The sequence below is a fragment of the Rosa rugosa genome, chromosome 1 (genome assembly GCF_958449725.1).
Source record: "Rosa rugosa chromosome 1, drRosRugo1.1, whole genome shotgun sequence".
NCBI classification, from domain to species: Eukaryota; Viridiplantae; Streptophyta; class Magnoliopsida; order Rosales; family Rosaceae; genus Rosa; species Rosa rugosa.
In genome coordinates, this window is record NC_084820.1 from 62,188,412 (window position 1) to 62,260,332 (window position 71,921).

The following is a 71,921-nucleotide window of genomic DNA, read 5'->3' on the forward strand; positions in this document are numbered from 1 at the left end:
GGAGGAACTCTGACGCCAAACGAACGCAAACACCAAACTCATCATACGCACAGAGAAAGCAGAGCGTTTTGCATTGTTTTTTCATAGAAATATAACGATATTGGCTTATAATATTTCCATGGCCAATCAACACCAAGAATCAAAGCACCCTTCGTGGTTCACGCCCAAGAGGCTACTCGTCGTATTCTGTGTGATCAACTTGATAAACTATGTCGACCGAGGAGCAATAGCAAGTAACGGCGTCAATGGAAACCTCGAAACTTGCAACAATGGCAAATGCACACCTGGTACGGGCATACAAGGCGATTTTAAGTTGAACAACTTTAAAGATGGGTGGTTATCTTCTGCTTTCATGGTTGGACTCCTCGTGTCTTCTCCAATATTTGCATCACTAGCCAAGAGTGTGAATCCCTTTCGGCTCATCGGAGTTGGATTGTCAGTTTGGACTTTGGCTGTAACTGGCTGTGGTTTCTCATTCAACTTCTGGTCCATCATTATTTGCCGCATGCTGGTTGGTGTTGGTGAGGCTTCATTTATTAGTCTCGCTGCCCCTTTCATCGATGATAATGCTCCATCTCCTCAGAAAACTGCATGGCTTTCGATATTCTACATGTGCATACCATCTGGATATGCACTTGGTTATGTTTATGGTGGCTTGGTGGGCACTAGGCTAAGTTGGCGTGCTGCATTTTGGGGGGAGGCAATTCTGATGCTTCCCTTTGTGATTCTCGGGTTTGTTGTCAAGCCTTTGCAGATGAGAGGTTTTAAGCATGATGAATCAAAAGTTGCTGTGTCACAAGTTCAAGGTTCGGGTGCTTCCGAGATTAAAGTTGCAACGAAAATAAAGAAGCATCTTTCGAGGTTTATGAAAGATATGAAGGAGCTTTTGGTCGATAAGGTGTACATTGTTAATGTTCTTGGTTATGTAGCATACACCTTTGTAATTGGTGCCTACTCATATTGGGGACCTAAGGCTGGTTACAATATATATCATATGAATAATGCAGATATGATGTTTGGAGGTGTTACAATTGTGTGCGGAGTACTTGGCACAGTAGCAGGAGGCTTTGTTCTGGATTATATGTCTAACACTATCTCCAATGCTTTCAAGCTTCTTGCAACCACAACGTTTATTGGGGCTATATTATGCTTTGGTGCCTTTTGCTTGAAGAACACGTACGGTTTCCTAGCTCTTTTTGCAGTTGGACAACTACTTGTCTTTGCAATTCAGGGTCCCGTAAATTATGTTTGTCTGCATTGTGTGAAACCTAGTTTAAGGCCACTGTCTATGGCCATTTCTACTGTTGCAATTCACATCTTTGGAGATGTGCCTTCCTCACCTCTCGTCGGAGTTCTCCAGGATCACATCAAGAATTGGAGGTCGACTGCTCTTATTCTAACATCTATTTTTGTTCCAGCGGCTGCCATATGGTTTATAGGAATTTTTCTGCACAGCGTCAATAGGTACAGCGAAGAAAGTGAGAACCAGATATCCACAACTCAGGTTGAAGAAAAGAAGACAGAATCTACTGATTCTGCTGCCGAGCCCGTCACATATTCAACTCTTGTCTAGTGTAATTGCAATATTCTCTCTCTTACTTTCCAAGGGCTTTTTCAATAATACTCTTTTCTTTTCAAACTTTGTAAGGGTTTGTCCGTTTGTACATAATGCAAATTGTTTAGAATAGTTATCAGTAAGTAAAAGAACAAATTCAAAGATAATAGAAAGACAAATTTAAGTCTGCATTCATTTCCTGAAGTGACAACAATAAGGATTCCATACAACTTGAATAAGTCCTTTTCATAACCAGAAAAAAGAACAAAATACTTGTTGAGATCAACATGCTTCAAAAGTGTGCTCACATGAGGTCTCAAAAGTTGTCCACAACGAGAATGCCTAAAGCGCTCTATCTCACATGAAACCAAAAGCTGGAGTTGTCCTAATAACATCTATGAGAGTCAAAAAGCTAATAACATCCACAAAAGAAAGGTAGCAGCAGGACCTTAGCAGAAGAACATGGAGCCCTGGACCTTTCTATGAAGCCTAGGGAGCTCGGGAACTGGGATGCTCTCTGATATTGTGACACTACCTTTAGCCGATGAAGTTTCCGAGAGATCTTCAAACTTCATAAACTGCCCCACTTGTGCTGCAGCAAGGTGCGCATAGCATATGGGTGCCACTGGAAAAAACATGGTTGTAAGGGTTAGTGAGATGGAAAAGTCAATCTCCACACCAAGATTTAATTAGACAGAAAGTTAAGAGCACAAATGTGTTTCACTTACCAATGGATATTGCAGTACAGCTCCTTTGGTACCTGAAATGTGTTACAAGAAAATATTTGGATGAGTTCAATTGACAGGTAATTCAAGTCGAGTCACATGGAGATGATTGAAAATGAAAAACTTACACATAAGAAAGGGAGTGAATCAGGTTCTGCAAGTCATCAGGGGAAAAGCCAATCTCATCAAGCAAGACATGATAGTGAGCTGGCCTCGAAGTTCCCTGTTTATGGGAAGCAAAGCAAAAGAAAAGAATGAACAAGGAACAGTACAAAATTCTGCTGCAGAGGCACACTACTAGTAATTTTCAGGAGTAACTAGTTTTCCCACCAACATTTATCTCATCAGTGTCCTTTTTGAAAAACTATTTCTTGAAAGAGTTACTACCGCACAGTCAGAATTCTGCTGCAGAGGCATACTACCAGTAAGTTCTTTTAAGATGGGTTGGGGAAGGAGGGACTTACAATCATGCCAGCCTGAGCACACATGTAGAAATCATAGATCCTTGGGTGCACGATTTTTGTGTCAACAACTGTCCCTGTTGAGAGATGAAAGAGAGAGATCAAGAGAACTGGATAAATGATATTAATAACTGAAACAAAAACTAGAAAGCAGCAGACCTGGTGGAACATTGTCAGGGCTATTAGCTTGGAATAGCTTTGTGTGATGATTCTTTTGAGCTATAATGAGAGTGAACTTTGGAACATTTTCCTCCCCAAGGTGCTGGTAAGCCTGAAATAATAACAATGGATTATCTCAGTGTTGGGAAGAAACAACGAAAGAGCAAAGCCACAGTGCAACAAATACTATATATCAAGAGAATAAATATATTGTCTCCTTTAGTGGGTAGTCTTAAAGCTTTACTTGGTGTTGAAATTGATTTTCCTTGATCTGTATGTCTACAATTGTACAATTATATAGCTAAGATCTGCTCTACTGTTACCAACAGAATTCAATGCTATAAATACAAATATTCAAAACTAATCTACAGTTACACAATCAGTTTTGATTGTGGAGAGGTTACACAATCAGTTTTGATTGTGGAGAGGGAGGAAATCAATGTAGGAGAGTGATTTGCTCTAACACCCCCCTTCAAACTGGGCGGCTCAGGACGCACAAGTTTGGTACACAGGAGATTATGCCGCTACTTGTGAAAAATTCGCCACACGTGAGGGGGCGTGTTGAGAATATATACATCCCATTTTTTCCATGTGGGATGTATATATTCTCAACACGCCCCCGCACGTGTGGCGAATTTTTCAAGCCATACACGTGGACAACTTTGGGTGACGTGGAACCCGTGTGGCCGTTAGGCATGCACACGTGGGATAACCCGCTCTGATACCATGTTGAAATTGATTTTCCTTGATCTGTATGTCTACAATTGTACAATTATATAGCTAAGATCTGCTCTACTGTTACCAACAGAATTCAATGCTATAAATACAAATATTCAAAACTAATCTACAGTTACACAATCAGTTTTGATTGTGGAGAGGTTACACAATCAGTTTTGATTGTGGAGAGGGAGGAAATCAATGTAGGAGAGTGATTTGCTCTAACACTTGGTTCATTTGAAATTGACTGGTGACATTACAGAGAAACATTGGACATGTAGTTATTTATCCTTCAAATCAATGACTAAATTCAAGCCCCTTTGAAACTTTGAGTTGCAGACAAACCTTTACAATTTGATCCAGCTCAATGTTCAACACTTGATTAAACTGTGATTCACTGACGCCATCCCTATAATACAGAAACAATACCCTTCAAATATTTAAAAAGACAAAAGTCTTTACAACTACCAGAGAAAATGTGAGAACAAAAAGAAAATGCTGCAGGGATACAAAACAATAATGTACTCAACAAAGACTGTTTATATTTTCTGCTTGGATAAGTTAGCTGAGAGGGATAAGAAAAACTAAGCAAATAGTAAACTGTAATTAGAGTAAAGAACCCCTACATACAAAGTTAATTCATCCAACTGACGGTAGTTCCTATTTTTTGATTTATTTTATTTATTTTTTTGAATAAACGGTAGTTCCTGTTAAAGTGAGATGGATTGGATAAAACAGCATGGATACACATCATTGTGTAAAAGGCATCCCTACTTCTTTTTCCAGAACCATTTTCAGGAAATGACAGGTTGCCTCAAATAATAATAATAATAATAATAAAAGTATGGTTGAATTACCTCCAACAGAAAAGCACCAATTTACATGATTATAAAATTACAATTTTACACTGTAAAATGAATCAACTCTACTACGGTACACTCTTACCACTTTGCAGTTTCATAACTACTCTTACCTAGACAGAAACAAATTTCCAGAAAATTTCATCATCTTTTTTGGGACAATAATTTCAGAAAAATTCTATATTGAGCAGTTCAGAGTTCTAAAAAAAATTTATATTAACGCAGTTCAAAAGATTTTCGAGTGATTTAAGATCTAACATGGAAGGTACTGCAAGATTATTATGCCTGTACTCGGGTTTCCCTTTGAAGGATGCCGCTTTTGATAGACCAAAACATGATAACAAGACAATCTTGTAATACCTGAAAACAATGATCTGAGTTGGTTTGCGTCCTTTGCTTGTGTTATAGAAGTCCAGAAGCAGTTCCCTGCAACACAAGGAAGTTACAACATTAAGCATAATAATGGAATTGATAATTAAACTAACAGTATTTGCATGTATTTTTTAATTACACCACAACTACTAGCGAAAGATTCCACTTGGAAGTCAAGACTTTTGAAACATAACAGAGATTTCCCTAACCATTAACATAAACTATATGTCTAAGCATGTAATCTACTGCTAAAGACTAAAGTTTCAAGTTTCAATACCTGATAATACCATCATCATTTCCATTTGGAAGTGGCTTGTATAGACCATCAATCATCTCCACCTTAGGAGATTGTGTTCTAACAGCTGCTCTGTACCTTGATATAAGAGGCCAACTATGAGAGCCAACAACCTGAAAGCTCCAACAGAACAATGACATTAATACCAAGCACCAATTGGAAGATAAGCGATATACTGAGAAAAAAAAAAAAGAGAAGAAGAATAAGTGGCATTGTAAGTACCGCAGCAACTGAAGGAATATCTGAACGGCCAGGAGAACCATGAGACACATCCATCCCCAAAATCATTGTAGGAGTATCATTTATAAGAGGAACACGTGAGGAGTACTCCAGTGCCAAGAGAGAATTTATTCCTCCAAGCTATAAGAGTAAACAAACGAAGAGATCAATATAGTGTCAAAATTCAAAACATGGAGATATTGGTTTCAAGCTTTAGTTTCTTGCCTTGGTATTGATTTTCATTAGGACATTAGTCAGGTAAGGATCGCTAAGCTTGGGTGGGGAAATACATTGTGTTGGAATCCCAAAGTCAACCAGAGTTTTTTTCTTCCAAGGCCCTGGACAATGAAGAAGATCATGAACTGATTATATGATCAAAGCAAGGGATAGTCAGAAAGTCAATGTAAAATTATAGATAACAAAGGCATACCATAGATATCAGAACCTTTCTTGGGTATGACACACAGAATGAACTCAGGTGGTTCTTGGAGCTTAGCCTGAATCTGTTCAAACATCTTGTCTACTCTAGCAACAGGGCCTAGTCTTTCAGCTCGCGGATCTTCCTCAATAAGAGTTTTGGGCCGCTGAATTTGCTGCACAGATGACATCAACATCAATCTCAAGGACAGTGTAACCTACAATAATGCTAGAGAGAGAGTTCAAAGAAAGCAAGATTTGTAGATGGTTTAACTTACAATTCCAGTCTTCTTCCCAACATTGATAAGCTCCCGAGAGATTTGACTAAGGTCACAGCGTCCGGAGAAGTTGACAGCTAGCCAAGAGTTAATGCTAGTAGGATCCAAAAATGACTGGGACAATGAGGAATTAGGACAACCATGTAAGGTACGTTAGTCCAAGTTGCGTTGATGAAGGAAAAACTCAGCAAAACCTTTTTAACTGACGTACACATGCTGTTTATAAGGTGGAGAAACAATACCTTTCCTTTGAAGTTCCATCGTCCCTTAAAGGGCATCATGTCCTCACTGCCACCTACCTTTAACTGTTCATCGGAATAAAGTATATTAGAAAGTAGTTAAAGTTAAATTAAGTGAAGATGACAATCTCTTATGTTTACCTTTGGGGTCTCAAGAATACGGCCATCCATCTGAATCAGTTGCTTCTCTATAGATATACCACATTCAGCAAGCACAGGATCCTCATCATAGCGGTAATTTCTTAAAGCCTGCAATTTTAAATGATCAAGAAGATTGTTGCAACATACAACAGAAAAGGAGCACTTTGGTGAAATTCAAAACTTACATCAGTCACACTCTTTATTCTCTCCAGAGGCTTCTGCCTTGATTTTTCCACTAAGGAGGCTCTTTGCTGGGAAGATAATGCTTTTGTATACCTTTGTAGTGAAACAAGTGAACATAGCTAAAACCACAAGACAGGAAGGGGGAACAAAAATTAGAAATCTCAGATAGAGGGGTTCCAAAAATATAGACTAACACCATATAAGCATAAGACATTAGCAGACCTCAACTGGAACATAAGTGGGCCTCTTTGGCTTGCCAACATCAAGGCATGGCATGTGTTGAGAATAGGTGAGCTCTATGCCACAGTGTTTGACGAAATATTCATACACCGTAATCTCCACAGTTTCCCCCTCACTCGTGCCATCACCACTCCTTAGCTTCAGATTAAACCTTCAGGAGAAAACAAAAGCAAATAAGTTTTGCAACAAGGAAACCTACAGGAAAATTTATTTTTAGAAAATAAGCACATACAACTGATTATTGCAGGTCTTCTCACTCAACCCAGTGATTTTGCACTCCATGTTACGGTGTCTCGTTGTAATCTTCATATTTTTCAGCATTCTTTTGGCCTGTGTGTTGCCATGAACAGAATCTTTAGGAACTAAAGTTGATACAGCATATGAACCTTATGGAAGAGATTTAGCATTTCTTTTTCTTACCTTTACCCAGTCAATGTAGCGGGGTTCTCGTACACCCTGGTTGGTTAACAGAAAATCAATAACAGGTCCAGGCGTCACAATCATTGTTGTAGATACATCTGCACAAAGAAACGGAAACAGCATTACTAACAAAACAAATGACAATAATTATAGCAGGTCTTAAAATCACAAAAGAACAAAATATTGTACCCATATTCAAGGACATGCCCCCCTGAGTTGGACGGAAACTGGAATGAAAACCCCGGACACCAGTCACACCTCCTCCAATCTCAACAAAGTTCCTGGAGTCATCATGGAAGAATGACTGTCGTACTAGAAGGCATCCCCTGTGCATGAATAATGCATTGACCACAGACCACAGTTAAGGAACTTAAAGCTCACAAGCTAGTGTACATTTGAATAACAAAAATGCAGTCAACATATACATCTTAGCTGCTTTCTGCCGTAGAATAATATCAAGCACTCTCAATGCATCCTGAGTGTTGTCTACTTCAGCTCCTTGAAGGGCAAGAGCAATTGACTTGAGAGGTATTTTGGCAGCATAACTTATCTCTACATTGAATGTTTTCGACCGATTGGAACAGTGCTTCATCCTTTTATCAGTCTCACCAGACTTCCCAATTTTGTTGCTACATAACAAGAAAGAATGTTAGACAACAAAAATTGAATAAAAACAAAAGCAGGAAGAAAATAAAGAACCATTAGAAAGACATTCTGACTACCTCTTTGTAAATGACTCCTCCAAAACAACTGTGAACTCAAGCTTGTTTCGCGGGAGAGGACCGACTGTGTATAAAGCTTTCTCCCCATCATATGCAAACTTTTTACCAGCAAACTCTGAAGTGTATGTTTGATAGAGCTTATCCACCAGCTTTCTCCCAAGTCCCATGCCTTCAACAGGTCTCTTATCTTCATAAGTTATCAGAACCTGCAAAATAGTAGGACATTGGTACTGGTAGAACATTGCATCTGGAAAAGAGTAAACATATTAAAAAGATAGGATGAGGTCATACAGAGTACTGGTAGAACACAGCATCTGGATTCTTCACAGAAACTTTGAAGTGGTTAGTGCTCAATTGTATGCGCCGCCCTGTGGTTCCACTCCCACGTGGCCTAACCATAATAGAGTGCTTAGGAGGAGCCAGAGCCACAACTTCTGGCTTCACATTCGGTGGTACAATAGGAGGTGGCGGAGGCAAATCCTCCATCTCGAAAAATATGACCTACCAGGCAATAATAATGAAGATTTGTATCAGTTAAGTGAACCATGGACTAATTTTCATCTTCATTGAAACCACTTAGAAGCAAATAGACTACTAAATATACAGTTGCATACCAAAAGGCAGCAGAAAGTCAGAAAGGATAAAAAAATATTTGATAAAAATCAAGGCTTTATTTAGTTAGATCATACGAATGAACTTTCCATGCACAGTAAATGGTAAAGCTGCTCAGATTTTGGCTCATAAGGAGTTCTTCAATTAGAACCAAACAGCAACAGAATCAAGCACAGTAGGAGTTGAGTATTTCAATGTATAAGACCAGAGCAAGAAAACAAACAAGTTAACTTAAACATCATATCAGATACACAATCAGATTTTTTCCCTTGGAAATTAAGAACAGAATAGGTAAACCATACAAACCAGAGTGAGTAGTTTTGGTAAATGGTGTAAAAACAGTTTTCAAACTTTCAAACACGTTGTATACATTCTCAACCATAAACCACAAACTAGTCACACATTTGGTATCAAATATACCATATTTAAAACTAGCAAGAGAAACAAGTGAAGTGCTCAAACATCAAATTTAAACTACCAATGTGCATCAAATAAAACTACCGATGAGCAAAAAAAATCAGATCTTTTTCTTGGAGTATGAGACAGAAGCAAGTCACTCACAGACTTTGTATCAAATATACCATCTTCTCAAAGAAAGAAAGACAAAAGAGACACATGTAGACACTAGCATAAGGAAATGGTGTGGCAAGCAAAGATTTACAGTCTAAGCCTCATCCAAGCAATAAAAAAAACGCCTCTTGCAAGCAAAGATAACAAGGCAAGAGCACAGAGAAGGAAAATGTGCAAAAAAGAACAGAGCTTTTTCTTGGATTATGAAACAGAACCGAGAAAACATATGAAAAAGGGTAAATAATTTTGGTAAATGGACTGAAAACTGGTTTCAAACACATGAAGTCCATTCTCAAGCTTTGAACCACAAGAAAAAGTACATTCTCAAGCACAACAACCACACACTAGTCACACATTTTTATCAAACACACCAAATCTAACAAGAGAGACAGGCAAACTACTCAAAAATTAAATCTTGACTACCCAATAGTCAAAAAGATCAATTTTTTTTTTTCTTACAACATCAAGAACAGAACAAAGTGAAGAGCTTTCAAACATATGAAAAAGTTTTCAAGCCTAAAACCCACAAACTAGTCACACAGTTTGTGTCAAATATACCACTTTTTCATAGTGAAAAGACAGAGCTGCACACATATTTGATATTTCACCCACAGAAAACGCAAAGCTAAGAAGGCATGAACACAAAACAAACTTTCAAACACGTTATATCTTCTTTCTAAAGAGATTCTATTCGGAACTATTATATGTCCAAGGTCCAATATTGAAATAATCATTCTCAACCATAAACCCAAAACTAGTCACACATTTGGTATCAAATATACATACTTAAAACTAGCAAGAGAAACAAGCAAAGTGCTCAAACATCAAATTTGAACTACCAATGTGCATCAAACTACTGAAACATCAAACTAACACTAACCGATGAGCTAAAAAAAATCAGATCTTTTTCTTGGATTATGAGACAGAAGCAAGTAACTCACAAACTTTGTATCAAATATACCATTTTCTCAAAGAAAAAAAGACAAGAGACATGTACACACTAGCATAAGGAAATGGTATAGCAAGCAGAGATTTACAGTCTAAGCCTCATCCAAGCAATAAAAAAAAAGGCCTCTTGCAAGCAAAGATAAGAAGGCAAGTGCACAGAGGAGGCACACGTGGAAAAAAAAAACTAGACCTTTTTCTTGGATTATGAAACAGAACCGAGAAAACATATGGAAAAGGGTAGATAATTTTGGTAAATGGACCGAAAACTGGTTTGAAACAAATGAGGTACATTCTCAAGCTTTGAACCAAAAAAAAAAGTACATTCTCAAGCACAACAACCACAAACTAGCCACACATGTTTTATCAAACACACCAAATCATACAAGAGTCAAATACACTAATTTTCACAAATAGACAAATCATACAATAATTTACACAATAGTGAACAATGACTAATTTTCATCTTCATTGAAACCACTTAGAAGCAAATAGACTAATAAATATACAGTTGCATACCAAAAGCCAGAAGAAAGTAAGAAAGGACAGAAATATTTGATAAAGATCAAGGCTTTATTTAGTTAGATCATATGAATGATCTTTCCATGCACAGTAAATGGTAAAGCTGCTCAGATTTTGGCTCATAAGGAGTTCTTCAATTAGAACCAAACAGCACCAGAATCAAGCACAGTAGGAGTTGAGTATTTAAATGTATAAGAACAGAGCAACAAAACAAACAAGCTAACTCGAACATCATATCAGATTCACAATCAGAATTTTTCTCTTGGAAATTAAGAACAGAATAGGTAAACCATACAAACCAGACTGAGTAGTTTTGGTATATGGTGTAAAAAACAGTTTTCAAACTTTCAAACACGTTATATACATTCTCAACCACAAACTAGTCACACATTTGGTATCATATATACATACTTAAAACTAACAAGAGAAACAAGCGAAGTGCTCAAACATCAAATTTGAACTACCGATGTGCATCAAACTACACAAACATCAAACTAAAACTACAACGAGCAAAAAAAATCAGATCTTTTTCTTGGATAATGAGACAGAAGCAAGTAACTCAGAGACTTTGTATCAAATACACCATTTTCTCAAAGAAAGAAAGACAAAAGAGACACATGTAGACACTAGCATAAGGAAATGGTGTGGCAAGCAAAGATTTACAGTCTAAGCCTCATCCAAGCAATAAAAAACAAAAACGCCTCTTGCAAGCAAAGATAACAAGGCAAGAGCACAGAGAAGGAAAATGTGCAAAAAAGAACAGAGCTTTTTCTTGGATTATGAAACAGAACCGAGAAAACATATGAAAAAGGGTAAATAATTTTGGTAAATGGACACCGAAAAAGTGGTTTCAAACACATAAAGGTACATTCTCAAGCTTTGATCCAAAAGAAAAAGTACATTCTCAAGCACAACAACCACAAACTAGGCACACAAGTTTTATCAAACACACCAAATCTAACAAGAGAGACAGGCAAACTACTCAAAAATTAAATCTTGACTACCAATAATCAAAAAGATCAGATTCTTTTTTTCCTTAGAACATCAAAAACAGAATAAAGTGAGGAGCTTTCAAACATATGAAAACGTTTTCAAGCTTAAAACCCACAAACTAGTCACACAGTTTGTGTCAAATATACTATTTTTTCAAACAAAGCTGCACACATATTTCACCCAAAGAAAAAGCAAAGCTAAGGAGGCATGAACACAGAGCAAGCAAAGCATGAGTGAAAAAAAAAAATAAAGGAATACAGAGCTAGAAAAGCAAAGATTGAGAAAGAACAGTACCGTCAACGAACAAGAACAGAGATTCGGCTAGGGTTCTTGAGGGCTTTGAGATGAGGGAGAGAGAAGGGAACTGAAGGGAAAGAGAGAGAGAGAGTTTGGTTTTGGTTTTCTGTAAAAGCTCTCTGTTTCAGTTTGGGTATAATGGAGGGAAAGAGGCTGTTATTAGAAAACTGGTGATGTGACGGGCGATGCTACTTATAGTAAACCCCATCAATAATTTACACGATAGCTTCAAACACACTATGTAATTTCATCAAAATACAAGGACCAAAAATTTCTCTTCCTTCAAAGTTAAGACTTAAATGTGTTTTGGAAAGAGTAAAAAAATTTCAATGATGTTGCTATCTTCATCTTATATCTAATTCATTCATCATCTCATGACATGGTGAACTTTATTAACTTCTATTTTGTCTTTTAAAGTATCAAAGACTTTAAAGTTTTTTTTTTTTTTTTTCAAAAGAATAGATCATTGTGCTTTTGGTCCCTGTGTTTTTGTTAAATAGCGACGCTGAAATTTTTGTTTTGAACCATGTAATTTTGGTCCTTCTTCTAATGAAAAGGAAGCTGAAAAAAAAAAAGTGGTTAACTATACTCTATCAAAAAAAAAAAAAAATTCAATGACTAATGAATCTGCACACATCAACTATATGCAACCATGTGTCCAAAAGAAGTTAGAGCCAAACAATGGCAATCTACTCCAATAAGCCAAAATTAGATGCAATGGAAAAGGTTAGATAGAAAATAAGAAAGAGATTAGAATCTGATACATATAATGCTAGCCTTGGATCCCTCCCTAAGTAGCCAAAAAAAAAAAACGAATTTCTGAATACCAATAAGAAGTGGGGCAAATGGAACCCAATAGTTTCCTATCCACACCCCTTTTATTGATCTAAAACTTACCGTTGAGAGGAGAAAACTTGAAACGCTGGGTACAATGAAGACTAGGATATAGGGTTTGATGGGCAGCTTGGTATTTTTGGGGAGGTAAATGAGACAAAGGTAGCAATGGCAGAATAGTACGTGATCAGAGTGTGCTGCTGATCCCTTTGTTGGTGATCAGAGTATTGTTTTGGGTGCAACAACGCCACCACCACGGTACGAGCTCCTGCAGTGGCAGAGAGGCAGAGCCACCACTTATTCTCTTTTTGTTATGCAATGGGAATAGCTCTATTGTTGTTTTCTGCGGCTCTTTGTTATCCTATGGGTAATAGGTCATTCAACTTTCACCATTATGGGAGGGACACGAATGAAGACCAGTCCTCTTGACTCTGTTACCTTCCTTATTTTGTATTTTGATTTCCCATTCTGAAATTTCCATTAATTTTTTTTCAAACCAGCCTTGGTTTTGTGTAAAACCAAATAGGCCAAAAGAAGTAGGCTCTTTGTTGTTTTCTGCAATGGGAATAGCTCTATTGTTGTTTTCTGCGGCTCTTTGTTATCCTATGGGTAATAGGTCATTCAACTTTCACCATTATGGGAGGGACACGAATGAAGACCAGTCCTCTTGACTCTGTTACCTTCCTTATTTTGTATTTTGATTTCCCATTCTGAAATTTCCATTAATTTTTTTTCAAACCAGCCTTGGTTTTGTGTAAAACCAAATAGGCCAAAAGAAGTAGGGCTGGCATTTTCAGCCGAGTCAAACCAGCCAGCCGGTTTCGAGCGAGCCAAAGAATTCGGTAGCCGACAAATTCGGTAGCCGAACTATCGGTACAGTAATACCGAACCGAGAGAGAGATTACGGTACGATACTGGTATTGATTTTTAGAAAAATACGGTATACCGTACCGAACCGTATATAATATATATTATTTAATTATTTATGTATTTTTTATATCTATTGATCTGAACCGTTGATTATTAATAGTTTTATTACATATTAAATTATAACCGTTGGATTAAACTAAAAGTTTCCAAACCCTAAGGGTGAAACATCATTCACTGAATGTCTGAGTCCCTCACAGCCTCACTCCCTCGAGGCCTCGAAGGCTCCGCTCGAATCTCTCTGAGACTCAAACCCAGAAACCCTCTCCAGTCTCCACCTCAAACCCAGAAACCCTCTCCAGTTGAATCGATCTCTCCCTCGAAGGCTGGAATCTCTCTTAGACTCAAACCCTCTCCACCTCTCGTAGTCTCGTTGACTCGATCTCTCCCTCGAAGGCTCGAATCTCTCTCAGACTCAAACCCTCTCCACCTCTGTCCTCTCGTTGACTCGATCTCTCCTTCGAAGCCCAAACTATCCAAGAATCAAACACAGAAAGTGTTAATCTGTTATTCAAATCGTGTCTATGGCCGGTGAGTCTTTCCTTTTGGTTAATTTTTGTTTTAATTTTAGTTAGAAGCTCTTGGATTCATTCAATTCATGTTCTAAGTTGACTGATTTCTATTTTGTAATGTTTTTGTTGTTTTGCATCTTGCTTGCTGATGTTGAATCTCAAGTGGAATCGATCTCTGTTGCAGTGTGGCCATTAATCTCAAGTGAAATCGAATCGGTCTCTTTCAAGTGGATATACTGTGTGTGAGTTCTGAACCCATTACTTTATTTTTTGTCTGAGTCGATCTCTGCAGGGTCTCTCAATTTTGTAATGTTCTAGGTTTTCAGGTTTTGGTGATTAACTAATTCTAGGTTTGCAGTTTGGCAAATTGCAGATTGCAGATTTTTGGTTCAACTGCTATTTTTGGTTCAACTGCTGCAGATTGCAGTTTCTTCACATGAACTTAAGAACTTTCAGTTTAGTTATTCAGATTATTGTACATTTGTATGAACTTTCAGTGAAGTGATTTTATGAACTACTCCTTGGAATTTCTGAATTTGTATGAAGTATGAACAATTAAGTGATGAAATGATGCAATGAAGTTGATGTATCATGAATGAGAGTTATAAACTTAATTTTCTGATTTTTTTCATTTACTTATTAGTCTGGGCTTTTTAAAATTGTAGATGGGTCACATTGGAATTTTGGCCCAATCATAAACTCGGTTGGAGGCCCAACCAACCGATACCAACCAAGTCTCTCGGTATACCGATAAGTTGGTATACCGACTTTGGTGGCTAGTAGTGGTTCTCCATTTTATGTACCAAACGTTGTCGGTACGGTACATGGTTTTGGGCCTGCGGCTCTGGTACCGAACCGAGCCCAGCCCTAAAAAGAAGAGCCCACATGACAAATGAAAACATAGTTCGCGATTTGGGGGAACAACACAACCTATTTTGTTGAAAAGTAACTTGAGAATGAGAATATCATACCTTAGAATCTTGTTCCTAAACGAAATACACGAACTTAAACCAAAAAAAGAAGACAAATACACGAAGAAAATCTTTGATCCACTTTTGTGTTTGCACAAATGAGTTAGACTCAAATTGTGTTTGTTATGTAGAACAACTAAATTTTGAAGTGCTAAAAAATTTGTTAAAAAGTAAGGCAATTTAGAAATGAGTTGATTTCATGTTAAAAATATTTAGAGCTAGGATGAGAATTACACACATTTATGAGTTGAATATAAATGACAAATTAAAATAAAATAGAAAGTCATTCAATGAAGTGCCAGTCGTAAAAGTAGATTTTGAATTTTAAAAAAAGTTTGTTCATAAATTTGATTCCAGTTGAGTGAGTCTATTATGGAACAACAAATCTTTCTGAGATTAAAGAAGAAAAAATTCCTTCACTTGATGTGCCTGTGGATAAAATGTACAAAAAAAAAATTCACACGAGAATATTTATAAATCGTGTTGGAATGAGTGAACACACTAACGTCACATCCTCATGTTCTTTTCATATGTGTGAGTGTCTACCGATCCAACTTAACGTGATTTTGGCCATCTTTCAAACAATATTTACAAAACTGGCAAAAAAGTTGGATAAAGAAACTTCGTGCACTTTCAATCCTTTATCATGCATCAAAGTAACAATTCAGGTTCTAGTAAAGGAAAAAAAATGACTAGATGGAAAAATAAATACCTTGGTTTTATGTTCCCGACGATAAAACACTGAGGAAAATGTTTGCTCCTCCTCTTCTGTGTTTACCCGAATGAGTTGACTCAGTTTTCTGATAATTGTATGGAAACACTGAATTTTGTAGTGCAAAGAACTTTGTTCAATGACTATGCCTGCTATTAGAGAAATGAGTTGATTCAATGTTGAAAATATTTAGAATTAGGATGAGAGTGAAATGTATTCTGTGAGTTAAATATAACAATGACAATGCCAGTCGTTAAAGTAGATTTTGAATTTAAAAACGAAGTGTGTTCAATGAACTTGACGGCTATGGGTCGGTGATGTTTAGATGTATTGCAAAAAAAAAAAAAAAAAATGAACTTGACGGCTATAGATCAAGCCTATGATGACAAGACAGAATCTTTAGAAATCACTAAAAAGAATCATTCATTAAATGCGTCTTTCGTTAAAATAAATTAAAAAATTAATTGATTTCACACGAGCCAATATTAAAATGAGTAAGTGGGAATGAGTAAGCGGATTGGCGTCACATCTCCCAATAAACTTTTTGTACGTGTGAGTGTCTACCCATCCAACTTAACCGGATTCGGTCATTCTTCGGGAAAAAAAATAATCTTAATTCATTAATTGGCATAAGAATTGGATAAATTATAGTTCGCTTCCAATCTAAATAGATGAAAATGTCAAGGAGGTAGGCTTCAGGGTTGAACACTTAAACAGATGCTTAGGATTTCAGCCACCCATAAGATTTCGAGCACTCATAGCTGTAACTTGTAATAAACAGATACATCACGTGGTCCACCGTCAGTTGGTTCCAGAATCCAGACTACCAAAATACCGCGGGTGCAAATAGCAACAAACATGTACCAGTTTCAAATTCAGGCTCTTCGTTTTTGTTGTATGGCTTATTTGTTAGGATGCAAGATCCATACAACAAACATATACCTTATTTGCCGGTAGCGGCCTTCCTATAGTTCAATTTCATGGAAGTAAACAATTTCAAGAAAATTCCATCTTCGTAAATCTGTCGAAAACCCTAAACTTGGTCAAAATTCCCGAAATGACGGCAATTAGGGTTCCATACAACTTAAGCAAGTCCTTGTCATACCCAGAACAAGGGAGACTGATAAATGTTGAGACCAGCATACCTCAAGAGTCCGCTGGGACATGTAAAAGCCTCAAAATTTGTCCGCAGCATGACCAAGAGGTTTGCCAATCTATTATGTATTCCTATATCTCTTTCTACCCCACATATAAGCAAAGCTGGGGGTTGTCATTCCTACATTAGATTATTATTCCTATACCGCCAAGGGTATATGTAGAGAGTCAAAAAGCTGATAGCACTAGCCATATTCACAAAGAGAGCTAGCAATTAGAAGCTGGGAGACGTCAGCAGAAGAACATGGAGCCCTGGACCTTCTCATGAAGCCTGGGAAGCTCTTGAACTGGGATGCTCTCTGATGAAGTGACACTGCCCTTCCCCGACGAGGTGTCCGAGAGATCTTCAAACTTCATGAACTGCCCCACTTGTGCTGCAGCAAGGTGCGCATAGCATATGGGCGCCACTGGAAAATGGTTGTAGAAGTTGGTGAGATGGAAGCAAAGGCTTTACTGGTAAAACAGGAAGAGTATGAAAAAGAAAAGATTAAAGGATTTAAAAGCTTACCAATAGAGATTGCAGTTGTACTCCTCTGGTACCTGAAATACGTAAAAGAACATTTAGATGATCAATTGAAAGGTTAGTCGAACTAAGTCATAAGTAAAGTGACAGAGAATTAAGCACTTACACATAAGAAAGGGAGTGGATCAGGTTTTGCAAGTCATCAGGGGAAAAGCCAATCTCATCAAGCAAGACATGATAGTGAGCTGGCCTGGAAGTTCCCTGTTTAAAGAAAGCAAAGCAAAAGATTAGGATTAATAGTTAAAAGGGACATCAGAAACTTCAGAATGGGCAAACAAAAGATAAATATGTAAATAAATAATCTTTTCCAGGATACCAACTTTCAACCAACAGTTGGCATTAAGCAGAGTCCTTTCTGATTTGATTTTTAAAACAGTATACAGTGCAGAATTCTGTAGCTACAGCATAGGTACTCATAAGTAACTTTCTAGAAGGTTGGGGAAGGAAGGACTTACAATCATGCCTGCCTGAGCACACATGTAGAAATCATAATTCCTTGGATGCACAATTTTGGTGTCAACAACAGTCCCTGGAGAGAGAAATAGGAGAGATCAGGAAAACTGGATAGATGATAAAAGAACTGAATCGAAAACACAGAAAGTAGAAGACCTGGTGGAACATTATCAGGGGAATTAGTTTGGAATAGCTTTGTGTGATGATTCTTCTGAGCCACAATCACAGTAAACTTTGGAATATTAGCCTCCCCTAGGTGCTGGTAAGCCTGTCATAATAAAAATTTACTATTTCAATGTTGAGAAAAAGAACAAATTCCATACCTCTGACAGCAGGTCTCAAGGGCCAAGCCAGAGTTCATCAGATACAACAGATTAACAATGAAATATAGTTATTTTGGACATTTTCGATAAAAGGCTTTACTTGGTTCAAGTATATTTAAGGGCGCCATATATTTAATTGGTGAATTATTTGCAGGGATGACTCTTTGAGTCAGTAACCATCATTAGAATCAAAGATTTAATTCAAGGCACTGCAAAACACTGAATTGCAGGACATACCTTTACGATTTGATCCAGCTCAATGTTCAGGACTTGATTAAACTGTGATTCACTTACTCCATCCCTGAAATAGATAATAAATAAAAAACAACTATAGATATTAGAAAAAGACAAAATCTTTACAAATACCAAATGAAGTGCAGAAACACCAAATTTTTTTTTGATGCAATGATTCAAACAAATACCTTCTCATTGAGCTTCAAGAATTTAAAAGTAAACCAGATCCTAAGGAAAAGGAAACTGAGCAAATATAAAAAATTTCAAATTTGAATAATAAGCTCCTAGAAGACTTTACAGGCATAAATCATGCAACCAATAACATTCCTACTTAAAAGTCAGATAAAACAGGACAAGTATGCCAGACACCTCCTTGAGCTTAAAAGATATCTGATTTCACTGCCCATTGGGCAACAGAAGAGACCCTTCAGGAACCAGTTTCATTCAATATCTATAGCTTTCCATACATGTAATAGGACAAACTAACCCTCTAGGGTCAAGGGAGGGGGGAATGCCAAGTTCCCTCAAATCAAATTACCACTGGTGATGAATTACGGCCAACTTGACAAGTAGCTACTTAATTGCTTCAAATGACAATTTTACACTGTAAAATGAATTAACTACATGTGTACAGTGATGCTCTATTACTGTTATGCAGTATTATAAGTTACTTCAAACGTACAATCCCCCCAAGACAGCAAACAAAATTCCAGAAAATTTTAAAATGACAAATTGTCACAAATATTTTCAGTGATTTAAATGCTAATATGAAGCTACTGCAAGATCATGGATGTTTCAAATTTCCCTTTAAATGGTTTCTCTTTTGAGAGACCAAAACTTGATCATGGGCATTATTTTCAATTACCAACAAACAAAAATTATATTGCCAACAAAATCTTGTGATACCTGAAGACAATAATCTGAGTTGGTTTACGTCCACCGCTTGTCTTATAGAAGTCGACAAGCAGTTCCCTGCAACAAGTTCAAGCATTAACCAGTATACTGGAATTAGTATTTTTTCAAATAAATGAACTTCTCAAACTTTTCTTTTTCATTTAATAACATCACGATGTATCAAATATGCAATTGGGTCACATTTAAAGTTTACAAGCATCTAAACCCACAACTTTCGGTCCACAAAAAAAAAAAAATGGCAAAACTTCCAAGTGATAGATTGGGCTGTGGAGACTTCTGAATACTCTTAATGGGTCCATATTGGACATTTCTTCAGTGTTAACACAGTCTATATGTCTAAGCATAGTCAACAGGTACAGATTATCAAATTTTTTGTTTCAATACCTGATAATACCATCATCTTTTCCATTTGCCAGTGGCTTGTAAAGAGCATCAATCATTTCCACCTTAGGAGATTGTGTTCTAACAGCTGCTCTGTACCTTGAAATAAGTGGCCAACTTCGAGAGCCTACAACCTGTATGCTCCAAAAAAATTGACATTACTAGCAAGCAACAATCGGTAGGTAATAAATATTGAAAGAAACTAGCTTTGTTATTACCGCAGCAACAGAAGGAATGTCTGATCGACCAGGAGACCCATGAGATACATCCATCCCCAAAATCATCGTAGGAGTATCTTTTATCAAAGGGACACATGAGGAATGCTCTAGCGCCAACAAAGAATTTATTCCTCCAAGCTATGAAGGTAAACAGATAGAACAAATCAATAGTGTCCACAAATTAGACAAAGTAGAGATATAGATATCAAGATTTAGTTCTTGCCTTAGAATTGATTTTCAGTAGCACATTGGTAAGGTACTGATCATTAATCTTGGAAGGGGAAATGCATTGTGTGACAATACCGAAATCACTGAGACTCTTTTTCTTCCAAGGCCCTGTACCACGTAGAATCTCATAAAGTGATTATATGATCATATCAATGGATAGTTGGGATTCCACTGTAAAAAACAAAACCGTACCATAAATATCAGAATTTTTCCTCTCTGGTAAAACACAAAGAATGAAGTCAGGTGGACTTGGAAGCTTAGTTTGAATTTGTTCAAACATCTTTTCAACTCTTAGAACAGGACTTTGTCTTCTAGACTGTGGTTCTTCCTCAAGCAGCGTATAGGGACGCTCAATAAGCTGCACAGAGAGAGAGAGAGAGAGATATCAGAATCAGTGCATTCCAGACAATTAAAATTAAAATCCAAATAGGGTGTAACCTACAATGCCCTTTTTCCTCCCACTGTTGATAAGCTCCCTCGAGATATGGCTGGTATCACAGCGTGCAGAGAAGTTGACAACAATCCAGCGGTCAATGCGAGTGGGGTTCAAAAGTGTCTACAAGAATGGAGAATTAAGAGCACCATTAAGCTCAAGTAGCTACACATTTAAATCTTAGTGTGGAAGGGAACAATGAGTAGAACCTCTTTGACTAACTGATAGATGACTTTAAATGCTAACCAATACCTTGTTGTTGAAGTTCCATCGTCCCTTAAAAGGGGTGCAATCCTCACTGTTACCTACCTTTAACTGTTCATCAAAAGAGGGAATGCATTAAAAAGAGGACTGACAGATAGATTCTGTGAAGAGGACATGTTATTTATACGTTTTCTCTCTACAGACACCCATATACTAAGCAACAATTTTTTTTTTTACCTTCGGAGTATCAAGAACGCGTCCTTCAAACTGAGTTAATTGCTTCTCTATAGAAATACCACATGTAGTAAGCACAGGATCACTATCATACTGGTATTTGCATACAGCCTGGAATTCAAAATGAGAAATTAGATTGCATGTAACTGAAAAATAAAAATGCAGAAGCAATTTGGTGCCAAGACAAACTTACATCAGTCACAGTTCGTATTCTATCCTGAGGCTTCTGCCTTGATTTTTCAACTAAGGATGCCCTCTGCTGTGAAGATAATGCTTTCGTATACCGTTGTAATGAAACAAGCGCACAGAGCTAAACACAGCATGGTGAAAGGAGGGTACAACATATCAGAATCTTAAAGACAAGATTTCCAGATATATAGACTAATAAAAGGAGTATATAATAAGAACAAGGAATTTGCAGACCTCCAGAGGCAGATAGTTGGGCCTTTTTGGTTTGCCAACATCAAGGCATGGCAGGTATGCAGAGTAAGTGAGTTCAATGCCACAGTGTTTGGTGAAATACTCAAACACAGTAACCTCTGCAGTCTCCCCTTCACTTGCACCATCACCAGGCTTTAACTTCATAGGAAAGCTAGAGGAAAGAAAAAATAAATTAGAAACTTTTGAGGTGGCAAAACCAGGAAATCAATCAGGAGGCAAACTATTTCAAGGGAAACTAGGACTTACTATTGCAGATTGCAGGGCTTCTCACTGATGCCTATTATTTTAAATTCCATGTTACGGTGTCTCGTCTTAATCCTCATGTTTTTCAGCATTCTCTTGGCCTGTAAGTTACCAGGAAATTGATTTTTTAAGAGACTAAACTTTGCTAAAATCTGAACCTTAAGGAAAAGACTAAGCATTTTTTGTTTTACCTTGACCCAGTCAATGTTGCGGGGTTCTCGCACACCCTGGTTGGCAATCAGAAAATCTATTACCGGTCCAGGAGTCATGATCATTGTTGTAGATACATCTACACAAGAAAGGGAAGCATAACTATTAACAAAACAAGTGACAAAAGTTGTAGTCAGTTTTAGAGATTATGAATACAACAAAATCTCGTACCCATATTCAAGGACAAACCACCCTGAGTTGGACGGAAACTGGAATGAAATCCCCGAACACCAATCACACCTGCCCCAACATCAGTAAAGTTCCTGGAGTCATCATGAAAGAATGACTGTCGTACCAGAAGGCATCCCCTGCGCATGATTTTGGTCACAGTTAAAGAAAGTAAGAGCTCAGAGTAATATGAGTACAGCTGAAAACCATAATGCAGTCAATACATATGTGAGAGAGAAGAGAGGGGTACATGTTAGCTGCTTGCTGCCGTAGAATAATATCAAGCACTCTCAATGCATCCTGAGTATTGTCGACATCAGCTCCTTTGAGGGCAAGAGCAATTGACTTCAGAGGTATTTTGGCAGCATAACTTAACTCTACGGTAAAAGTTTTTGACTGAAGAGATCGTCTTGACCGTTTTTCAGCCACTTCACTGGGACTCCCACTTTCACTAACACAAAAGAAGAGAACAATCCCAGTTGAGAAAATATATGGATTCTTGTATAAGAGACTATAAAGAGGAATCTTTAAAGCAAGAACACAAAAAAGAGAACAATAGTAGGATATACCTCTTTGCAAATGTCTCCTCCAGCACAACTGTAAACTCAAGCTTGTTCTGTGGCAGAGGACCAACTGTATACAGAGCTTTCTCTCCATCATACGCAAACTTCTTACCAGCAAGTTCAGAAGAATATGTTTGATAGAGCCTGTCAACCAGTTTTCTGCCAATTCCCTTGCCTTCAACGGCCCTCTTGTCTTCAGAAGTAATATGAACCTGCAAATAGCATGCCATTAAGAAATTGGTACTGAACACATTAAACTCCACAGCAAAAGAATCACAGGAGGTAGACATACAGAATACTGGTAGAACACAGCATCTGGAGCTTTCACAGTGACTTTGAAGTGGTTTGCGAGCAATTGTATGCGTCTCCCAGTTGTTCCAGTACCACGCCTACTCATAATAGAATACTTGGGAGAACTCAGGACTTCTGGCTTCACATTGGGCGGAATGGTTGGAGGAGGTGGTGGGATCAAATCTGGTTCCCCGCCTGCCTTCCCAGCACCAGCACTAGCTACATCCACCATCCTTTATGATCTGCAAGCCATTAATGAAAGAAAAAATGAAGATACTTTGGAAGGGAAATCATACAGAATCAGCAGGACTTTTGCATATACTAAGATTGTGAAATGATCATGATTCATGCAGTTTACATTTCGTACTAACTTATTGAGTCATTCACCAATCTTGATATCACAGGAGTACTCTTGATTGATTAGAAAATTTTCTCACTTTTCCTAAATGTATAAAGCTAACCAACCAAGCAAAGCGATGTAAATTGTTTTTCTTAAATGGAGTAAAATCTCAGGATTTTAAACACGTCATATCCATCTTAAGCATACCATATATACCATAGTTCCAAATGTAAAATATGAACATAAGCACAAAATCTACCAAATTTAACCACAGGAAACAAATTTACCACAAATTTCCTAATAAATCATTAAGTCATTCACCAAAAATGCGTTCTTATGCCGTTAGACTACAGATGTTGTAAGACCATCTTGCTATCACAGAAGCACTCTTGATTGATTAGAAAATTTTCCAACTTGTTCCAAATATATAAGGCTAACCATGCAAAGCAATGTAAATAGTCTTCTTAAATGGAGTAAAATCTCACGAAACCAAGCATTGCAGTGAGAGCCTTGTTTGAGCAAGTTAGCAGTAAGAACAGTGCAAACAAAATCCCTAATTCGATTCTAACACGAAACCAAGCACGCAGCAAAGCATGAACAGAATACCGAAATGCCGAGCTAGAGCGGAGGATTTAGGTGAGAAATCGTACCGTCGGAGTTCGGGGACGGGCTCCGGCTAGGGTTTCTGAGAACGAGAGCGATCGAAAACGAAGAGTCTCGCTCTATTGGCTTGTGGGAGAGAGCGAGACCATGGAGGGAACGAGCGAGAGAGAGTCAGAGTGAAAGAGTGAAGAGTATTGGGTGCTGCTGCTATTTATATTTTGAAAATTGGCTACCAAATTCTTTTACCCGGAGAAATAATCCGCTGCTTTTTTATCATCGCTCTGATTCGAAATTGATTTCCAATTTGAAATCAAGACCGTAGATTGAGCGATGGAGGGATCGGCAGAGACACTCGTTTGCAGGGGATAGTTGGCTCACCTGTAAATGTAAAGCATATGCTCGTGACCGTCGTCGGCTCCAATTCGCCAACTGGCCCTCACAAGGGGACAAGCAATTCCGTTAAGGGGTATTTTCGTCATTTGGTCTAATGACCGCCTTGCTGGGAATTTTGCTACGGTTTTTGCTGTGTGTGGGTTTGGGTTTGTTTAGGGGATTCCATTCAGGACAAGTCAGCATGATCCAGGGTGCATGAGTGAAATTCAAAGAAATACGTGCATTGGGACGTTTTGGTGTTGGGGTCAATTTTAAGGAGCATGACTGTTGGGTTGGAAAAACCCATACTAATGAATTTTCCTCGAGAGAGTGATATTCTCTGGTGTTGTTCTTGTTCATATCCATCCTCCTTAAAGAGGTCTCTACCGTGGGTAGGAGTTATTTTTGAGTTAGTAATCACACTACGTGTTGCACACGGTAAAATAAAACCAAGAAATAAATAGATAAGGAATCTCTACAAAGATGTCACCAAAAGTCAAAAACTCTTTTAATAATTTGGGAGACATTTACCCCGATAATATTTAAGCCATCAAAGCTTTTAATTATTTTATGTTGCGAACAAATACTAAACCATTTTATGTTATCCGATGTATGATCGATATTTAAACTTTGAAGGGCTTCAAGATAAGTGATCAATAGACATCTCCCACTTATTCTCCGGTGACAAGAACTTGCATAAGTTGTATGGAAACGGCATTCGGGGAATTTTAATTGAGTTCAGGGTTTTCAACGGATTTATATAGGTGGAATTTTCACGAAATTGTTTACTTCTAGGTATTCTTGCTGTCTTTGGTATTGCTCTAACTGAAGAACTGCCATAAAATTGAACTATAGGAAGGCCACCTAGCAAATAGGGTACATGTTTATTGAGGGGGGTGTATTCAATTCAGATTTTAAAAGATTTTGTTTGAGTTTTTATAATCCATGAATTTACTTAATCCACGGATTGTTTAAATTCTATATGGACTCTGATTGATTCTAATGGATTGATTTACTGGTATTTGTTTAGATTTTACAAGTCTTTATGATGTTTTTGGTAGGTTAATTTTTTTTTTCCTTCTTCTTTAAAAGCAATGGATGTATGGATCCAACTATAATATATATATATATATATATATATATATATATATATATATATATATATGACAATCTACCATTCTTTATGTTCTGTATAATGATTTATGAATAATAAGAGAAAACTAATCAACCAAAATGCATGTACGCGACACAAAAAGTAAAGTAGTAACACTACTAGAATTTTGTTCATAGACATCGGTTCTGGACCGATGTTAAACTAATTTTCGACCGATGTCTTAGTGGGTGTAGAGAAAAGTATAGACATCAGTATAAGCGCGTTTTCAACCGATGTCCCAGACAACAACCAACATCGATTCTAAAAAACAAATCGATGTATAATCGTTATAATCATCATATTTTTGTATGTTAGGTATGTCTAATTCTTCATATTTTCACATTTTATGCTTAAAAAAGTATATGTCGAACAATACCTACTTGAACATTTGCATCGATTTCTATTCCAGAAGTGATGTCCAGTACACTTGTAGACATCAGTTCCCATGAGTATTGTTTGTTCGTAAAACCGATGTTCACCTTTTGACCACACATCGGTTTGCTCCATTGTAGGTGATTTGTATGTTCATAATAGATTACGGTTTGGTGATTAGAAATCGATGTGCAGTAGTTTTGATTACATCGGTTTTGAGTTACAATTCGATATATTGATAATCATAGGACATCGATTTCATTTTTGATACTGATTTCTAATCTCTCAACTGACTTCGTTTTCCTTGGCATTACTGTTTTATTATGCTTTAATATACTTCACTTCATTTTGACAAGCATGATGTGAAAAGTTTGCATTTAGCTATTGCTGGGAAAAAAAGTGCATTTCTCATCATCCAAAATTAGGGGCTTTCCATTAATTTTCTTTCCAAATTCATGATTCAACATAATTCAGAAAATAAACCCCTAAACTTACAAAAGCTAGCTTGGAAACATATGAGCAACAATGTACAAAAGTTCCACACCAAGGTTTGCTTCAAAGCCAAAACTAGCTAGCCTTACTCAAAAAACATCTTGGCAGTCACAGTCCTACATCAAACTCTGTATATAATCAGCCACTTCAATGCACACCTCGTCAATTTGATTTTGGCTATATGATTTCCGCGTCTTTACCGCCCACTAGAAATATATAAACATGCAACACATAAGGCACAGTGATTGGGTAAACAAGCTAATGAAGATAATTAGTGTGGAAACCCTATGGACTATCTATAGAGGCCAACACTGGCAATATAAAGACTTGGAAGTAACTGGAACGTAAAACAGAAACAGAAACAAAATAATACCTTTTTTCAAATGCTTCTATAACATCAGAGACAGATTGGAGATTCTCCAAGGGTTCCCATGTATTAGCTATCTCTGGCCAGCCACGCCCGCACAAGCACAACACCAACAGGTTGATTCTTCGGATATTACTCTGACTCCTTTGTTAACTAATGTTGCTTCCACCTGATCAGCAGACTGACAGCTAGTTGACTCTAACGTTCTGCATACAAATTGCAGAAACAAGGTCATGTGTCACTTATCTGCAGCATACATCAAAATCCTACAAATGTAGATATTATTGATGAGCATCTGAACACAATCTAGACTGAAATCTGTCCAGCAACACTTGATAAAATAAGTACTCAAATAATCTGAAAATCATGTAGAATTTCCAATAAAAGGATCACATATAAACCTGGATAACAGGTGTTCAGCTTCCAACTCCGTCATAAATGCACTAATAAGTGCAAAGTTTGAAACTTTGATCTGTCAAGTTCAAGCAAAATAAACATTTACAAACCCTCAGACAAATATCAAGCAAAACCAAAAAAGAAAAAAGAGGCATTCAAAGCATAGCATAGCAGCACTGAGAACCATTGCTAAAGGCAAAAGCCTTATTATCATATACTTTAAATCTATCCCACTGACACGAGTGGCATTGTATAACATCCCTAATAGAAATGCATTTATAATACTATATGTTAGGTTACAACTGAATATACAGACACTATATAATGACAGGTGCGAGAACAGCAATGGAATCTTGTTCTTATGAATTGAAATCTAAGTTTCTGGATTTAATCAAGCAGATATTTGCCAACGTTTATTTCAAAGGAACAACACCTGCAAGGCTTTCTCTCAACAATATGATAGAGACGGCCAGGTGCATACAGCCTCCTTGGATCTTTAAGCATCTTCTTATCAGGTATACATGTGTCCCGCATACATCTTAGGCATAGTAGACACGGCAAACTGTAAAATAAATCCAACTTTCATAATACAGTGAAAATCTAGATACGTAAGGGCAGAAAAATGATGTCATCACTTAATTAAGTCTTGTTATACTAGTCTGCCCACTCCTAAAATTAAAGTCTCCATTAACCCCTTTCTCAGATTGAACAGTTTGATGGTGCAGTGACTAGTGATATATATTAGCAACACAAAATGATATTGTAAAGGGCATTTTAATTAGTTTCTATCTTGTTCTGCACTCTAGTATTATCTTTACTATCCATCAGCTCAAAGAAACAGTTGAAGACAGAGTATATATATATATAATATATATATATATATATATATATATATATATATATATATATATATATATATATATATATATAGAGAGAGAGAGAGAGTATCAGGGAGATAAACTGAATAAAACAACTATGGAAATTCATTATATAGAAAAGAAATAATGATGATCCTCTGAAAACTTAATAATACGACAACATATTTTGATTGTTTTAGATGCATGCAAGTAACTTGGCTATAAAAGTATAAAAATTAGAAACGATCAAATTCTACAAGAAAGATATGCAGTACGTATTCTATTCTAAGGAAAAACATAAAGATACCAACCTTGCTCCTTTTGATCCGCTTGCATAGATCGCACAACAGTGCCAATAATTCTTTTAAAGAAAATTCTAGCCTTTAATTTCTGCAACATATAAATTTAATGAGGCAAAACCAGGACTTGGGGTTTATAAACAATGCTAGTGACTAGAAAGTTATAGCATATACTAGTAGAAATTGAACCAAGGGACACAAGTACTAGAACTGTTGAACCAGAGGATAAAACATCCAGTCATAAACAAACAGTCCAATTAGTCTATGATTCGTGGTGCCTGAATACAAATCCTGACCAGAAGTGAATGCCAGAAAAAAAAAAACGATCGGAGTATCTAAAAATTCTTTCTATAAATTCATTACCATGATTTGTAAAATACAAGAACAGAAACTGAATAGCTAAAAATGAGTATCATACAACTAACATACCAATCTTCTCTGCTTGCCGCCACCATTTGACGCAAGTAGTCCGTCCACATGAGGATGATTATATGATCATTTCTGTCTCATTGTTTTGTATCTCACCTTTGTTTCTGTAGTTAATCAATGAATGATACATGAGCTACTTTAAAGCCAAATACCAACACTAAGGATTGAAACAAATTGGGAGGTGGCTAATAAACCCTCTGTCTATACAACACATGGATGAGATAAATAGATAAATTAAGTCTTTTGCCTTTTTTGCTTATGGTTGTCACTGCCATCTTTTCTTTCCCATCTTCCTTTCTTGGGTCCCTAGCATTAGATTATAACAAATCAATTAGCAACTTCTGGTCTCTGCCTACCAACATGAAGTATAATCATGAAGAAATAAGTACAAAAAGGAAGCTAAAGTATACCTGAGCACTGAGAGACTTAAGGCGGTCCTTATCTTTCTTGAATCCACGGCAACCAGGGTTGTTGTTACCCATTGCAGCTCTCGCAAGCTTAACTCTCTTGTTGGCTTCTTTAGTTGTTGCATCCAACAGATAATCAGCCACAACTCGCAGGTGAGGAGTAGGGGGCTTCTTGCTCAGAACCTTGTCACTTTTTAGAGGTGAGAATTTCATTCCTCAAATCCTGAGCTCGGGATTCTCTCACGGCAAGTTTTGTCACACTCTTTGAGACATCCTGCATAATTCACATTTTAGCATTAATGACCGTCCACCCTATCTTTCTATCATCCAATGCAATGTCAGAATTAGGAATCACAAGAGTGCAACTTAAACAAGGTGATTAAGACAATTAAAAAATAGTACAGGGGTTCAGAGCCAGCAGAAAATCCCAACTTCCGGACACCCAAATACACCCAGTCACCAGATCTCAAACAAAACACCTAAAACCCATCAACCCAACTATAAATCCATCCTTCACTCACTACCCAAAACCTAATTAAGCAAAATTCCATCAATTTTCTTCAACAATATTCCAAATAAACCAACAAAAACACATCAAAATCGCACCTTGATGAGGATTGTGTCGCCCCTAAAGAGCTAGCTAGAGCTTCTCCATGGTCTCAGGGTGGACAGTGACGACGGAGTTGTCATCGTTGATGGCTTCATCGACGACAAGGAGATTTACTGCCTTCTTCTGTTCGAGAATCGCAGTGCTGAAATTCCTCTTGGTCCCCATATTGCAACAATTTTAAAAGCAATCGCATCATAAATCAAAATCCCTAAAAAATAAAAATTTCAGAAAACCAAAAAAGTTAGGTCAAAATCGAAAAGAAGAGGAATTGGATCTGAGGGATATGAAAAGTAGAAAACTGGATTGAAGCAACAATAAATATAAAACAAATCCAAATTCAAAATTCAAATAGGAATGAGGCAAATTGACTCACACTGGCTTTTGGGAGGAGGAGCAATGATGGGCTTCTTCGCTTGGGCAACCTGGAAAGTCGGAAACAAAGTTAGAAAAGAGAGATTTGCCAATCGGAAAGAAATTACCAAATCACGGGAAGAGTTGAATAGGGTTTCGGGCGGAAGCAAAATCAACTTGAATCCCTCAACTAGAAGAAATCAAATTCGAAACCGGACCTGTTTAACAGCGGGCTCACCGGAGCAGTGTCATATTAGAAGAGAGACAAAATCAGTAATGGTGGTGGAGAGAAGAGAGAGAACATACGCTGGTGGTGGTCGGAGAAAAGGCTTGAGGTGGCTTAGGTCGGAGAATGAGCTCGAGGTCAGGACGAAGAACGAGCTCCAGGCTCTGAGCTGAGGTCGGGGCCCCGGGTCAGGTCGGAGAAGGAGCTGTGGTCGGGGGCGCGGGTCAGGTTAATTGGAGAAGGAGCTGAGGTCGGGAACGCGAAGAAGGAGGCAGTGAGAGTTTATCAATTAGGGTTCGAAAGTTTCAGACAAAATGACTAAGTGTTGGAGGAATTAAAATTTTGGACCCCGCGTTTCTCAAACTTTTTAACTTAGTCCCTCCGTGTTTTTTTCAAAATTTTTGAACGAAAGTTTACACATCGGTTAATTTAACGACCGATGTTTATAACCACAATAGAAATCGATATTTCATAAGCCGATGTTTATATGTTTTTTTTACATCGCGGGCAATTCCGACCGATTTAATAGTGGTGATGTAAATGAACAGATTTCTAGTAGTGTAAACTAATGACATGATTTATTTCATATCTAATTTACAAAAGAAAATGTGTGTATGTAACGGCCTATTCTGGCTTTAGATGGATATATGGCACGCTGCTTCTAGCTTGATTCAAAAAAAAAAAAAAACAGAAACATGTGTGTGTGTATCATCTTAACAATACCATTGAAAGTGAGCTTAATTAGCTAGAAGGATTAAGGCTTCCAAAGCTATAGTGATAAAAATTAAAAAAAAAAATTATTAGATGAAAGCAGAGGCAGAGGAGGATAGTGGGAAGATAGGTCTAAGACAAAATAGATGAGTGTCACCTATTGAGAGCTGCTTCTTCTTTCTTTCTTTTTTTGGTGAAGAGCTTCTTCATTTTTTGAGTGAGAAAGAATCCATCAAAATCTCTTGGGAAGTGGTTGGATTGTTTTTGAGTTTTGATATGTATAAAAAGCACTATAAAATCATTCAAAATCCAGCATTTAATGAAATCCTTAAAAATCCGTATACTTTTGAATATCTGCAGATTTGAATGGATAATTTTAAATCTTAATTGAATACATCAAGATTTTAAAGAATTGTTTAAAATCTCAATTGAATACCCATAGACTTTCAAAATACAAAATTTTTTTGTAGACTCTTAAATGAATACACCCCCCTGAATGGCTTTTGCGTCCTAACAAAGCCATATATTAATAAGGGCTAACTACTGTTTAGCCCCTGAAGTATGGCTTCGTCCTCGTTTCAGTCCCTGCCTTTCTGATTTAATCCCAAAAGTCCCTGAACTCACAATTTTTAGTCCAACGGGTCCATCTCCTCCATTTTCTCCGGTTGCTTGATGACGTGTCAGTCACTCCTTGCCAGCTCAGCGCCACGTAAGGCATCCATTGTGTAAAGTGACGAGAATACCCGTGCTTCAGTTTTTTCCAAAATTTCCTCCGCCTTCTTTCTTATCTACTGTTCTCCTTCTTCCTCTTCTCCACTCTTAATAGCATATGCAGAGGGACCTTGGAGATGGAACCGATGGCAAATCTCCATCTACTCTAAATTCAAAGGTCTTCAACTCTTAATAGCATATGCAGAGGGACCTTGGGCTTTTCGGCGACGGCGAAGTTGAGATCGGAGTGATCTAGCAGAGGAGCGGCTCCGGTGGCTTCTGGGCGTGAAAGGGTCGGAGGGGTGTTGGTACAAAGTGGGTGTAGAACAAGGTCGGAGCCGGAGTCGCTGTGGAGAACGAGGTCGCTGCCTTCTTGGGCGTTGACCTCAGTTTTGGGGTTTGTTCAATTTTTCTGGGTTTTGTGTTTAATTTGTGAGTTTTGGTGATTTGGATTTTTCAGGGTTTTGATTGGTGGTGACGATCGAAGCAAGAAGTTTCTCCAGTTCGTCCGTAAGAGTTTCCTTTTTCTTACAAAGAGATTATTTCTCTCTCTTGTCATCCTCCACTGAAGTCTCAATAGAACTGTTTAAGACTGATACAGAAGAAGGGCTAGGTTCGGGAAGCGAATCGGTTCCGTCGGCGATGATGACGTCATCGGCGTCGAAAGAGAGAGAGTGAGCGTTGGCATCTCTGGCGTAACCGATTCTTAATCCGACGGCTCTTTTTTTCTTCCGGGAACTGGAATTCTGTCTGGATGTGGTTTTGATCGAACCTTCTTGGTCTTGGTCTAGTGGTGGTGGTGGGGTTTGGAATTGGATTGAAGTTCTGCATATGCTATTAAGATTGAACTCTTCGTTGATAATTGGATTGAAGTTCTGTTTCTTTGTAGTTTTTGCTATGGAAAATGGATTTGATTTGTGTTATTATGGAAATGGTGAACTGTAGGAGTCGATGGGCAGGCATGGGAGTGGAGAAGAGGAAGAAGGAGAACAGTAGATAAGAAAGAAGACGAAGGAAATTTTGGAAAAAACTGAAGCAGGGGTATTCTCGTCACTTTACACAATGGATGCCTTACGTGGCGCTGAGCTGGCAAGGAGTGACTGACACGTCATCAAGCAACCGGAGAAAATGGAGGAGATGGACCGGTTGGACTAAAAATTGTGAGTTCAGGGACTTTTGGGATTAAATCAGAAAGGCAGGGACTGAAACGAGGACGAAACCATACTTCAGGGACTAAACTGTAGTTAGCCCTATTAATAATGATTCAACTTCCCCTTTTGGTTCTTCTTAGATGTGTGTTTTTTAGAATCAACAGATTTCTGTGATCTCCTAATTTGTTGGTCTATTTTGAGAGGTCCAACTATGGTTTGTTTTTTCTTTATTTTGGTCTGACAAAAGTAACTTTGGTTAATAAATTGCTAAGACTTCAAAAAATACAAAACATCAACAAAGCCAGAATAGGAATTATTTAAAAGAATCAAAATTCAAGTAAGGAAGTGATCGAACAGAGTCAAAAGACTCCTCTTCATACGTGTCCGTCCCATAATGTGAAAGTAGCATGATATTTTACCCAGAGGAGAGCAACGGTCCATTACATGGGAGTGGCTCTGCCCTTGTGCCACAGCACTGCTGTAGGAGCTTGGACCGTACATGGTGGTGGTGTTGCACGCTATACCTGTCTCGGGTAAGCAACAAATTACAATTGGATCAGCATGTAGCACCCTCGTACTATATATTCTGCCACTGTTGTGTCCTAAAATTACTAAACTACCCCCTCAAACCCTAAACCCTAGTCTCAACTCCAATTGAGGGACTAAAAGGATCAAAAAGCAAATTCCTTTTATAGGTGAGGGACCTGGGTCTGGGTTTTTCCCAGAGTTACCCGATTCACCCACTTTGCTTCTGAACTGAGATCCGGATCGCACGACCTAGAACGCAATACGTTCGCGATCCAAATCGCTGGTAGAAGCTTTCCCAATATATTGCTCTCTCTCTCTCTGTACTTCTCTCATTGCCTTTAACCTCTCTCTGTACTCCTCTCATCGCCTTTAACCTCTCTCTGTACTTCTCTCATCACCTTTAACCTCTCTCTGTACTCCTCTCATCGCCTTTAACCTCTCTCTGCACTCCTCTCATCGCCCTTAATCTCTTTCTATACTTCGTTGATGGCGGCTTAGGGCTTAGAGTCTCAAAATCTTGGAGGAGAGGTCGTAATCGTGTGAAAGAAAGAATCTTGACAGATTCTTAGTGATTGTGTATGAATAGAAGACTTGGTATTATGGTAAGATATTATTTAAGTACTTAGGACATCTCCAACAGAATAGTTATTTCAAAAAAAAAATTTGAAATTTAACCAATGACTTAAAAATCGAAAATATCGGCGATATTCTCGTTTTTTTAATTCCAAGCAAAAATCAAAATTGGAGGACGCCAAGGCTCTTGCTTGACTCCATACACCTTGTAAGGCTTGCCAACTCTGCTGCACCCGCAGATGTAACATAACTCGAACATTGTATTATATATCGTTTTTATAAGAATCTGAAAACTTATGTAAATGTCCAATTAATACCCAACTTACAATAATCAATTACTGTATTGAATTTTATTTACCAAATATTTAAAATTTTTACAACAACATTTCAAATTTTTACTTCTATAAATAGTTCAAAATTTAACTCATTCCTTGCACCGAAGGCAATTGCAATTTTCTTTCTTCACTTATGTAATGTCTGATATATACAAAAAAAAATGTATATAACGCGTGATGGCCTAGCCTCCCATTGAGTTTCCAGCCATAAAAAAAAAAAATTAAATGTTTATTTCAAAATATTTAAGAGTTGTTGGCGATTCAACATTTACTATTTCATCTTAAATTATTACAACTCACTATATAACAACGTTTATTCAAGATTTTCTTTTCACATATAGTAGATAATTGATAAAACATACTTACATACATATACAAAAGTTTCACATAAAATTTCCATATTTTTCTTCAAATTTCTATCATTTTTCTTGATTATTTACCAAAATCGATATATCCGCGATATTTCCGTCGAAATTTCCGTTTTCGGGACCACCGATATTTCCTCGAAACTCGATATTTTAGTCATTGAATTTAACTAATTTTAGGTTAATTTTGATCTCCAGCAGACTAGCTAAATGAAAGCTAAATTTAACTTTAGCTAAAAAACCTAGCTATATTTAGAGCATCTCCAACAGTGATAGCTATCTTCATAGCTAAAAGTAGCTAAAATTAGAATATAGCTAGTTGAATATTGAGTTATGCTCCAGCAAAATACCTAAATCTCAAGTTAAATTTAACTTTTAGTTAAATTTCCCTTTTCTCTAGCTAAATATAGCTAGGTCTTTTAGCTAAAGCTAAATTTAGCTTTTGTTTAGCTAGTCTGCTGGAGATCAAACTTAACCTAAAATTAGTTAAATTTCAATTTTTTTTTGAAATAAGTATTCTGTTGGAGATGCTCTTAGATAGAGAGGAGAGAGAATTTAACTAAAACTTAAATTTAACTTGGGATTTAAGTACTCTGCTGGAGCATAACTCAATATTTAACTAGTTATATCATCATTTTAGCTATTTTTAGCTGTAAAGATAGCTATCACTGTTAGAAATGCTCTTAGAGCATCTTTAGCAATGCTAGCCATTTTTGAGTCAAATTTTAGTTAAAGTAGCTAAAAAGTCATTTTGGCTAGCCACTTTAGAAATACGGCTGTATCAGTGCTCTCTATTTTAGCTAATTTTAAATTTATTATTTTTTAAAGGAATATTAAATAGTTTAAATGTATTTATAAATTACATAAAGTAACTCAAAAGGAATGTTTTAAATTATACAGAGTCTCATCTCGCTCTCTATATTTAAGAGCGAGATAGCTAAAAGTTATAATAGAGAGTCACTTAGGAGTCTGGTGCAGCTGTTAAAATTAGGACTGGACATATAGGACCGGAAATCCGGTTACCGACCTGACCCGCCCTCATTTTCTGGTGCGGTAACCGTACCGCATCTAAAACGGCGCCGTTTTGATCACTCACTGAACCGCACCGCTTCATTTCGGGTCGGAATCGGGTCCAAGTGTCGAACCGACCGACCCGAATTTATTTAATTATATTTTTTATTTAATTTTAATACTTGTCAATTTCTGATTGGCCCTAAAGCAAGCTTACCTAGGCTTGGCTGCACTCGATCTGGTAGAAACCCTAAGAGACTAACCTATCTTCTTTGCCACATTCGATCCATTTTGCATTTTCTGTCCTAGTCTCTCCTCTCACTCTCTCCTTCGACTAAACGGCGCCGAGGCCGAGGCATCTTCTTTGAGGCTCTCAGTCTCTCACGACTCAGGTGAGCATCTCCTCTCACTTAGCATCTTCTCTTCTCCACTGGCATATCAGTATAGTTGTTGTTCTTCATTTTTTCACAAGGGTAATTGAATCAAGACGTTTATAACTGCTTGGTTTGCTGGCGGGTTTTGTTTATTTTGGTTTTGATTGGTGTTTTGTTGAAGTAAATTGGTGTTTTGCAAAATGGGTACCGAGTGTTTGACTATTTTCTGGAAATTGGAACTATGGGACTTTAAATCTGTTTTATGTGGATTGTTTTGAATCTGTTTGTAAAGCTTTAGGCTTTAAGCTTTTGAATATGATCACTAAAATATCTTAATCTGTTTTGGGACTTTTGTGGCTAGATGGAGGGGCTGCTGTTAGTGACTCGGAGGAATGAAAGCTGAAAGGGTGAAGTAGATGGCGGGGCTGCTGTTGTTTGGACCTGCTGCAGCAGTGCAGCTTGCTTGCTCCAAATTTCACCACATCTTCTTGTGTTTACAATTCGGTGCAGACCGACACCGCACCGGCCCGCACAGATAAAACGGTGAAACCGGAAATCCGGTTGAAACAATTATAAATCGGTTGCGGTTTGGATTTTGGGCTTACCGCATTATCCGGTGTGGTTGCGGTTTCAGGCCCAAACCGGCCCGAACCGCACCGAGCCCAGGCCTAGTTAAAATAGATAAAAAGTTAAACATGCTCTTTAAAATAGCTAAGGAGCAAAAATAGAGAGTTTGCTAAAGATGTTCTAGAGCAACTCCAACAGCTTCCCTATAATTTATGTATTATAGGGAAGCAAAAGTTATAGCTTTAGCATTTTTTTCTTCTCTAACTCCAACAGATTCCCTATTTTATAGCAATTTCTAAACTCTCCATAATTCTTCCTTAAAATTTTATAGATTGCTATAAATTTAGGGAATTTGGTTTTCTCTTTCCTCACTTTCTCTAAAATAGGGATAGTTATAGTTATAGAGAATCTGTTGGAGCAAAAAAAACTCATTTTTCCCTAAAATAGAGAAAAATTAAAGTATGGGGAAGCTGTTGGAGTTGCTCTTATATTCGGGAGAGTTTCTATTGGAACCTCCAAATTTGCTCATCTGACCTCTCTACTCTCTACACCTCATTCTTGCTTTAATTTTAAATACCCAATGTTTGCTCACTAGACCTCCTTTTGAATTCCTAAAATAACCTTAGTTATATTATTCACATACAAAACAAGAAATTACTCATTATACCTCTAATTCACTCACTACACCTCCATTCCTTGATTTATTTTTTTATTTTTTATATTTTGCATGCAAACACAAACTTGGACCATATTTTATTACTAAACAAAAAATAAATCATGATTCTAGCTAGAACCATACTTGCAGTACACACACATAGTTTGACTACAATATTTCTATATAAAAGTTAACTCATTAACTCCTATGCTCCTATTAATCGAAACAAACTCATATGCTCCTATGTGGTGATTAAACACACTGAAGGCCATTAAGAAGATTGATAATGTTAGAGTCGAACACAAACGCAGAAGGAAAAAAAAAACAAAGCAAGAAACACCAGCAATAACCAAACGCAGAAAAAAAAAAAAAAAAAAAAAAAAAAAAAACTAAAAGCCATCGTCTCCCATCCAAAAACTCTCCTCCTCCAACCAAACCTTAAACAAAGTCTAGATTAAGAACTTAATTAGAGTTCTGAAAAAATTTCTTAGCCTTTTAATCAACAACAAACTTTATACTAGTATTCAAATAATACCTTGCTTGGAGGCTCTGAAACATTGAATTGTGTATCCATTAATAACGTTATTTCAAATAGTTGCAATAGCTCTTATGCACGTTGCTGGCTTTGACGTTGTGATCAGAACGGGAACGTTATCATGGATGAGAGTAAGATCACAGGTCTAGGGTTTAAACCACTGTATCGTGAAAACTAGCTAGGTAGAGAGGTTTGTAAAGAAAATATTAGTTAATTAAAATTCATTGTCTATAATTGTCATTTTATAAGAGGATATATATGTAATTCAATAATTCAAAAAAGGTAGAGGTCAAATGAGCAAATTGGGAGGTCCCAATAGAAAATCTATATTCGGTTTCATTAAATTGGCTTTTTCAATTCTATCGTTTTTAATTACGAGTTATTTATAATTATCATCAAATAGGATTATTTATATTAGATAATTGATAAATTTATTTATTTTTAAACAATATATGTATATATCGAGCGTACCACGAACCATGAATACTAGCATACAGCGTACCCGTACCGCGTTCCGGTACCTTAGCAATCCGCGATCCAGGTAACATTGGTTTTTCCTGACTCCTGAGTTTGCAACTAGCAGACCTCTTGTTATGTTGTTTACTAATTTCGATTTTTTTTTTTGGCTTTTTTTAATACGCGATACAAAATAATAAACCCATCAAGAAACAATAAACACATCCATTTTCTCTAAACAAAAAACAGATTTTCAAATAACATAATCAAACCGGAGTCCATCACAGAATACAAAACTAAAATAGAGAATGAAAGTACAATAAACCCTCGATCACTCAAGCTGATGAAAATAAACCAAATATAGAAAAAACAACAAGAGAACATAGAGATGGACAACAAACCCTCGATCACTCAAGCTAATGAAAATAAACCAAATACAGATAAAAAAAACACAACAGAACATAGAGATGGACAACAAACCCTCGATCACTCAAGCTGATGAAGAGAAACCAAATACAGAATGAAGCATAACACAATATAGGACTCAAACAAGAATGTATCATCCTCCCCTAGATCCAGTTGAAGGAGACCAAAAAAGTCGTCATACATAGCTCCGACTTCTGCAACGGCATGTCGAAACTCTGCTTCATCACCATAAGAGTCGCCATCAGCTTGTCGTCCAAGAGGGGTAAACCATCCAAGTGAACGGCCCCGAAGTCATCCACAGTGATATTCACCCAAACGGGAGTCGATATGTTGGGAACCTGCTTGAAGTCGTCCATCCACTCCAGGGGAGTCTTGATGCTTCCCTCTGCAGAAAACTTGATGAAGTTTGCGAGTCGCTCGGCGGAGATGAACTTGGAGGGGTCGAAAGATTGAGAGAAAATCTCTCTCAGTCTTGGTGGGAGGTAGATGCGCTGGAATGGGTCTGGAACTTCATTCGTGGTGGAGGAGCAGAGCCAAGTGGTGGAGGAATGGTGGTGGCGGAGTGGGGGAACAGAAGTTTGAGAATGAGAGGGTTGGACCAGAAAACGACATGGCAAAGGGTCAAGTAGTAGTGGTCGAGGTGTTGGAGGAACGAGAAATGGCAAGGGGACTAGGAGTAGTGGCCGAGGTGTTGGAGGAACGAGGAAATGAGTGGGTTAGTGGACGAGCAGAGGCGGAGGTGTTGGTGGTAACAAGGGTGGAGAGAGACATTTTGTGAATGCAGATAGTGCTGAATGAGGGTTTGGAGGATGGTTTGGAGGAGAGACGAGAGGAGTTGCAGATATCTGTGAGAGAGTGGTACATAGGTACCGTTTATATAGAAAGTGACGAACTTCTTTCGGGCAAAAAATGCCAGTTGGCCAGATCTAACCGTGGTAAAGTTATGTAAATAGCCCTGGACCATTTTCTCTAATGGCTGCACGGTACACTAATGAAATTACCCTGAGCCCACTCAAACGCTGACTTGGAACTACAAAATAGAGAAAAAAGGAAATTGCAGAAATTCAAACTTTCAAAGACTACTCATTTCATTAGATACCCATAATGGCAACACGTGGCAAGGACCACAGTTGTGTTGTACCAACTTAGAGATACCTATAGATAATTGGGCCAGTGTTGTTGTGAATGGGCTTGGTGAACAAGGTCTTCTGGTGTTGAAGGGTCTCAACATACTACTACTCCAAACCCCAAACTATATGCAATACAACCGCAACACATTTTTTATAGGGGTTTTGCCCGTATGCCATAAAACACACCGTATTTTGCCCAGTCAGACCAACAAGTTTGTATTGTGCCCATTTACACAAATCTTATAGGAAAAGACCTAAAATGGTATTCCTTTTAAAGATAGTGTCTATTATATCCTATGCTGACTTTTGGTTTAGATTAAACTTTTTCTTAAAAAAAAACTTGTTTCCTAAACCTTTAGAGAAATGAAACTAGCCTTCAACATACCCAAACTTTTCACCTAACGGTTACTCATAACAGGCGAAATCACTGCTGTTTGTTTCTCCTTAAGCAAAGAAAAAGTTTTTCTTTTAAAACAAAAATCTAAACTTTAAGGTTGTATAGGATAAAGACAGAAAAATCACTACACCATAAACTGTCATCTATAGCGGCCAAAAAACGCTATAGTATCATATCATAGCGTTTTAGAAAACGCCACGACAGCCCCTGCTATGGTAGGTTGGTTGCTTTAGATAGCGTTTCTGGGAAACGCTATCTATAAGTCCGTAAGCATAGCGTTTACAAAATGCTACTGATTAGTTTTTCATAGCATTTCCGAATTGCTATAAAAATGTCTTCCATAGCGTTTATGAAATGCTATTAGTTTATTATTCATAACATTTATAAACTGTTATTGTCTGATATTTAATAGGTTTTAGATAACTAGCATAACGTTTAATGAATGCTATCATTCTTCTTTTGATAGCATTTTGTCAATTGTCTCTATACACTTATTGTAGCATTTCAATGATGTCATCTAAACATTTGTGCCAAACTAAAAATAGTTTCAAATAATGACAGCCATAAAAAAAAAATCATTTAATGGTTCAAAATGATACATAATTAATTTGTAGTATACAAGAAATTCAAAAACTAGTCCAACCAACAAGTTGTGTCTTTGGATCCAATATGGACTACATATTGAAATTTAACAAACTACAAAAACACAATCACTAATTTACTGCATTACTATTGAATTGAGGGAGCTCATCATCTTCAACAATGGAGTGCCACAAAACCGAAGACAAAATCATGATTTAGTTGCAAGTGCTAGCTTTTCAGCCAAGGAAAATGTTCCAATTTCATTGCAATATCTACCCAAACTTTTTACCAAGAGGTTGCTGAGCCATTTTGTATAAATTTCAATGCTCCTCGCTTATAATCTTTTGTAGCTGTCATGAATTAATCAAATAAATTATAAAATGTTTATATAATGAACGAATCACTTCAACCAGCAAGTCAAATAGCACAAACATCAAAGGCAATCATCAAATATATATATATATATATATATATATATATATATATATATATATATATATATATCATATCATATTAGTTAAGAAAACTAAACTCTTTTAAGGAAACAAAAAGGAAAGCAAAATGAAAGTTTCTTTTAAATGAGACCTTGAAGCAATATTCCAGCACTAACATCCATGCATTATTAATGAAACTGTATTTTTGAGGATAATTATTGCCTCATTCACATAACCAATATATCAAAGAGTAAAGACTACAAGCAAAAAGTAAAGACTACAACCAAAACCTGATATCCTATCAATCATCATATAACTGCACTTATTTGAAATCAACAAATCAATTGGGAGAACCTAAAATAAGAAGTGAGGGAGAGAGAGATAGATCAACCTTATAAGTTGTTCTGATCGAGAGCTGCTTTATACCCAATGTAGTTGTCCTTGAACCTTCCAGCAACTTGATGATCAACCCATAGCAACAAACTATGCAATACTGGATTACAATGAAATCTTAGAATGTGGTTCATAATCAATTCTTTTTTACTATTGATGCACTGGTTCTCTTTAAAGGTATATGCATAAAAAAAACGAAGAACAAAAAAGAAGTGATAAAGAACTTACTATGTGCACAGTATAATCAGAACCATCACCGATCACAGTAAAAAAAAAAAGATAAAAACAAACCACATTAGTTAACTGAGTTTTTAATTTGTGTTTCGATTGAGAAGAAACATCAAAAATTGAACTTTAAAAGTAACAAATTAATTAAATCTTTTTCAAAAGAAAAAAGGAGAAAGTTACAAGAAAGCACCTGTGATTTAGGTGTCGCCATATGCAGAGACTGAGAGCAATTCGCAGTAGTTCAATTTGACTAAGGGCTCGGCTTATATTCTAGGCAATGGAATGGCCGTCACCAACAAGGCCGGGAACCTTGACGTCTTTGCCGTCACGAATTGTACCTCCACAATGCTCATTGTCCTGCTAATGCTTTTAATCATATCTCCAAACTAAGATTAATTAAACATATGTACAAGATAACAGTCAACCAAATTCAAATTGAGAAACAGAAACCCTAGCCCCCAATTCACATTCTTGTACCCTGAAAAATTAATCAATGTATTACAATATTAGCCCAGTGAGGCAATTACACAAACACCTGGTGTGCATAAAATTTACCTTCCCAGACTTCCATCCCAAGACGTAGTCCCTGTCTTGAATCAGCAACCCATTCTCGATTTCGTCCTTGAATTCTCGATTGGCCCTATCGGACTCATTCAACCCCTTGGGTTCAAGTCGGGTCTTGAAGAACTCCTCCTGAGAAGCCCTCAAATCCTCGTACACCAAACACATAAACTCTTTTGAATCTCCCTTCTCTTTGCATTTGCTGCACTCGGCATCAGATTCTCTTCCTTTTTCCCTCTCTTCTTCGCCATCACAAATATCCTCTCCAACAGAAACCCAAACCCCTAATTTCACATTCTCATACCCTGAAAAATTAATCCCAAATTAATTTCCTAACATTTAATGAGACTGAGAATGTTCAAAACCTAACTTTAAATCACCCATAACATGGAGAGAACAAAGAAGAGAAAACAGAGAGGAAGAGGACTTACCATTATGTTCCATGACAGAAAGGAAGAAAAGAGAGAGAGAGAGAACAAGAGTAAGAGGTATGAGGACTGGAAGGGTTTAAAGTTTTTTCTTTTTCAAAGTTAAAAATAGTTTTAATTTTAAAAACGAAGGAGATTTGGCGCTTTTCGTTTTAGAAGCCCGCGTTTCATTTTGAGTAATATTTTTCTTTTCTTTTCTTGCAAAACTTAGATTCATGGCATCCCCAGTTAGTGGGTATATCCATAATTCCATAGCAGAAATTTTCAACTCCTTTGAGTTGTTTCTTAGCCATTTTGGCTTTCAGAATTGCTTTGCATTGTTCTTTCAGTAATTGTTTGATTCTATCAGCAATTCCCCTACTGAGAATCTTTCAATAGGTTTTGTAGCTATACTTTCTCTTATAGCTGTTCTCCATGGTTCAGGGAGTTTCCTGTGTAATAAGTTTACTAGATCAGTGTTTTCTAGTTCACTTATTGTATAGTAATATTCTTGGAATTCATGTAGATACTCTTCAAAGTATCTCATGTCGTAGATCTTGAAAGCATAAATGTTTGATTTGGCTAATTCTTTAGCTTTTTCACTTATATTTGAAAGATCTTCGCAGAATTGGTCATACAGTGGTACTGCAAAAAATCATATGGTGATTTTGAGTTTTTGATCTGTTACAACCATTCTTTTCCTCTTTCTGTTTCTTTGAAAGAGAAATAGTATTTCTTTGCTACTCCAGTAAGGGTAGTTTCATAATACACCTGTAGATCTAGTGCTTAAAATTTTCTAAGGGTAAAAGCATAGGCCATCATAAGGCTATCTACCCATTGGTCAATAGCTTTTCTTTTATCTAGAACTTTGTCTAGATTCAGCCAGATACCATAATTAGTAATTGGTACTCTAGGCAGATTGTCTTATGGGACAAATCTTTGAGAATTTCTTTCTCCTTCTCTGCCTGTAGGAGCTTTCTTTATTGGGAGTTTTGGCTTTCCCTCTTCTTTAGTAATGAAAAGTTTTGGAGCTTTCTCCTTCTTCCATTTCTATATCTTGATAAGGAAGGACCTTTCTTGCCTTACTTATCTTGAAGTTTTTCATTTCTTCGATTAGTTGTTCTAATCATCCTATATCTTTGCAGGATTCTGCTTCTTCACAGAGTTCATAGAGTTTTTCTGCTCTAAGCATATTTACTGGTCTGTTTAGATCAACTTCTAATTCTTCTAGTAATAGGATATGTTGGTTCTTTTATAATAAATTTAGTACCACTAGTACTAGCTTCTCTAGTGTTGTTGCATCTTCTGAAATTTTTGTTTATCGTGACATTTTCAGGACATACATCACTTTTTCTGTGATCATCAAATATTAGACTGATATCTCCAGTCTTTCTACTTTCATAGGTTGCCGTTTTAGCACTCTCCGGCGGTTCCTTAGACCCGATAATTTCCAGTCGATACGAAAATTTACTTCACTCCAAGTAGCTTTATGTATCTGTTGCGAATGGTTCTTTTGGCTGGTGAGAAGTCCAATAGTAAGCCCTGGGATATTTGATATCCTTGTCTTAGGTTCTACTGTGGTACTCATCAGTTCATAGTATATTCTGTATACTATTGCAAGTTCTTGCATATTCTCTTTCATTGTTATACCATATGTTTTGACTCTCAGTCGTAAACAGTGGGCTTCATCTTTCAAGCTTGTTGAGAAGTTTGGGAAACAATTAAAACATGCCACTTGATTGCATAAATATGCTTCAAGTGTTCCTAACAGACTAGCTTGAAAATTTGTTAGTCTATTGTCTTGTAAGACACATAAGTCTGAACAGTTTATGCCTTGTCGGGCAAGAAGTTTTATGCCAACTTGGACTGCTCCAAATGCATGAATTGATAATTTTTTGCTTTGGCTCCAGCAACTTCTTGAGGAGTGGATCATTAAGAGATATGTTTCTCCTGTTGTAGATGGAGTTTAAACTCCAATAATTTGAAATGGTGGCTATCCATCAGTTCAAATTTTCTTCTTTTATAGATTTGATTGAAATCTAGTTTCGGAATTGAAGAGTTTTTCACCTCTTGTTCGATTTCATTATATTTAAATTCTTCAGCATTTAAGACCTGTACTCCTTTCTTTTTCCCAAAGATGCTCATCATTTTAGCATCTCTTGCTACCAAATGCTTTGATTTTTCGAATTTGATGCTAGTCAAACTCGTTGTTGGTTCTGAAAAAATTATAGTTGGAACAGCATTCTTCACCTATTTTTCTAATGGTTTGAACCCATTAGATTTCTTGGATTTTGCTCGAAGATTTTTCTTTTCTTTCAGCAACTGTTTCATAGATCCAGTATTTCTTTTTGTTATTCATTGATTTTTCTGGTAACACTTGTTAGCTCTTTTTCTTCCCTTTGCGGAAGTTCTTTGATATAATTTTTTTTGTTTTCCAATTTTTCTAATTGGTAGATTATATCTGGCAATTTATCTAGAAGATCTTTATATCTAGATATTTCTTGTATTAGATACTGATGTTTTTCATCAGAGAGTTTTAATAGAGAGTTCAACTTCTCTATTATTATTTCAAATATTGTCCCCATTGGGATTCCTTCTGAGCTTTTTAAGCAAGCTCTTATACCAATCTAGGCGGATCTAACCGATGCTCAAATAATCAAGAAGCTTTTGTTCCTCTTCAAGAGTTTCTTTAATTTCTCTAATATTTTTCTCAACTTTATATATAAATTCTTGTCTGGACTATGAAGATAATATCTCAGTAACCTGGAGTTTCTCTTCTGAGCGTTGATCTAATAGCTTTTAATTTTCTCAACTTTTCTCTTACTTCTTCTAACTCTTTACTAGTTCTGCTGCAAATAGCAAGTAAATCTAGTCTAGAAATGATTGAAATTGTAAATGGAAAAAATTAAGTGTTTACCTACGAATATAAAGGATGAATTCTAATTGCAATTGATATCTAAACAAATAACTTCAAAATATGGGCAAACCTCGCTTCGTCAGAAAATAAAAGTACTGTTCAGAATGATAAGGTAAAAAGATAAAAAAAGATAAAAGATGGTGAAAGGTAAAAAGGATACTAATGGTATTCTTCTAGCTGAATGGGGTAAATGGGAAGAAAAATGAAAAAGTTTTGTGTGAAAGTGGATAAGGAAAAGTTGGTTGGGTGTATGAGAAGTATTTTGATATTTTAGAGGTGTATGAGCATTTCCTCTTTTTTATATGCTGTGGCATTGCCGCATTGGAGTCATACTCTACTTCAATTTTTCTATAACTTCCATTCCGAGTAACCTCTCATGAGATTCTATAAATAATGGCCAAGCCATGCCAAAATAATTACTCGTAGAGATTGCTAATTATATCATGAGCTCTATATATCATGGATCTCAATGCCTTGGGAGTAGTGGAATTCGGGGGAGCCTCTTCTCGGGCTAGGGTTCTAAATAGCAGTAGCAGAAGTGAACACCCGTGCATCTTCAACCCTAACATTATGCCTTCAAAATCCCAATGTCGACCCTCGATAGCCGTCTGGCATCCACGTCCTTTAAATGCTTCTCTGCCATCTTTTCCAAGAGATTGTGCCCAAAGGCTAAAGGTGGTTAGGGACACCAAAGATGATATATTGGCGAAACAAAACTTTCAGATCTGATCGAGGGCTCTTCTGACGCCGCAGGCTTCTTGTTACACTGACTCACTGAGTATGGCTTAACCTACTACAGCGTTCTAGTTGCGGTAAGCTCCGTCCACCTCTAATTTAATTTCTGATTAATTATATGTTTTGAATGCGATCATCCAATTACTGATATTGCATGCTTGCTTTCTATGTTACTTGGATTAATTAGAGATAATTTGCTTCTTCTTTTTTTCTGTACACACACACACATACTTCTAATACGAGAGATGAACCCTAGCTTTCAATCTGAAATCAGTTTTATTCACTTCATTATTTGTGTTAACTAATTTAACTATATTTATACGTCATCGGTCTTAGTGTTGTGAGATCAGTTGGATATTGAAAAACTTTCCAGAAATCCCAGGGAAGTCTAAGAAATCTGCTCGGTATTGCTTGCGAAGAATTATTGAGGAGTTTAGCATCCGTGATGCATTAGAAATAAACCGGATTGAAGAAAACTCAAGGCTGTCGTGTAATAGCAATTAAATACTTCTTGATGCGGAAATTTGAATCAGATCAGCACACAGCGACGGTACGTTTCATTTACGTCAATTTTTGATCGAGTTTTGGCTAACCTCCTTTGAAAATATGTTCAGCTATATTGTTTTTGTTACCTAGATACCCCTACCTTACTTACTCATGGTATAAAATGGTGTGTATAGGTGGTGTTTGAGGATCTCCCATATGGGGTCATAAACCATCTTGCCCAGGCACTGATGTTAGTAGAAGCTATCAAGAATATATGTTGAATTTCATGTGCTCGAGGATTTGATTGAGGCAATATGTGGCCTCATGGCGAAGCTAAATCATGTTTGATTGGTAGTAGTATCTGGAAAACTTTGGCGGGAATTCGCAGACCTTTTCCTAATTTTAGAGCCGAGTTAAGCACGGAAACTCACAAAATCTTTGAAGTGGAGACTGTGTTGATGGGGAAGATTAAACTTGCTGATGTGGTAACAAATTACATAAATCATGAGAACAACGACATTTATCTTGCATCGAATGAGTGGCCCCGAATATGTGAGAAGCTTCTACTCTCTCTTGGAATGAGTACTGCTCCCGTTCCTCAGTTTGAGATTCATGACTACATGCTGAAACTTTCCAAGGCTTTTACCGGATTCAATAACGTATTGATGGGACTGACAACAAGATCAACAATGACTCTTGTTCTTTTTTATGACTTTGGTATTATATATAGGAGAAAATCTCAATCATGCCAATCATAGTTTTCACTACCTAATCGATAAGTTTCCTGACACGAGTATCGATACTCGTGTTTTGCGAAACATGAATATCGGATTAGAGTGTTCTCTTATTGCCTACAGAAGCACATTACAAGGAATAGCAAAGCTTTGTCGGAAGATCGATGAAGATAACCACCATTTTAATCAAGACGTGCGTGCTAAATCAATGATACAATCTTCTCGGCAAATATATGGTGGTATTCGAAGGTTCAGAGACAAAGCCCAAACAACGCCCGCCAATAATGAAGAACCATATCAAGAATTTTAAATGGGGATAGACCGATCGATTTTAAGTTTTACTTAGGTCATATATTTTTGGGTAGTTTCTTTATCACATTTAACTCTTATTGTCATTTATTTGTTACGTGGTTCCTTTTTTGTATCGCATTATTTCCTACCAGTAGCTGTATGCTAGTGATAAACATTTGGTACAACTTACTAATCCTAACTTTATAAGCGTATTTTCACCGCTATCATAATTTGGTACTAATCACCACACTAACCTAATCCTTGTGCCATGCACCTAGTTTACACGAGTCATGAAAAGCAGTCAAAAAAATTCACCATCTAGTACTTTAACTTGCATACACCCAAATGTAAAGAGCCTAAAAAGATTTAGGACAATAAGTTAAAATTTTGATTTTATTTTTTGCCTGCACATATCTCTGCTCCACCATTGTGTAAAAAGCGAAAAAAAATTAAAGACACCCCTCTACAGTTGACCAGTGGGTTTTTGAAACATTCAGGCCTCGTTTGGTTCGTGAAAAGTAAGAATCGGGAAAGGAAAGTTATTACTTTCTTGCGTTTGGAATACAAAAGGAAAAGAAATACTTTCTTAATAGGGAGAAAATTGTTCCTTCGATGCTCCAAATGAATCACTTTCCGCCCTTATTTCCTTGCATTTATTACTCACAACACATTATTTTATTGTATTAATTACAAACATTTTAACAACTTTCCGGATACCTTTCCTTATGTTACCAAATATCAGAATAGAAAGTTCTTTGAAAATTTCATTCCCTTCCCATGGGAAAGACAAAGGAATTACTTTCCTTTCCGCTAACAGAAGGCCTTAACATATGACGGTCAATACCACCCATTACAGAAGGCGATATCGATGTTGTTCTATTATCTATGTCTATATCTCTGCTTTTCTTACTTGCAAAGCTGGGATTGTCATTAATGTTGTGCAGAAGTGTCAAACGAGTAGGAAGTATCGAAATATGAAAAAGATAAACTAATAGAAAAGTCCAGGATACAAAGGATTTAAGTACGTGGTTCACCCCAAAATCAAACGGGTTACATCAGCCGGTGAAAATAGTGAGAAGATTTCACTAATATCAAAAGGAGATTACAAGGTGTTTAGCACTCAAACCCAAATACACTCACAGAGCTCACAAGAACAAAAACAACAAACCAAAATCAGATCCAAAACTGCACTACTTCTCAAAAACCCAAAGTTGCGGCTACGTTATTGTATCTCTCACTTTTATTGTTGACAAAAAACACATACTGTGCATGAGACAAGGCGTACTATTTTAGCCACTGGTCTTGATGGTTGATAAGGTGTTTTTTCTATGAGTCTACTGTTGCGGTAGCATGTAAATTTGCACCACTTCATAAGCTGCTTCGTGCATAACTTGCACCTATTCACAAGCTGGTGCTGTAACATAGAACTAGGGGTCTTAGGGTTATTTTATTCTCTTTTGTATGCTTCTTTAGTTACACTTTTTTGAGATTGGAAATTAGTCTTTCCATCTTTTTTTTCCTTCTTTGTACTTTGGGATAAGGTGTTTGCCCCCCCCCCCCCCCCCCCCCCCTCCCCCTATTGTTTTCTTGTACTTTTTTTTCGATTAATAAATTTTTAAATAAGGGGATAGATGGTGGGTTCTAGAGTATACTATATATAGAGAAAGTTTTCAGAGTGTCAAAACTCAAAAGGGGAGAGTGAATAAGGAGCGAGCTAGATCGAATTGAATGATATTGTGATCATGTTCTTTATTAGTTATCTATCTTATTCGATCTGCCACTAAATTGAGAAATTGATTCTCTTACGACGGATGAGTTTCAATTGGGAGGCTGAGATTTAGTAGAGTTGGGCAAGTGAATTAGTGGGCCAATTTGCTGCATGACTAGTTGATCACTACCCCTAGCCCTTGTATATATCTATTCATAAGGATAATTCCAGACTTACTTAATTTTTCTTTCATTGATGGCTTGCAGATCATATTGTTCAAGTAAACGATGGTGAATGTATCTGGTGGGAAATAAATTTGATCCCTCCAACTCCTTCACCCAATGTGAAGCCAGAAATAGTGATTTCTCTCAAGTATTCTATTACGAGGACGTGTGGTACTGGAACAACTGGGAGACAGACAATTGCTCTCAACCACTTCAAACTATATGTCTAATCATGTTGTTGAGTTTTATAAATCGTTATATGCTTCAGATGTTGCTCCAAGTGGTGTAGTTGATTTCTGCAAGGTCATTCCCTCCTTGGTTTCTGAGGATGATAATTCAGTTTTGGTTTCTATTCCCACTGCAGAAGAGATTCGACGTGTTGTTTTCTCTATGGACCCTTCTAGTTCTCCTGGTCCAGATGGTTTTCCCGGCTCCTTTTACCAAAGTTGCTGGGATATTGTTGGTAATGATGTTATTGGCTTTGTGCAATTCTTTTTCCAACAAAATTGGTTATATCCAAATGCTAATTCTAACTTCATTGTGTTAATTCCGAAGACGGAAGGGGCGAATATGATCTCTCAGTTCAGGCCAATTGCTTTGGCCAATTTTTTTATTTAAGATCATTCCAAAAATTATGGCAGATCGTTTGGGTCCTATAGCTTCACGTATTGTTTCAGCTCATCAGACTGCCTTTCTTAAAAGCCGTCGTATTGCAGATTGCATTGGCCTTGTTTCTGAGGGCTTCAATCTATTGGATAGGAAAATCTACGGAGGTAATGTGGGCATTAAAGTTGATATTGCCAAAGCATTTGATACTCTTCACTGGCAGTTCCTTTTTCAGGTCTTAGAGAGGTTTGGGTTCTCCTCAAGATTCAGAAATTTAATTCAGACTATTTTAAATTCTGCTAAGCTGTCTGTCTTGATTAATGGGACGCCACAAGGTTTTTTTTCTTGTGCTCGAGGGGTAAGACAAGGGGATCCTCTATCTCCTTTATTGTTCTGCATTGCGAAAGAAGCACTAAGTCGAGGACTGTCCTCTCTTTTTGATTTTTGAAAGATCAAACCTATTTCTATGTCGAGGAGTTGTCTAATTACTCATGTGCTCTATGCTGATGATCTTTTTATTTTCTGTCGAGGGGATATATTTTCTCTTCACCGTTTGCAACTCTTTCTGGATGAGTATGGTGCTGCTTCAGGTCAGATAGTAAATAAAGAGAAGAGTACTTTTTATACTGGTGACAACTATTCTCATCGGCGTAGGGTTATCAAACGTTTATTGGGCTTCAAGTTAGGTACTACTCCACTTACTTATCTGGGTGTTCCTATATTCAAGGGGAAGCCTCGACGTATACACCTTCAAGCAATTGCTGATAAGGCTAAATCTCGTCTTGTTGGCTGGCAAGGCAAGTTGTTGTCCATGGCGGGGCGTGTTCAGTTGGTTCATGATGTCTTTCAGAGTTTGCTAATTCATAGTTTCTCTATGTACTTATGGCCTTCTTCACTATTGAAACACTTGTCTACATGTGCTCGAAACTTTATTTGGTCTGGAGATTTATCAAAAAGAAAACTTGTCATCGTTTCTTGGCGGCAGGTTTGTGTGCCAAAGAAGGAGGGGGCCTTGGGCTACGTGATCTCAAGTCTCTTACCTTGGCAGCTCTGCTATCTCTTAGTTGGTCTACTCTCACATCGGGTTCAATATGGAGCAGCTATGCATCTCAACGGTTTTCTATTTGCTGCAATATGAAATATCGGTATTTTAGGTCCTCGGTTTGGCATGGTTTAAAGGCAGCTCTTCCTTTCATTTTCCATAACTCCAAGTGGCTTATTGGTGATGGAAAGTTGGTGAATTTATGGATGGACAAGTGGTTGAATGCCCCCTTAATTGTAAAATTACAGGCTCCGAATTTTCCCAAACGTTTGATGAGTAAGGTGGAAAATTTTATTACTAATCAGCAATGGACCTTGCCCAATGAATTTTCAATTTCGTTTCCGGTTTTAGCGGCTGAAATTCTTCAAATCCCACTACCAATTGAACCAGAAAATGATGTATTAATTTGGGTGCCTTCAAGCTCAGGTTCTTTCTCTTTTTCTGATGGATACCATCTAGTCCGACAATCATTTTCGGAAGATGAGTGGGTTTCTAAGGTTTGGCATTCTTTCATTCCACCACGGTTATCTTTATTGGCATGGCGCCTTTCCTATGATAAACTACCTACTGATGTGCAGCTTCAAGAACGGGGTATCCCAATAGTGTCTGTTTGCCAGCTTTGTACTTTTGGCTATATTGAGGATTCTACTCACTTATTTGTCACTTGCTCGTTTGCGCAACATGTTTGGCAATGGCTAGCATGCTGTTTTGGGACTTTCTTACCGACTAGTGGCACTATTGGTGGGTTATTTACCTCCATTATTGGCAAGTCTTTCTCTCCCCAACTAAAAAATATTTGGCTTGCTAGTTGTCTCTATGATCTTATGGCTATATGGAAAGCTCGCAATAAGCTTAGATTTGAGGACAAGCGCCCTTCCCTCATGCGAATTTTCAGCTCTCTCAAGGCTTGGCTTGGCTTTGCTACTCCTTACATGCCAGGTTATTCTGCCTCCGAGGAACTAATATCGCCTAATCCCTTATTCAAAAAAATAAAATAAATAAATAAATAAAATAAAATATGTCTAAGCATGTAATCCACTGCTAAAGACAAAAGTTTCGAGTTTCAATACATGATAATACTATCAACATTTCCATTTGGAAGTGGCTTGTATAGACCATCAATCATCTCCACCATAGGAGATTGTGTTCTAACAGCTGCATTGTACCTTGATATAAGAGGATCATTACCATCATCAGCTGTATATTAAAATGGTGATGATAAACTTAAATTGACTCAAGAATCAATTGCGAGAGCCAACAACCTGAAAGCTCCAACGGAACAATGACATTAATACCAAGCACCAATTGGTACATAAGCGATATACTGAAGAAAAAAAAATGAAAAAAGAGAAGAAGAATAAGTGGCATTGTAAGTACCGCAGCAACTGAAGGAACATCTGATCAGCCAGGAGAACCGTGAGACACATCCATCCCCAAAATCATTGTAGGAGCATCATTTATAAGAGGACACTTGAGGAGTACTCCGGTGCCAAGAGAGAATTTATTCCTCCAAGCTATAAGAGTAAACAAACGAAGAGATCAATATATAGTCTCTAAATTCAAAACGTGGAGATATTGGTTTCAAGCTTTAGTTTCTTGCCTTAGCTAGTATTGATTTTCATTAGGACATTAGTCAGGTATGGATCACTAAGCTTGGGTGGGGAAATACATTGTGTTGGAAACTTGGAATCCCAAAGTCAACCAGCGTTTTTTTCTTCCAAGGCCCTAGACGTACAATGAAGAAGAACATGAACTTATTATATGATCAAAGCAAGGGACAGTCAGAAAGTCAATGTAAAATTATAGATAACAAAGGCCATACCATAGATATCAGAACCTTTCTTTGGTATGACACAGAGAATGAACTCAGGTGGTTCTTGGAGCTTAGCCTGAATCAGTTCAAACATCTTGTCTACTCAAGCAACAGGGCCTAGTTTTTGGGGCGCTCAATTGGCTGCACAGTTGACATCAACATCAATCTCAAAGACGGTGTAACCTACAATAATGCTAGAGAGAGAAAGAGATAGTTCAAAGAAAGCAAGATTAGTAGATGGTTTAACTTATAATTCCAGTCTTCTTCCCAACATTGATAAGCTCCCGAGAGATTTGACTAAGGTCACAGCGTCCGGAGAAGTTGACAGCTAGCCAAGAGTTAATACGAGTAGGATCAAAAAATGACCGGGACAATGAGGAATTAAGACAACCATGTAAGATACGTTAGTCCAAGTTGCGATGATAAAGGACAAACTCAGCAAAACCTTTTTAACTGACACATGCTGTTTATAAGGTGGAGAAACAATACCTTTCCTTTGAAGTTCCATCCTCCCTTAAAGGGCATCATGTCCTCACTGCTACCTACCTTTAACTGTTCATCAGAAGAAAGTACATTAGGAAGTAGTTAAAGTGTAATCAAGTGAAGATGACTCTTACGTTTACCTTTGGAGTCTCAAGAATACGGCCATCCATCTGAATCAGTTGCTTCTCTATAGATATACCACATTCAGCAAACACAGGATCCTCATAATAGCGGTAATTTCTTGAAGTCTGCAATTTTAAATTATCAAGAAGATTGTTGCAACATACAACAGAAAAGGAGCACTAATTGGTGAAATACAAAACCTAGATCAGTCACACTCTTTATTCTCTCCTGAGGCTTCTGCCTTTATTTTTCCACTAAGGAGGCTCTCCGCTTGGAAGATAATGCTTTTGTATTCCTTTATAGTGAAACAAGTGAACATAGCTAGAAGCCTAAAACCACAAGACAGGAAGGGGGAACAAAAATTAGAAATCTCAGATAGAGGAATTCCAAAAATATAGACTACACCTGTAAGACATTTGCAGACCTCAATTGGAACATAAGTGGGCCTCTTTGGCTTGCCAACATCAAGTCATGGCATGTGTTGACAATAGGTGAGCTCTATGCCACAGTGTTTGACAAAATATTTATATACCGTAATCTCTACAGTTTCCCCCTCACCCGTGCCATCACCACTCCTTAGCTTCAGATTAAACCTTCAGGAAAACACAAGCAAATAAGTTTTGCAACAAGGAAACCAACAGGAAAATTTCTTTTTAGAAAATAAGCACATACAACTGATTATTGCAGGTCTTCTCAATTAACCCAGTGATTTTGCAGTCGATGTTACAGTGTCTCGTTATAATTCTCATATTTTTCAGCATTCTTTTGGCCTGTGTTTTGCCATGAACAGAATCTTTAGGAACTAAAGTTGATACAGCATATGAACCTTATGGAAGAGATTTAGCATTTCTTTTTCTTACCTTTACCCAGCCAATGTAGCGGGGTTCTCGTATACCCTGGTTGGGTAACAGAAAATCAATAACAAGTCCAGGCGTCACAATCATTGTTGTAGATACATCTGCACAAAAGAAACGGAAACAGCATTACTAACAAAACAAATGACAATAATTGTAGCAGCTCTTAAAATCACAAAAGAACAAAATATTGTACCCATATTCAAGGACATGCCCCCCTGAGTTGGACGGAAACTGGAATGAAAACCCCGGACACCAGTCACACCTCCTCCAATCTCAACAAAGTTCATGGAGTCATCATGGAAGAATGACTGTCGTACTAGAAGGCATCCCCTGTGCATGAATAATGCATTGACCACAGTTAAGGAACTTAAAGCTCACAAGCTAGTGTACATTTGAATTAATAACAAAAATGCAGTCAACATATACATCTTAGCTGCTTTCTGCCGTAGAATAATATCAAGCACTCTCAATGCATCCTGAGTGTTGTCTACTTCAGCTCCTTGAAGGGCAAGAGCAATTCACTTGAGAGGTATTTTGGCAGCATAACTTATCTCTACATTGAATGTTTTCGACCGATTGGAACAGCTCTTCATCCTTTTATCAGTCTCACCAGACTTCCCAATTTCGTTGCTACATAACAAGAAAGAATGTTAGACAACAAAAATTGAATAAAAACAAAAGCAGGAAGAAAATAAAGAACCATTAAAAAGACAATCTGACTACCTCTTTGCAAATGACTCCTCCAAAACAACTGTGAACTCAAGCTTGTTTCGCGGGAGAGGACCGACGACTGTGTATAAAGCTTTGTCCCCATCATATGCAAACTTTTTACCAGCAAACTCTGAAGAGTATGTTTGATAGAGCTTATCCACCAGCTTTCTCCCAAGTCCCATGCCTTCAACAGGTCTCTTATAGTCTTATCTTCATAAGTTATCAGAACCTGCAAAATAGTAGGACATTGGTACTAAGTCAAATGAAAAGAGTAAACATATTAAAAAGAGTAGGATGAGGTAAACATACATAGTACCGGTAGAACACAGCATCTGGATTCTTCACAGAAACTTTGAAATGGTTAGGGCTCAATTGTATGCGCTGCCCTGTGGTTCCACTCCCACGCGGCCTAACCATAATAGAGTGCTTAGGAGGAGCCAGAGCCACAACTTCTGGCTTCACATTGGGTGGTACGATACGAGGTGGCGGAGGCAAATCCTCCATCTTCAAAAATATGACCTACCAGGCAATAATAATGAAGATTTGTATTAGTTGATTAGACAAGTTCCCATTGTAATGGACCCGATGATAGAGGACAAAATGGTTTGGCAGTCTTCTTCTACTGGAGAGCTTACTGCTAAGGATGCTTTTTCCTTTATGAGACAACCTTCTCCTATGGTGCCATGGGGTAAGCATTTATGGTCTAAATTTATTTTGCCTCGAATGTCTTTGCACGCTTGGAAGGTTTTGCGGGGTAGAGTAATTTCAGATGAGTTTTTACACAACGAGGAGTGGCTTTGGCATCTCGTTGTGACTTTTGTGGTCATTATACTGAAACTCTAAACCATATTTTCCTTCATTGTTCTTTTGCTGCTTCAATATGGAATCACTTCATCTCTATTTTTGAAATTGGCATAGCTCCTACTACAATTCGTGAAGTTTTTAATTTGGGTATGGCTATGGAGAGGAGTCCCTAGCTTCAAGAGCTTTGGTGAATATGCTTCACTACTGTTTTGTGGTATATTTGGCATGCTAGAAATCAAATCAGATTTGAGAGCAGGGCATTTTCTGTTCTTGGAGTTTGTCGCCTAATCTCAGGGCATATCCATGTAGCTAGTCGACTTGCAACATGTCATTTGCATAATACAATTCAAGATCTACGTATCTTGAAAAGTTTTGGTGCTTGTTGTAGACCGCGACATCCTCCTAGAGTGGTTGAGGTTAATTGGCATCCCCCCATTATTGGGTGGATCAAGATTAATTCTGACGGCGCTTGGAAACATGAAGAGGGTATTGGAGTTGTATTTTGTGATTATAAAGGTCAGTTTATTGGTGCTTTTGCTTCTAACCTGGATATTCCTAGTTCTATTGCGGCAGAAGTAATGGCAGTTATTACGGCTATTGAGATTGCTTGGCTTCGCAATTGGAAACACATATGGCTAGAGGTAGATTCCTCTACTGTATTGGATTATATTCGCTCTCCTTCTCTTGTGCCTTGGCAACTTCGAGTACGTTGGTTAAATTGCTTATATAGGATCTCACAAATGAACTTCAAATCTTCACACATATTTAGAGAATGGAATAAGGTAGCAGATGCTCTAGCTAATCATGGAACATCTTTGTCGGAGCAAGTATGGTGGGATATGCCTCCTCCATTTCTCTTGTCGTTCTATGAGAGTGATGTTTTGGGTATTCCACAATTTAGATTTCGTTGACTTGTTTGTTTTGCTTGTTTATTTTGGAGGTTTTGGTTAGGTCCCCCTCCATTGTCATTCGCATTTTTTTTTTGACTTAATAAATTGGAGTGTTAGAGAGGTTGCTCCTCTGCTATCACTCATTGCATCAAAAAAAAAAAAAAAAAAAAGTGGCCAATTGACTAATTTTCATCTTCATTGAAACCATTTAGAAGAAATAGACTAATAAATATACAGTTGCATACCAAAAGCCACCAGAAAGTCACAAAGGACAAAAAAATTTGATAAAGATCAAGGCTTTATTTAGTTAGATCATATGAATGATCTTTCCATGGACAGTAACTAGTAAAGCTGCTCAAATTTTGGCTCATAAAGAGTTCTTCAATTAGAACCAAACATCACCAGAATCAAGCACAGTAGGAGTTGAGTATATAAGAACAGAGCCAAAACAAACAAGCCAACTGCCTAACTCAAACATCATATCATACACACAATCAGAATTTTTCTCTTGGAAATTAAGTTCTGATTCTCTTGGAAATTAAGAACAGAATAGGTAAACCATACAAACCAGAGCGAGTAGTTTTGGTAAATGGTGTAAAAACAGTTTTCAAACTTTCAAACACGTTGTATACATTCTCAACCATAAACCACAAACTAGTCACACATTTGGTATCAAATATACCATATTTAAAACTAGCAAGAGAAACAAGCGAAGTGCTCAAACATCAAATTTAAACTACCGATGTGCATCAAACTACTCAAACATCTAACTGAAACTACGACGAGCAAAAAAAAAAAAAATCTTTTTCTTGGATTATGAGACAGAAGCAAGTAACTCACAGGCATTGTATCAGACACACCATTTTCTCAAATAAAAAAAAAGACAAAAGAGACACATGTAGACACTAGCATAGGAAATGGTGTGACAAGTAATGATTTACAGAAAAAACGCCTCTTGCAAGCAAAGATAAGAAGTCGGTAAAGAAGTGCTTAACTACTCTATCAAAAAAAAACCAATGACTAAATTCACACATCAACTATATGTCCAAAAAGAAATGGGTTCAACTCTTTGCAAACAATGGCCCAATAAGCCAAAGAGTAGTTCTATTAGAACCTCCAAATTTCCTCACTTGACCTCCTTTTTTTTTTTTTGAAAAATTAAAACCCACTTTTACCCTTCCACAAAGTGAAAAGGAAAAAAAAAAAAAAACACCTCACATGATCTCAACCAATTGATTCAATCTTCCCAAAGTTTTTGAGTGCAGCGCCATGTCTTCTTCTTTTTTCATCTCCTCCATCTCAGGCTTAAGAATGCATGCATAATCCAATTGCAAACTTTGTTTTGCCATAAATTTGGGTAAACTATGATGGTGAAAAGAAGACATATAACACTATATGTTTTCATTCCTACGAAAAACAGATAAATCTAGATAAATTCTGCTTATCAAATCTGCTCCCAGAATTAAGTCGTTTTTAAAATCATCTGAGTAGATTTTTCTTTCACAAAAATGAAATCAATTAATTATCTTTTGAAGATACATAGCAGTTTTTTATAATCCAAGATGATACATACCAATATGTGAAGAAATTAACTATAGTCAATTAATTGATTAGCAACGTGTTGAGCATACAATTATATTGGAAAAGTTTCAAGTTGGATACAACCGATGGTGGCAGAGTTAAGTTAACCTTTGTTCTTTTTTTAATTTATTATTCTTAAGAAAAGAAAAATTGAAGGGTAATTTTGAGAGTTAATTTGAGGAGAAAAAATTGAAGGGAGGTTAAATGAGAAAACTTGAAGGTCCCAATAGAAATTTTCTAAGCCAAAATTAGATGCAATGGAAATAATAAGAATATAAGATAGAAATTAAGAAAGAGATTGATATATAATGCTAGCCTCGGATCCCTCCCTTAGTACCAAACTAGCAATGCAAAACGAATTTATGAAAATCAATAAGTGGGGCAAATGGAACCCAATTGTTTCCTATCCACACCCTTTTTTTTTTTATCTCAAACTTACCCTTGAGAGGTGAAAATTTGAAATTGCCGGATACAATGAAGATTAGGATTCAGGGTTTGAGGCGCAGTTTGGTATTTCACTATTTTGGGGTGGTAAATGAGACAAGGATCCAATTCGCCAACTGGCCCTCACAAGGGGACAAACAACCAATTCCGTTAAGGGGTATTTTCGTCATTTAGTCTAATGACCGCCTTGCTGGGAATTTGCGAACGGTTTTGCTATGTGGGTTGTTACTTGTTAGGACGCCAATAGATTCCATTCAGGGACACGTCAGCATAATCCAGGTGCCTGAATGGCTGAATGAAATTCAAATGCGGAATCCGTACAGTGTTTAAATGGGGACGTTTTGGCGTTGGGGTTAATTTTGAAGATCATGTTTGTTGGGTTGGAAAAACCCATACTAATGAATAAATAGACGTTGATTTTCCTCGGGAGAAAGTGATATTCTCTAGTGTTGTTTTTGTCCATATCCATCCTCTTTAAAGAGGTCAGCCGTGGATGGGAGAACTCTGTATTCATATTTTCGAGTTAGTAGTCACATTAGGAGTTGCGCATGGTAAAATAGAATCAAAAAATAAAAAGATGATTGCATAAGTTGTATGGAACCTTAATTGCCGTCATTCGGGGAATTTTAATTGAGTTTAGGATTTATAGAGATGGAATTTTCTCGAAATTGTTTACTTCTAGGTATTCTTGCTGTCTTTGGTATAGTTGAGCTGCCATATTGTTGAACTATAGGAAGGCCACCTAGGCTACGGTACATGTCTGTTAGATGGCTTTTGCATCCTAACAAAGCCATTCAACAAATAGCCTATTTGAAACTGGTAATGTTTGTTGCTATTTGCACTCACGGAATTTTGCGCTAGTCTGGAAGAGTGGACCAAGCGATGCATTTGTCTATTACAACTATGGGTGCTCGAAATCTTAGGGGTGGCATATCAGTATCTGTTTAAGAGTCCTGATCCCTTGGTCAGTAGCTGACCAGGGGAAGGGGATCCCGGGGAACGGGATCCCCTGTTTAAACCCCAAAGCCTACCTCCTTGACATTTTTATGTGTTTGTCAATTAAGCTTTTTTTTTTTTTTTTTTTTTTTTTTTAAGAATGGCCGCAATCCGGTTGGATGTGTAGACACTCACATATACAAAAAATTCATCGGGAGATATGACGCTAATCGATCAGCTTACTCATTTCAACACAATTCAATGTTTTTGTGTGAAGTCAAATTTTTTTTTTTTTTTTTATATACTTTAACGGTAGACACATCCAATGAATGATTCTTTTCTTCAAGAGATCGATTTTGTCTTGTCATCCTAAAAATGATTCTTTTCTTTCAATTCAAAATGTACTTTCACGACTGGTATTGTCATTTTTTATGTTCGGCTCCCAAAATACGTGTCACTCTATCCCAACTCTAAATATTTTCAACATTAAATCAACTCATTTCTAAATTGTTTATTGGCAGGCACAGTCATTGGACATTGTTTTTGGCACTACAAAATTCGGTGTTTCTATACAACGATCACAAATTAGTCAACTCATATGGTTAAACACAAAAGAGGAGGAGCAAACACTTTCTTTAGTGTTTTTTTTTGTCGAGGAACAATAACCCAAGGTGTTTGTTTTCCCATCTAATCATTTTTTTCCTAGCCTTCAATAATGCTTATTGAAACCCAGATTGTTACTCTGATCCATGAAAAAGGATTGAACTTTGAAAGCACACTAGGTTTCTTTCTTCAACTTTTTTTGCCAATTTTGTAAAAATTTTCTGAAAGAATTGCCGGACTGATCTTGTTAAGTTGGGTCCGTAGACACTCGCACACACAAAAAGCACATGAGGATTTGACGTTAGCGTGTTCACTTATTCTAACACAATTCATAAAATATTTTTGTTTATTTTAACAACTGACACATGAAGTGAAGAAATTTTCTTTTTAATTCCAAGAAGTTTTGTTGTTCCATAATAGGCTCACTCAATGGGAGTCAATTTTTAGAATAAACCTTCAATCAAAAATCTACTTTTACGACTGACACTTCATTGAACGATTTTTTGTGTTGTTTTAAAAATTTGTCATTTTATATTGAACGACTTTTCTTATTTTTTTGGATAGAAAATCAACTCATTTTCTAAATTATCTAACATTCATCTAAACAGATTTTTTAGCACTTCAAAATTCAGTTGTTCTACATAACAACCATGGCTGTGATTGAACTATGTTTTCATTTGTAATGTTGGCTCTTCTTTTGGCCTATTTAATTTGTTTTACACAAAACCAATTAGGAAATCAAAATGCAATATAAGGAATGAAACAGAGTCAAAAAGACTGGCCTTCATTCGTGTCCCTCCCATAATGGTGAAAGCTGAAGGACCCATGCATAGAATAACAAAGTCCCGCGGCAAAAAACAATAGGGCTCATTGCATAATATACAGAGAAATAGAGAATAAGTGGTGGCTCTGCGGCAGCTCGTACCGTGGTGGTGGCGTTGTTGCACCCAAAACATTACTCTGCTCACTAACAAGGGGATCAGCAGCACCAGCACCCTCTGATCTCCACGTATTATTCTGCCATCACCACGTACTATTCTACCTTGTCTCATTTTACCTCCCCAATTAAAATACCAAACTGCCCCTAAAGCCTAGTCACTGTACTATTCTGCCATTGCCACCTTGTCTCCATTGTAAATTTGTAATGGATGAAGCCCTAATCCCATATAATTAAAATCATTTGATTCCCCCTTTTTTTTTGGCCAGTAGAAACAAATAACAAAAGAAACAGAGGGCCGAAGACCCAGAAAGCTGCCTTCTCACGACGGAGGAGGCGGAGCACCATCATAGAGGCGGATTTGATTCCCCTTTGACCTCATGTTTAGGATTTTGGATTTTGTTTGTTTTTGTTTTTTATACGATATACAAAGTAATAAACTCACCAACAATTAATAAACACACAAACACATCCATTAATTAATTACATATAAGTGCATCATAGAATGTTTTTTTAACCATAAGGTCACCAACTAATTTTTTCCTTTATAAGGCCACTAAATTAAAAAAGGTCTTATATTTTGGATATTAAAAACTAATATATTTACATAAATGCCACTAGAGTACAAAATCAACATTCATTTTCTCTCTCCTCTCCGGCGGGTCTCCGGTCAACTCCAGCGACCACAAAAGCTACTGTCACTGACACGAAAAGCTACTGTAGCTAGCAACAAAAGCTACTCTGAAGAAATTTCCGGCAATCTCCGGAGATGTCACAAAAGATACTATCACTAGCAACAAAAGCTACTGTCACTAGCAACAAAAACTACTATAGTAAGATTTTCGGCAACCTCCGATGAGATAACAAAAGCTACTATCAACAACAATAAAAGCTACTGCTTACCAAATAACCTATGCTCCCCAAAACGAAAAGTTATTATCCCAACCAACAAAAGTTACTGTCACCAATACCAAAAGCTACTCTCACCAGCAACAAATGTTACTCTCACCAACACTAGAAAACTACTCTCACCAATAGCAAAAGCTGCTTTCACCAACAACAAAAGCTACTCTCACCAACAACAAAAGTTACTGTCACTAACACCAACGAGCTACTCTCATTAACATTAGAGAGTTACTCTTGTATCAAAAACTACTCTCACCATCAACAAAAGCTACTCTCACCACCGCAAAAAAACTACTACCACCACAGCAAAAAACTACTTTCACAACCAACAAAAACTACTCTCACCAACATTAAAAACTACTACCACCACCACAAAAAGCTACAATCATCACCACCAAAAATTACTCTCACCAACAACAAAATATATTCTCATCAACATAAAAAATTCTTCTCACCAACAACAAAACGCTACTTTCACCAAAACCAATAGCTACTCTCACAAACTCCGAAAGCTATTCTCACCAACATTGAAAACCGCTTCACTTACTCTCTTTTGCTAGAATTCAACCACAAAAACAAAAGTACAAACCAGAATAAAACACCATCAGAAACAATGAGACATAAAATTAAGATCCAATTTCATTACCATAACTCAAAACAATACAAAAGCTACTCAGAAATCAAAACAATTGTAAAATTCATAGTAATTACCCAAATCAAAACCAAAACTATCAAACTGAATGAAAAAAACAATACAGGAGTTTCTGCCATTTCCAAAAACAGTAGCAATTCATGATTCAAACCACAAATCTATAAGAAAATCAAAAACTTAGCACAACGAAAACATAGACCGATCAATTCCAAATGCAGCCGAAGTTACCCGGGTCGAGATCTTAATGTACGAGTCAGAGTGAGCCGGGAACAAAGTCTCCACAACCACAGCAGCCACGCCCTCCCTAATGTGCTCGTCGGCGACCTCTTCTCCATAGGCGGCAGCCGCCGTCAGAGCCTGCTGAAAATCCAGGACTCCGACTAAACCCAGCCGCGCCAATTCGTTCACGTACATCCTCACGCACGCAAGATCTTCTCAGATGACTCGGAAATCGCCTGGAGGACCTTGCCCGGTGGCCGGAGCCGATTTCCAATAAGAAGAAGAAGAGCAGGCGATTAGTTGGACACCGATCTGGAATCCTCTCAGGCTGAATTAGAGGACACCAACGACCTCGTATCTCAATGAGGAGAGCAAGGTCGCCGGAGTTGAACGACGCGGTGATATCAAAGACACCGATCAGATCAGATCAGCTTCATCTTGAAAGGATGGCCGGAGCCTTAATCGGCGATGGGGTGGCTGGGCTTTGGTCGGGTTTGTGTTGTGGTTCAATTGATGGTGACGGTGATGAGAGATGGTGGCTTTCCGGTGATTGCAGAAGGAGGAGGAGAAGAAGAGAGATCGGGGAAGAGAGAGAGAGAGAGTTTCTTTTTGTTTTGGCCAGAGACAAATCTTTTTCTTACAAGAGGGGTAAAATTGTCAGGGTATAAATAATTTAAACATACAAGTGGCCTTATGTGTACAATAAAACTTTGGTGGCCTTATAACTAATTTAAGTTTCAAACTGACACTTGTGTGTAATTTTCTATAATATTTTCTCTAATATAGCAAAATAAGTCTTCAAATAACTTCACAATGGAAACAGAGTCCGTCCATATTTAGGGAAAGGGAAATAACATACAAAACCTGAAATTAAACGAGTCCATCACAGGATTTAGGGAAGGAAAACAACAAATAGAGTACGAAATTAAAGATGCATGGATTATCTCAAAACCCTCACTTAGCCATCAAAAGCCAGCATAGTCATCAAATCTTCTGTGATGAATGACATCAGAAGGTACGCCTCCCAAAAGAAAATGTCACCGAGCTCCGGCACATCAAGCATCAGGGCCGTCTCAAACTTTTCGGAGGCCCTGTGCGAAAACTTAAAATGTGGTCCTCCAAGCTGTAGTCTTATATGAAATTTATACTTGAACAAACTCACAATATAAAATTAAATAGCCAAAAATAATCAATGATACTTGAACAAACTCACAATATAAAATCAAATAGCCATTAGCCTACAACATAAGCTAAATAGTCAATACAAGTGTAAAGTTTACAGCAAAAAATATTACAAAAAGATGCTCGATCTAAAACCCTCAAAATAATACGTTCTTCCAACAGTGTTGATTGAAAATCCATCTCCTTGCCTTCTTAGCTGCAAAATCAAACCAGTAGGAATACTAAGGGAAACATTAATGTAAATATAAAGAACAAATCAAAGAATCAATGAATCATACATTCATATCATACCTGAGCGAGTAGTGAAGTACTGAGGTCTGAGGTCGATGAGAATCGGATGGAATTGAGGAGTGGAGAGAGACAGAACGCAAAAAAAAAACAAAAAGGAGAAGACCATATAGAATTAAGGAGGGGTGAGAGACAAAACGCACAAAAAAAAAAACAAAAAACAAAAAGGAAAGGACTGGATGAAATTCAGGAGGGGATCGAGAGAGACATAATGCGCAAAAAAACAAAAAAAAGGAGAGGACATTTTGGCCGGATGGGGCCTCTTTCATGTTATTTTAGTTGTTAATATTTATTTATTTAAAACAAAGCCATTAAAAAAAAAAGGGCCCTCTTAAGGCCCCAATGATATCATGTGAACGCAAAAAAACAATGTCAGAGAAGAATATGTGTTGGTCTGGGGCCCTAATTAAATGTAAACATAAACCATTAATAAAACAATTGGGGCCCTATCTCTTGTTGCACGTGTTCAGAGCCGGCTCTGTCAAGCATGAGGAAGAAGCCACGATACGTGTGCCGGATCTCATCCACGGTGTGGCGCCCGCTCAATCCTTTCTGCAAGAGCATCAAAGCCGCCAGGAGAGGCTTTGAGTTCGTGTACCCAACAAGAACCACTGCTCCAGAATCATCGACTCCGGCGGCCACCCAAACGGGCTTCTTCAGAAATCGCCCCCGAGAGTGCCACATCCTTTTCATACCCGTACATGTCAAAGGTTGGAGCCTTCCCAGCTTAGAAAACTCAAGGAAATGAGTGAGTCTCTCTGCGGAGTTGTATTTTGAACTGTCAAAGGACTCAGACAGTATCTCTTTCAGTCCTTCCGGGATGAAAATCTCATCGGGAGGGAGTCTGTATAGCTCTGGTGGCAACAGAGCCGGCTCTGAACACGTGCAACAAGAGCAACAGCACAGGGCCCCAAATTTCATAGGGGCCCAATTGTTTTATTAATGGTTTATGTTTAAATTTAATTAGGGCCCCAGACCAACACATATTCTTCTCTGACATTGTTTTTTTTGCGTTCACATGATTTCATTTTTTTGCGTTCACATGATTTCATTTTTTTGCGTTCACATGATTTCATTGGGGCCTTAAGAGGGCCCTTTTTTTTTAATGGCTTTGTTTTAAATAAATAAATATTAACAACTAAAATAACATGAAAGAGGCCCCATCCGGCCAAAATGTCATCTCCTTTTTTTCGTTTTTTGCGCATTATGTCTCTCTCCCCTCCTGAATTTCATCCGGTCCTCTCCTTTTTTTTTTTGTTTTTTTTTTTTGTGCGTTTTGTCTCTCACCCCTCCTTAATTCTATCTGGTCTTCTCCTTTTTTTTTTTTTTTTTTTGCGTTTTGTCTCTCTCCACTAGTCAATTCCATCCGATTCTCATCGACCTCAGATCTCAGTACTTCACTACTCGCTCAAGTATGATATGAATGTATGATTCATTGATTCTTTGATTTGTTCTTTATAAATACATTAATGTTTGCCTTAGTATTCCTAATGGTTTGATTTTGCAGCTAAGAAGGCAAGGAGATGGATTTTCAATCAACACTGCTGGAAGAACGTATTATTTTGAGGGTTTTAGATCGAGCATCTTTTTGTAATATTTTTTGCTGTAAACTTTACACTTGTATTGACTATTTAGCTTATGTTGTAGGCTAATGGCTATTTGATTTTATATTGTGAGTTTGTTCAAGTATCATTGATTATTTTTGGCTATTTAATTTTATATTGTGAGTTTGTTCAAGTATAAATTTCATATAAGACAACAGCTTGGAGGGCCACATTTTAAGTTTTTGCACAGGGCCTCCGAAAAGTTTGAGACGGCCCTGGGTGGCAAATAAAGGGGATCCGAGGGTTTTTTATAGAGATGAAACTTTTCATCTTCCGAACCTTCACTATTAGCTGCTCCGCAGCTGATAGTGGCCAAACGGCGTGGTCGAGGGGATGAAAAGGAGGGTAGGGTGTGGGTGGAGGAAAAACGGCTAGGAGGGGAGAAGGAGAGGGCGGAGGGGGTGGCCAAGTTGAAAAGAGAAACAGGAGAGGAGAGAAGCTGAGAGATAGGCATGGCGGAGCTGAATGCAAGGGCTATGAAGGGTTGCAGACTATGAAGGGTTGCAGAGCTGTAGGGTTTGCAGAGGGTGTGAGTACGTACCATTTTATAAGGTTTAAGGAGAGACGAAGGCAAAAATGGCCACCTGGCCAGCTCTACTCGAGCCAAATTACGTATATAGCCCTTGATCCCGAGCCCACAGCACATAGATCACGCGTGCAATCATGCGGTGGAGGGATCGGCAGAGAGACTTGGTCGTACAGGATAATTGACTCGCCCGTAACGCATGTGCTCGTGACTGGACAATTCGCCAACTGGCCCTCACAAGGGGACAAGCAATTCCGTTAAGGGGTATTTTCGTCATTTAGTCTAATGACCGCCTTCTAAACGGGGACGTTTTGGCGTAAGATCATGATTGTTGGGTTGGAAAAACCATACTAGTGAATAAATAGACGTTGATTTTCCTCGGGAGAAAGTGATATTCTCTAGTGTTGTTCTTCTTCATATCCATCCTCTTTTTAAAGAGGTCAACCGTGGGTGGGAGAACTCTGTTTTCATATTTTTTGAGTTAGTAGTCATATTAGGTGTTGCGCACGGTAAAATAGAATCGAGAAATAAAAATATGAGAAATTTCGACAAATATATCACCAAAAGTCAGAAACTCTTTTTAATAATCTGGGAGACATAGACCCACACATATGTAATCAAATATAAATATTCGCTAATAAGCCATCAAATCTTTTAATTATTTTATGTTGCGAACAAATACTAAGTCATTTTATGTTATCCGGTGCATGAGAAATAGAGAAAAGTTGTCAAACACCACTATTTTCACGACTCGTCACTCATGTAAATCAGGTGTATTAAATAAAGTGGTACATCCTTCATTATTGAGAAAACACCGTAAGGTCCTTCATTATTTGAAGGGAGCATAGTTCATCTTCATCGATCTTCCTCTTCATCGATCTTCCGATGAAGCTTTGTTATTCCTTTTAATGTGCTTTTGTAGTAGGCAATAAGAGAACGCTCTAATCCAATATTCATGTTTCTCAAAACAGTAGAATCAATACTTGTGTCAAGCTAGTTATTAATCAAGTAGCGGATCTGAAACTATGATTAGCATAGCTGAGATTTTCTCCTATAATTCACAATCATCAATAAGAATAAGAGGCATAATTGATTTTGGGAAACATGGTTAAGCTTCGCTAAACTCCAAACCCTAAACCCTCGTCTCTAAAATTTGGAAGAGGTTGGAGAAATCCCACCGAAGCTTTGCTGATACTAGTACTATTGGAAACATGGTTAAGTTCAGGCCTTCTATGCTAAGGAGATCCTTAACTTAGCTTAAGAAACGGATTTTCATATTTTGGCCACTTTTTGATTGTATATTCACATCTTAACCTTTCAATTTTTAGGAATATATGAGTAGATCACTTCTACAAATTTTCAGCCAAATTGATGATCGTTAAGGTATCCAAAACTACAATTTACACGAACGGTTCAGGTTGAACAGATTCGGTTCGTTCATGTAAATTGCAGTTTTGGATGTCTTAACGATCATCAATTTGACTGAAAAATTTGCACAGATGATCTATTCATATATACCTAAAAACTAAACGGTTAAGATTTGAATATGTGATCGAAAAGTGGTCAAAATATGGAAATCCGTTCCTTAAGCTAAGTTAAGGACCTCCTTAGCAGAGCAAGATTCTGGCTAAGTTTTGGCATGAGGTCACATATTGCTATCATTGATTGTTAGTTTTCTATTTTAGTTCCCATTGCTTTCTTGCTGCTATAGTTGCTGATTTTCTGTGTTTCTTATGAATAGCTATGATTGTTAATTGTTAGAATTTGCGGCTTTGATACCACTATTGGAACTTCATGAGAAAGCTTTAAAGGGAGTGGGTTAGGACAATGTGTTTAGGAGCTAGAAGTTGGGAGAAGATGTTTATAGGACAAAGATGCATAGTTAACCACTTTTGTTTCAGCTTCAATTAGAACTTAGAAGAAGGACCAAAATAATATTGTTTAAAACACAGATTTCAATATCGCAATTTAACTAAAATATAGAGACCAAAAACACAATGATCTATTCTTTTGAAAAAAGAAAGATAATTAAAGTCTTTGATACGAAGATGAAATAGAATTAATTTAATGAAGTTCACATGTGACGAAGTGGTGTTAGCTCAGTGGTTAGAGCACCCACTACTTAAGATTGAATTTATGGGTTCGAGTCACCATGGGGTTAGTAGTGAAATCCTTTGATCCTCTTTAAAAAAAAAAAAATAATAATTTCATTCTACAGTAGAATCATGTCAGCTTGCCACATGGTCTGACGAACCAATAAAAAATTGTCACGCAGAAGTTTTTTTTACAGCTCATGTTATCGTCCATTACCTCTTATTTAGAGGTGGCAAACGGGTCGGCCCAGCCCGACCTGGCCCATTTTAAGCAGGCCTAGTCATGCTTCGTGCCGTGCTTAAGCCGGCCCATTTACTTAAACATTAAGCCCGGTCCGGCCCATGGCCCGAGCCCATATCGTGCAGGGCCGTGCTCGTGCCGGGTCAATAAACGGGTCGTGCTCGTGCCTACCCACTATAAAGCACGATTTTAAAATCTTAATTTGAATAAATAAAAATTAATTTTTTTTATTATTTAGAAAATTAAAATAAATTAAGTTCTATAACGTTTTTCTTAATCTTAACTTTTTAAGATTAGTTTTCTAATAATTTTTTATATTCTACTACAAGAAAGAAAGAAAAAAAAATAACTCAAAATATATTGTTTTTAGTATATTATTGTGAGATTAATCTTTATTAATATAATGAAGATTTAGTATCATATTATTCTTTTCTTCTTTCTATAGCTGTATTATTATGAGATTAGTCTTTATTAAATATGTTAATTTAATATTTATAAAAAATACTTTATGTCAAAACAAGGATATAATGTTTTATTTCACTATTTTGACAATATAATAGAAATAGCATTGGTGGAATTGTCATGAGATTTTAAATAAAGATGTCTAATATTCAAATCTCATCATTGTGGTTTTTTAATATTTTCAAAAACAAAATGAAATTTTGTATTTGTAAAGGGCCGGCCCACAATATGTCGTGCTCGGGCCGTGCCAGGCCCATTACGAACTCGGGCCGGGCCAATATTCCAAGGCCCAACCCGACCCGTTATTCTAACGTACTCGGGTCGTGTCGGGCCACTGACAGGCTTGGGCCGTGCCGGGCCGCTTTTAAGATTGCCGGGCCCGTGCCGTGCTCGTGCTTAGCGGCCCGTTTGCCACCTCTACTCCCATTAGCTACTCATCCTTTTACTGTTATCTGCCAATTCATCTTCTCATTATTTTGCAAACATTGCAGTTTCTCTCTCCAACAATGAATAGACATGGAACCAAAGATCATGATCAAGGTAAACAAAACATGAAGTTATTTTAATAAAGATCTTCTCAAATGATTACATCGATCATGCATGTAGGTAGATTCTTATACATAATAGTATATATTAGGTCTTTTTTTTTTTTTTTTTTTTTTTTTCTGCAAAAGTCTCAGATAAAATCTCAATTCCAATTCAATTGATCTACTATAATCGGGTTGATAAGTTCGAATCTTGCAGCCATGTCGGGAAAAGCCACAGACGCTGTCATACTAGATCTTGCAGCTTTCCACAAGGAAGATGCAGATGACCAATTCGAGTTGGGGCCGCACTGAGGCAGAGATCTGAGGCTTCCGGACAAGTCTCTGCACCGAAGAACGAGATCCATGTCTTCGATGAGAAACATGCCTTTTGATATTGAGATTTACCGTGCTAATGGAATTAGTGAAAATGACTGCTGCTTTATTAAAGATATGAAGGACAATGATTTGGGAAAGAAGCCCAACATTGGAGAAGAGGAGGAAGAAGAAGTACCAGGAAGCTTGGAAACTACTTCGGTTTAGGCTTCGTCTTCACCCAAATTTGACTTTTAGAACGAATGAACAGTTCAAGAGAGAATGAAATTAGATTCGGGATTTTTTTTTAGTAAGGTTTGTATCCGTTAACGGCGGTAGCTAATGGATGGTTTGAGCTGTCAAAACTTCCACGTGGTAATTTTTTACTGGTTCATAAGACCATGTGGCAAGCTGACATGGTTACGGTAATAAAAATTTCTCCTCAACATACTACTACTCCAAACCCTAAATTGTATTGCTGCGACACGTATTGTATATGCTGCGGCATTGCCGCATTGGAGTCATACTCTACTTCAATTTGTCTATAACTTCCATTCCAAGCAACCTCTTTTTTGTATGATGCGGCATTGCCGCATTGGAGTCATACTCTACTTCAATTTGTCTATAACTTCCATTCCAAGCAACCTCTCACAAGATTCTATAAATAATGGCCAAGCCATGCCAAAATAATCACTTGTAGAGATTGCTAATATCATGAGCCCTATCATGGATCTCAATGCGCCTTGGGAGTCGGGGAATTCGGGGAGCCTCTTCTAGCTAGGGCAAGGGTTCTGAATAGCAGTAGCAGAAGCCAATACCCGTGCTTCTACAACCCTAATATTATGCCTTCAAAATCCCAATGTCGACCCTCGACAACCGTCTTGCATCCACGTCTTTTAAATGCTTCTTTGCCCTCTGTTCCAAGAGATTGTGCCCAAAGGCTAAAAGTGATTAGGGACGCCTCCAAAGATGATATTGGCGAAACAAAACTTTCAGATTTGAGGACTCTTCTGACGCCGCAGGCTCCTTGTTACACTGAGGTTAAGACTACTACATCGTTCTAGT

At 37.3% G+C, this 71,921-nt stretch overlaps 3 protein-coding genes, 3 long non-coding RNA genes and 1 pseudogene across 6 annotated transcripts; 1 reads left to right on the forward strand and 6 right to left on the reverse strand.

Annotated features, from left to right (window-relative positions):
* The first annotated feature begins 337 nt into the window (after nt 1–337).
* Nucleotides 338–1,573, forward strand: LOC133732400 (probable sphingolipid transporter spinster homolog 2). Its single transcript, XM_062159947.1, has one exon. It carries the CDS (start codon nt 353–355, stop codon nt 1,571–1,573), a length of 1,221 nt encoding a protein of 406 aa, XP_062015931.1. The 5' UTR covers nt 338–352.
* A 128-nt stretch (nt 1,574–1,701) lies between these two features.
* LOC133744015 (protein argonaute 16-like) lies at nt 1,702–12,058 on the reverse strand. Its single transcript, XM_062172121.1, has 23 exons — nt 11,940–12,058; nt 8,295–8,504; nt 8,004–8,209; nt 7,707–7,910; nt 7,471–7,607; nt 7,282–7,379; nt 7,094–7,191; nt 6,844–7,012; nt 6,624–6,740; nt 6,439–6,546; nt 6,301–6,363; nt 6,059–6,172; nt 5,794–5,956; nt 5,589–5,701; nt 5,367–5,504; nt 5,127–5,257; nt 4,838–4,903; nt 3,963–4,026; nt 2,901–3,012; nt 2,745–2,818; nt 2,409–2,503; nt 2,284–2,315; nt 1,702–2,180 (listed from the first exon to the last, which is right to left on the reverse strand). The coding sequence occupies exons 2-23, from the start codon at nt 8,487–8,489 to the stop codon at nt 2,005–2,007; spliced, it is 2,673 nt and encodes an 890-aa protein (XP_062028105.1). The 5' UTR covers nt 8,490–8,504; nt 11,940–12,058; the 3' UTR covers nt 1,702–2,004.
* A 4,845-nt stretch (nt 12,059–16,903) lies between these two features.
* Nucleotides 16,904–24,683, reverse strand: LOC133725960 (protein argonaute 16-like). Its single transcript, XM_062153384.1, has 23 exons — nt 24,106–24,683; nt 23,117–23,357; nt 22,831–23,036; nt 22,512–22,712; nt 22,265–22,401; nt 22,075–22,172; nt 21,887–21,984; nt 21,623–21,791; nt 21,393–21,509; nt 21,203–21,310; nt 21,014–21,076; nt 20,771–20,884; nt 20,521–20,686; nt 20,324–20,436; nt 20,101–20,238; nt 19,886–20,016; nt 19,493–19,558; nt 18,590–18,653; nt 18,186–18,297; nt 18,032–18,105; nt 17,683–17,777; nt 17,562–17,593; nt 16,904–17,460 (listed from the first exon to the last, which is right to left on the reverse strand). The coding sequence occupies exons 2-23, from the start codon at nt 23,345–23,347 to the stop codon at nt 17,285–17,287; spliced, it is 2,709 nt and encodes a 902-aa protein (XP_062009368.1). The 5' UTR covers nt 23,348–23,357; nt 24,106–24,683; the 3' UTR covers nt 16,904–17,284.
* Nucleotides 24,684–26,334: 1,651 nt separating this feature from the next.
* Nucleotides 26,335–29,036, reverse strand: LOC133744021 (uncharacterized). The gene is made up of 6 exons (XR_009863335.1): nt 28,796–29,036; nt 28,379–28,457; nt 27,644–27,772; nt 27,216–27,286; nt 26,821–27,020; nt 26,335–26,653 (listed from the first exon to the last, which is right to left on the reverse strand). It is a non-coding gene; the product is annotated as an uncharacterized LOC133744021 (long non-coding RNA).
* A 6-nt stretch (nt 29,037–29,042) lies between these two features.
* Nucleotides 29,043–29,955, reverse strand: LOC133744027 (uncharacterized). Its single transcript, XR_009863336.1, has 3 exons — nt 29,809–29,955; nt 29,206–29,476; nt 29,043–29,101 (listed from the first exon to the last, which is right to left on the reverse strand). It is a non-coding gene; the product is annotated as an uncharacterized LOC133744027 (long non-coding RNA).
* Nucleotides 29,956–29,962: 7 nt separating this feature from the next.
* On the reverse strand, nt 29,963–30,868 carry LOC133744031 (uncharacterized). The gene is made up of 3 exons (XR_009863337.1): nt 30,470–30,868; nt 30,186–30,381; nt 29,963–30,020 (listed from the first exon to the last, which is right to left on the reverse strand). It is a non-coding gene; the product is annotated as an uncharacterized LOC133744031 (long non-coding RNA).
* Nucleotides 30,869–52,725: 21,857 nt separating this feature from the next.
* On the reverse strand, nt 52,726–56,066 carry LOC133732407 (protein argonaute 16-like; annotated as a pseudogene).
* Between the last annotated feature and the right edge of the window lie 15,855 nt (nt 56,067–71,921).

What these genes read in the sequence shown, in the direction of transcription:
- LOC133732400 (XM_062159947.1), top strand. Translation starts at nt 353, where the DNA reads ATGGTTGGACTCCTCGTGTCTTCTCCAATATTTGCATCACTAGCCAAG.
- LOC133744015 (XM_062172121.1), bottom strand. Translation starts at nt 8,489, where the DNA reads ATGGAGGATTTGCCTCCGCCACCTCCTATTGTACCACCGAATGTGAAG. An exon ending in CTGTGTTCTACCAGTACTCT is followed by an intron (nt 8,210 to 8,294) that starts GTATGACCTCAT and finishes ACTATTTTGCAG; the next exon opens with GTTCTGATAACTTATGAAGA. An exon ending in CCACTTATGTTCCAGTTGAG is followed by an intron (nt 6,741 to 6,843) that starts GTCTGCTAATGT and finishes TTGTGGTTTTAG; the next exon opens with CTATGTTCACTTGTTTCACT.
- LOC133725960 (XM_062153384.1), bottom strand. Translation starts at nt 23,347, where the DNA reads ATGGTGGATGTAGCTAGTGCTGGTGCTGGGAAGGCAGGCGGGGAACCA. An exon ending in CGGCAGCAAGCAGCTAACAT is followed by an intron (nt 22,402 to 22,511) that starts GTACCCCTCTCT and finishes AATCATGCGCAG; the next exon opens with GGGATGCCTTCTGGTACGAC. An exon ending in TGGTTTGTCCTTGAATATGG is followed by an intron (nt 22,173 to 22,264) that starts GTACGAGATTTT and finishes TTTCTTGTGTAG; the next exon opens with ATGTATCTACAACAATGATC.